We start from the raw sequence: 72,089 nt of genomic DNA, 5'->3' as shown, positions 1-72,089 counted from the left end.
AGAGACTGGGTGTATTTCTGTGCATATCGCACCCCTCCTTATGAACCAAGGCCTCACGCCCCAACCCAGGCACAGAAATACAAACACCCATTAGAAGTGAGACCAGAATTCCTGGCCCCCACCTCAATGCACCTTCACCTGGGCTATATGGCATTTTGTGGGGGGTGGATCTCTTTTACTTTGGTAATAACACAAATCCCAGGTGGGCAGTTCTGCAGAGTTGCACCGAGCCTGTTCCCTCTGAGCTGTCCGAGCCCATGAGAATACGCTCAACACTAATCCTGAGGTTTCAGGGCTAAATACCAGAATCAATGTTAAACAACAACTGAAACTTTTTGCAAAATCAAATGATAAACCCGGTGCCACAAAGTACCAACAAATTCACTGTCCTGAGCCAGGTTCTCAGAACAGTTCCTGGAAAGAAAACACCACTGTGCCCCAGGTAGCCTACGGCCTCCCCCACCCATCATTTAGATTTCCCCTGGGGAAGAGAATGCAGCATCCCTCCACCCCTCTCCACTGAGCCCACAGCCAGGTTATTGCACAGACAGTGCAGCACAGGGCTCCCTTATCACACAGCCCAGGGAGTCTAATGAATCATAGAATCATAGAATATCAGGGTTGGAAGGGACCTGAGGAGGTATCTAGTCCAACCCCCTGCTCAAAGCAAGACCAATCCCCAGGACCAAACATGCTTCCCACCAGATTCAAGCAGATTTCGCTGGCATCTCTTCCCTTTGGGGGAAGCCAGCATCTTCCCCTGTGCAGCAGGCAGCGCTCCTGAGCCAAGACAGCCTGGCCAGAGCTCAGATGGTGACTGCAGAGTGGTGCTGGCTCCTTTCACTTTCCTTAGGGCTCCTGGCACTCATTTTTTACTCTTCAGTCAAGCTTTTTTCCTCTTTCCCACTTTGATAATTGAATATTGCACCTGCCACACTCCCACACACACTCCCACACACACTCCCACACGCCAACACCAACACACAGAGACATAAACACTCCCATGGCTGCACAGCCTCTCAGACAATCCCTTTGTGCCTTGCACCACCGCTGTGGCAGCTGTAGTCAGGACGCCAGGTTTCCATGGTCATGGAATTGACCCCAGACTCCAGATCTTCCCCCAGAATCTGAGAAAACAAAGGCTGTTTGGCCAACGAGATTCGGAGATAGTTGCCTACAACACTACTGGGGGAAGGATTTGTGATGAGGGAACTGGAGAGAGTAGAAACTGAAGAAGTGGGCTTGTGATCTGTGATCAAGAGGGGAAAGAGTCAGGAGGTATTCCGCTCGACTAGAAGTACTGAATCATTATAGATACTCTGCAAGTCAGTCACCTACTGAGGAATCGATCTCTGGAGGAACAGAAGAGAAAGTTACAGGGGTTCCTTGTCATATGAAGCAAGCAGCTACCAACAGAGATTCTTCAACCATCCTAAGCAGGGCAACCACCATTGACATGCGCTGGAATCTCTTTGGACCACTAAGAAAGGCTTTGCAAAGACTGTCTCTAGGGGGTTGTGGTCTGATTGCACAATTACTGGGTGGCCATAGGTGGTTCAACTCCAAATACCGCAGCCAGAAGCTCTGTTTCTGTTTGGCCGTGCCCCCGTTCAGACTCTGCCAGGGTTCTACCAGCATAAGCGACTGCCTGCTCCTGTTCAAGAGCGACACCCAATCAGTTCTCCAACGCATCACACTGGAGTGTCAGTGGCTCTCCTGGCATGGTTGACTTCAGGAAAGGGGCATTCATTATGATTTGTTTCACCGCGTCAAATATTCACTGATGCTGTTGTCTGATCAGACCCGTGGCTGAGGTATGGGCATACGATGGATTTCTAGAGTAGCATTTGTGATATTTTCTCTTATTATCTATCCCTTCCTTAATGGTGACCCCAATTTCCATTGGAACATTTCAAGGAATTTGCATACAGATGGGAGTTTGACCACCAGACCTCATCCCCAACGCACCCACAGAGTAAGGTGGAATCACCTGTGAAAACAGCTAAGACTGCCTGCTCCTGTTCAAGAGCGACACTCCGTCAGTTCTCCAACGCATCACACTGTAGCGTCAGTGGATCTCCTGGCTGGTAGATGTTCCCTTCAGGACCGGAGCATCCAGTATCATTTGTTTCAGCACGTCAAATGCTCACCTGCCCCATCCCCATTCAACATCCTGCCTTGTTAGCTGATGTTTGGGCTCCACTACTGCAGCCAGGGGTGGACAGAACATGCCTCATTCCTATGAAGCGCTGTACCCCTTCCACATCCTTTGGAGCTGGCATGTCTCTGACTGCCTCGATTTAGTTGAGAACTGTTTTCTGTCCCTTTGCTGTGCAATATACATCACCTCTTGCTATTACAGTCACATTTTTCTGGACTGAATTTTATGTTCTTGTCCCTGCATCACTGTAGAAAAAAGTGTGTCGGTTTTGGTCATGGTCTCGTTCAGCTTCTGTATCATTGCACCTTCACCTACAACGAGGAGATCATCTGCAGTTATTTTCACCCCAGGCAATTCTTTGAGCTCTTGGGTGAGTCTTCCCTGAAACACCCCAGGTTCTGGGCTTATAGCCACTGGCATGCGCAACCATCTGTTCCAACCAAATGGTGTAGGAAAGGTTGTCAGCATGTTGGACACTTTATCCAAGCTTACGTGCCAAAAGCTATTCCTCACATCACAGACCAGAACGATGCTGCATTTGGACAGTCCTGGCAAGATGTTGTCAACAGTCGGCTCTGGATAATGGTATCTTTTCAATGCCCAGTTCAGTGGCTTTGCGTCTATGCAGAGGTATAATCTAGGGGCTTCCCCTTTTGCTTAATGCATAGGCAGCTATGAAATTCTGATCCTGCACCTTTATCACATCCATGGCTTGTATGGCATATTCCCGCCGAGGAGTCTGTGGTGCTTACCATCCATCCCCACGTACTTCAGTTGGCACCATCTCTTATTGTCTGGGTTAGTTACAATGTTCCCCAATAAGGTGAAATCACAGTTTTACTTTCCTGCTGTTGTCGTCCTCCTGCATGGCCAAGTCTGCATGCAGCTCAAACGCCACCTTCCACGGGGCCCATCGGTTTGTGTCTGCAAAATCCAGGGCTCTGGAGAGCTTCAGACTGAATTCTGTGGTTTATTCTGCCCACTGCTACATGGCAGAGAACTCGCAGCTCAGACACGGCCCCCGCATTTTGTTAGAAAAGTGCAATGCCAAAGGCAGGTTAAGTTGCACAAGTGGAGCTTTATTAAATGCTGTGCACTGCTCTGTCCATGGGGCTGGATGCTTCCAGCCCAACTCCCCACACTCCCTGTCCCCCTGGCAATAACAGCTCCTCCGGAGAACATGGGCCCCTCTGACTCCAGTTCCGCTCATCAGAATATAGCAACATCTCTGCCCGCAGGTCCATCCTGCTTGTGGCACCATTGAAGGGGCTACTCCTGCCCCCACTGAAGACAATGGCAGAGATCCTATTGATCTCAAGTGAGATCAGGATCAGGCCCCCACCAGTTAGTGATTGCATTTCTCTCCTGGTGGGTTACTTCGGGGTTACATAGTCTGCAGCGCACAGTAATTAGACACACAACAGTTCCTACGCCTGGGAGCCTTTGGAGCACGAGTGCTTCCAACACTCCCAGCGAGTAGCCAAGCTGCCTGCTCTCCTGATGGCAGGATTCTGAATTCACAGAGCAGCAGCAAACTGCACGCAAAGCCCCGATGGTATCTCAGTGCCACAGTGCAGGTTCTCTACTGCCATAGCCGGAGTTTTTAATGCCTAGCAGATGAAGAGACATTTCAGATAGCAACATCTGAACTTCAGATCAGAAAAACAAGATAACATAAAAACAAGCACTGCAGCAATACATCACAAGGATGAACCTGTGCCCTGGAGAATTGTACGGCACCCGCTTTGATTTTCCTTAACAAAATCATCATTTTTATTATATATAGACCAGAGATTCCAAGGGTGACACAGCAAAACAGCAGGAAAACTCATAAAAGTCAGCATCTTCTTACTAGCAGCAATCACAGTGCTCTTTAGACTGCGATACAGGTGCATGCAACATCACAAACTACAACAATGTGTCCTTTTCTCTATAACACACCAGACACCCATTGCCCTAATCTAGCTATGTGCAGTAAAGTGAGAAATTATTAGCATTTTATTACAGTAAGGCCTAGTATCCCCAGTCTTTGTGCTAGGTACTGGACAAACACGTAGTAAAGAGACAACCCCTGCCCCCAAAAGTTTACAGTCTAGTTTAATGATTGCTAAAAGCGCCACATAAAGTTCTGCACACAGGAAATCATTTGCACTGTGCAACGAGTTTTATTGTTTCTACAAACCCCAGGAACTATGCTACATATTCTTGATCACCACATTATCCACCAGCTGTTTGCTTCTGTACAGACCTCTCATGTACAGAGCATGCCTGTAACAACGACAAGATGCAGAGAGTGGGTGGAACAAATCCATACGTGAGGCTAGCGGAGAGGGAGGATGGATAACGGTAGTGCCAACCCATGTTCATGTAGAATAACTGCGGACACAGTGGAACTGCCCACCCATTTAGTTGTTGTTGGCTGGCCAAGTTCTGCAGACATCGCACAGCAGGTGGTGTTAAAGAGAGCTCTGAAGGCAGTGTGGATTTTCTCAGGGAGTTTTTCCCCTTACATAAGAGGCTTCATGGAAGAGGAAAGGATGTGCTTGTGGCAGAGGTGGACTAATAGACAGTGAAGTCTGGGGATGCCGGCAGGGGGAAGGCTGGGTCTGAGAACACACTCGGGCACCAGATCTGATAGCTGGGGTGAGGCTAAATCATGAAAGGCCATAAAAAGGAGCCGGTGGAGGGAGTGACATGATCAAACCAGGGGCAGGAAAGATGATTTTGACAGCAGTGTTCTGAACCGACTGGAGGTGGCAAGGCTGCAGCGGTAAGGGCTGGAAAGAGATTACAATAGTCAAGACATGGGACTGTGAGGGCCTTGAACAGAGCTCTGCTAATAGGGGCAGAGAGAAAATATTCATATATTCCAATGTCAGAAGAGACCACGGTGATCACTTAGTCTGATCTCCTGTATAGCACAGACCAGAGAATTCTCCAGAATAATTGCTTTTGAACTACAGCATAAGCTTTTAGAAAGACAGCCGATCTTGATTTTAAAAATGGCCAGAAATGGAGAAACCACCACAACCCTTTGTAAATTGTTCCAGTGGTTAATTACCCTCACTGAGGTGTACATTTTTACCCTCGCTGTTAAAATATACACTTCATTTCTAGTCTGAATTTGTCTAGCTTCAACTTCCAGCCATTAGATCATGTTAGACCTTTGCCTTGTGGATTAAAGAGCCCATTATCAAATATTTTCCCCCAAGTAGGTACTTATAGATGGTGATCAAGTCACCCCTTAACCTTCTCTTTGTTAAGCTAAACAGATTGAGCATCTTGAGTCTATCACAATAAGGCACATTTTCTAATCATTCTCATGGCTCTTCGCTGCACCCCCTCCAATTTATCAACATCGGTCTTGAATTGTGCGCACCGGAACTGGACACAGTATTCCAGGAGCGGTCACGCCAGTGTCAAATACAGAGGCAAAATAACCTCTCTACTCCTATTCAAGGTTCCCACGTTTATGCACCCAAGAAGCACATTAGCCCTTTTGGTCACAGTGTCATACAGGGACCATGTTCAGCTGATTATCCATCATGACTCCCAAACCTTTTTCAGAGTCACTGCTTCCCAGGAATAGTCCCTCATCCTGTAAGCATGGTCTGCACTCTTTGTTCCCAGATATGTACATTTACATTTAGCTCCATTAAAATGCCCAGTTTACCAAGCTATCCAGATTGTGCTGTATTCATTATTTACCACTCCCCCCATCTTTGTATCATCTGCAAACTTTATCCGTGATGATTGTGTGTTTTCTTCCAGGTCATTGATAAAAATGTTAAATAGCGTAGAGCCAAGAACTAACCTCAGTGGGACCCCACTAGTAACAGACCCACTCAGTGATGATTCCCTGTTTACAGTTACATTTTGAGACCTATCCGTTTGCCAGTTTTTCATCCATTTAATATGTGCCATGCTAATTATACATCTTTCATCAAAATGTCATGTGGTATCGCGCCGAATGCCTTACAGAAGTCTAAGTGTACTACACCAACACTATTACCTGCAGATGCTATAAAGGAAAAACGGTAAGATCTGGATGCAGCCTCAGTGCAAAGGCTAACAGAGAGGTCCATGTCATTAATGAATAGACATCTCGACTAAAGGAGAATGGTGGTCTTGGAATGCATGACTGAGAATGGGGAGAAGGCTGCAGGCTTGGGAGAGAGATCAGCTGTAGCCATGGTTACTTTTATTTACCAGCATAACATACAAGAGGAGTTGTGAGGGAGTCAGCTTGACATGGGATTGGATGGAGCATAATTAACCTTTTACATACTGGATTTAAATATCCAGTAAAGCACACACCTAATAAATCTATTATGCAATTCTAGCCTTCATTCAGTGCGCTGGTCTATTAAAATGCCCCCAAAACTATAGTTGTTACTATTATTAATAAATATTATTGTGGCACCCAAAGTCTCTATTTGGGATTGGGGCTCCATCGTACTGAGCTCTGTACAAATATAGAAGAGTGACAATGCCTGCCCTGAAGCACTAGCAATCTAAAGACACAACCAAATGAAGGGAAAAGGAAGATGATTAGAAGCAAGAAGACGACCAAGGACAGAGTAGTCCCATTACTCAAAGAGAGGGAAAAGACAATAACAGAAAATGTGGAAATGGCAGACGTGCTCAATGACTCTTCGTTTTGGTTTTCACCAAGAAGGTTGGTGGTGATGAGACATCTAAAATAGTGAATGCCAGTGAAAATGAGGCAGGATCAGAGTCTAAAATAGGGAAAGAATAAGACAAAAATTACTCAGACAAGTTAGATGTCTTCAAATCACCAGGGCCTGGTGAAATGCATCCTAGAATACTCAAGGAGCTGACTGAGAAGATATCTGAACCATTAGTGATTATCTTTGAAAAGTCATGGAAGATGGGAGAGATTCCAGAAGACTGGAAAAGGGCAAATATAGTGCCCATCTATAAAAAGGGAAATAAGGACAACCCGAGGACTTACTGACCAGTCAGCTTAACTTCTGTACCCAGAAAGATAATGGAGCAAATAATTAAGCAATCAATTTGCAAACACCTAGAAGATAATAAGGTGATAAGTAACAGTCAGCATGGATTTGTCAAGAACAAATCGTGTCAAACCAACCTGATAGCTTTCTTTGGGTACGTCCAGACTACCCGCCGTATCAGCGGGTAGCGATCGATTTTTCGGGGATCGATATATCACATCTCATCTAGATGCGATATATCAATCCCCAAACGCACTCCTGTCGACTCCGGAACTCCACCGGAGCAAGCGGCGGTAGCGGAGTCGACACGGGGAGCCGCGGACATCGATCCCGCGCCGTGAGGACCCGAGGTAAATCGATCTAAGATACGCAACTTCAGCTATGTGAATAGCGTAGCTGAAGTCGAAGTATCTTAGATCGATATCCCCTCCCCTAGTGTAGAGCAGCCCTTTGACAGGTAACAAGCCTTGTGGACGGGGGAAGTGGTAGATGTGGTATATCTTGACTTTAGTAAGGCTTTTGATCCTGTCTCGCATGACCCTCTCATAAACAAACTAGGGAAATGCAACCTAGAGAGAGAGTAGTTATCAGAGATTCACAGTCAAGCTGGAAAGGCATATTGAGTGGGGTCCTTCAGGGATCAGTTCTGGGTCCAGTTTCATTCAATATCTTCATCAGTGATTTAGATAATGGCATAGACAATACACTTGTAAAGTCTGCGGACGATACCAAGCTAGGAGAGGTGGCAAGAACTTTGGAGGGTAAGATTAACATTCAAAATGATCTGGACAAACTGGAGAAATGGTCTGAAGAAAATGGTCTGCAGGATGAAATTCAATAAGGACAAATACAAAGTATTCCACTTAGGGAGTGTAACGGGGTGGGACTCACCACCTGGCGCCTCCCGCGGGTGACTCTGGGAATTAGCTCTGTCCAGTGGAGCGCCCCCTCCTGGTGGTGTCCCGTCCATCTTTCTGCCCTCGGTTGCTGTCTCTGGACCCGCGTTACTCCCTGCTCGGCGGCGTCCTCTTCGAGGCCACTGCCCTCCGGCAGTGCCCCCTTAGTCCATCTGCACCCTCTTCCAGGGGTCAGTGATCAGCAGTCCTACACCCCAGCCACTATATCCAACCACCCTCTGAGTCCAATCCCTCTTGTCAGGGATCTGGCGTAGTACAATGGCCGCTCCCTATGGCCAATGGCTGGGTGTACTGTAAGGGGGGGAAGGGGGAGACCCAGGCCCGCCCTCTACTCTGGGTCCTGGCCCAGGGACCCTCTGGCGGCAGCCTCACTGTCCTCCTTCTCGCCCCTCCGCTGTCTGCTTCCCTGGGCCGCTTCTCCTACGGCCCCTTGCACCCGCTAGGCCCTTCCCTTCAGGGCCTGCAGCGTGGCGGCTATGGGCTCAAGCTCCCTAGCCTCCCCGAGCCTGACCAGCACTGCGCTGTCCGCGGTGCTAGTCTCCACCCTTGGAGACTGACCTTCTCCTCTCAAAGGCCTGGGACAGACTGACTGCTCCTGCTCTGGGCAGTCTTTATATATGGCTGAGCCTGACCCTGATTGGTTGTCTCCAAACTGGACCCTGATTGGCTCACAATAAGCCCTTCTTTAATTGGCCCCCTATCTGCACAGGCACCTGGCCTGCCGCAGCCCACTCTCACAGGGAGTGGGGCAGTCCGCCCCATTACAGGGAGGAACAATCTGTTGCATGCATACAAATGGGAAATGATTGCTTAGGAAGAAGGACTGCAGAAAGGGATCTGAGGGTGATAGTGGATCACAAGCTAAATATGAGTCAACAGCATAACACTGTTGAAAAAAGAAAAAAAAAGCAAACATAATTCTGGGATGTATTAGCAGGAGTGTTGTAAGCAAGACACAAGAAGCAATTCTTCCGCTGTACTCCGTCCTGATTAGGTCTCAGCTGGAGTATTGTGTCCAGTTCTCGGTGCCACATTTCAGGAAATATGTGGACAAATTGGAGAAAGTTCAAAGAAGAGCAACAAAAATGATTCAAGGTCTAGAAAACATGACCTATGAGGAAAGATTGAAAAAAAATTGGGTTTGTTTAGTCTGGAGAAGAGAAGACTGAGGGAATATGATAACACTTTTCAAGTACATAAAAGGTTGTTACAAGGAGGAGAGAATAAAAAGTATTCTTTTTAACCTCTGAGGATAGGACAAGAAGCAATGGGCTTAAATTGCAGCAAGGGCAGTTTAGGCTGGACATAAGGAAAAACTTCCTAACTGTGAGTATAGTTAAGCACTGGAATACATTGCCTAGGGAGGTTATTGATTCTCCATCATTGGAGATTTTTATGAGCAGATTAGACAAACACCTGTCATGGATGGTCTAGATAACACTTAGTTCTGCCATAAGTGGAGTAGACTGGACTAGATGACCTCTCAAGGTCCCCTCCAGTCCTACGATTCTATAATTCTATGATTAAACTCCAATATGCAGAATATTCATCATAATACCATGACTGTACTCTGAGACCATGTTCACTGGCAAAGGCATCAAATGCTTTCTTTTTGCATGTGTTTCAGAGAGAAATACCTCTAACATCATCATATCCATGTCTAGTTGGCAGCCGGTATCAAGCGGCGTTCCCCAACGGACGGTCCTGGGGCCGGTTTTGTTCAATATCTTCATTAATGATCTAGAGGATGGTGTGGACTGTACCCTCAGCAAGTCTGCCGATGACACTAAACTGGGAGGAGTGGTAGATACGCTGGAGGGTAGGGATAGGATACAGAGGGGCCTAGACAAATTAGAGGATTGGGCCAAAAGAAACCTGATGAGGTTCAACAAGGACAAGTGCAGAGTCCTGCACTTAGGACGGAAGAATCCCATTCACTGTTACAAACTAGGGACCGAGTGGGCTAGGCAGCAGTTTGCAGAAAATTGCCCCCGCCCCCGGGGTAAGCACCAGCATTGTATATTGCTAATGATTTGAGACACACTGGAAAGGATTTCGGGAAGGGTTGAAGGTGTGAGTGTGGAGTGAAAGATTTCTTTACAGGTTGCGAGAGGCCAAAGGAGGAGGAAGGGAGAAGGGAACGGGTTAACTCAACGCTCCAGCTAGGTCCGAAGATAAGGAGCCAACTCCAGCCGCTCAAGGCCAATGCACACAAACAGACTCTCTGATGCCAAAAAGCCAGGAGCTCATATCTCAACCCTGACCAGACGTGAGAAAGAGAAGGAATTGAGTTGAACCAAACCGCAGGGGCTGCAAATCTAGTGAGACTGCGAAGGTCAACAACTTGGAAAACAACAGTCTTGCATCCCTGAAGCCGGTGTGTTTGGGGAAAGTTGAGAAAGCTGCGGAAAGCCAGTTGGGACTGGTACAAAGAGCACAGGATACAGAGGTCCCTGAACAAAACGCCCCCAGAAGAACCCAGGGCTTAAAACTCCCTCCAAAAGCTAAAGCAAGTCAGAGATCAACAGCGGGCCCGGACAGCCTGTGCATAGGACAGAACTCTCGTCCACCCTTCCCCCTCTTCTTCTTACGTTACACCCGGGCTTGGCCAGCCTTGTGTTGTGCGTGTGGGAGTATGAAAGTGGGTGAGGGCTTGGGCACTAACACTTTCTTCCTTCCTTTGAGTGACGTGGAGAGAACCCAACACTCACCGCTGTTATTTTATAAATAAAGCTTTAAAATTAGTCATTTGCTGTGCTCCTTCATCTCTTCCCCTAACGATCCTATGGCCTCAGCCTGATCACCTGGTGCCCCAGGCAGATTGGAAGCAGAAATCTGTCACCCCTTAGGGGAGGCTCTATTAATGGAGAGTCTCTATATCCTACTCAAGAGGAGAGGATAGAAGTTGATAAAGTATACGTAGGAACTGAAGAGAAACAGTCAAATGAAAAAAGTCACATTTCAATTATATCACATGAAGGCAGACAACTAAAAAGTGACAAATTTTATAAGTGCTTGTAAACAGATGCTAGAAATCTAAATATTAAGAAGGATGAATTTGAGTGCCTGGTATTAAATGAGGATATTGATGCAATAGTCATCCCAGAAACTTGGTGGAATGACGATAATCAATGGGACAAGGGAATACTAAGGTACAAATTATACAGGAATGACAGAGTAGCTTGCGCTGGTGAGTGAGTGGCACTATATGTGAAAGAAAACACAGAGTCAAATATAGTAAAAAATCTTAAATGAATCAAAGTGTACCATAGACTCGCTATGGATCGAAATTCCATGCTTGAAGAATAAGAGTATAGGAGTAGGAATATATTACTGACCACCTGACAAGGATGGAGATGTTGACTGTGAAATGCTCAGGAAGGTTAGAGAGGCTACAAAAATAGAAAACTCAGTAATTATGGGGGGGGTCAACTGTCCCCATATTGATGGGGTACATGTGATGCAGAGATAAAATTTCTGGACAGCATGAACACACACTGGAGCACATAACTATAATGTCTTAGTTCTGCTGTCCGTCCCCCCTCTCCCCACCACCACACACACACACACACACACACACACCTTTGTATTTGTTCCCTCTCTTTTAACAGTTAGGGACATCAGCAGTTCCATTTATCTTTAAATAAAATGTCTAAAATTTGCTTTCTAACAACAAATATTTAATAAAAATATGTAACTTACACAGATTACAATAAGATGTCATTATAACAGCAGGTCTCTTACAATCTTCCCTCCAATTATTCATGGGGAAAACACATTGGAGGATGTGCTAATATTTGGATTTATAAACACCCATTTTTCCTTAACAAGTCTCTTTGAAAGTATTTTTAAATGATTCTCTTTTTCCATGTTAGCATTTTTCATTATTTTAGCTGCCGTTCCTCATCATTTCAGGGCCGGCACTACTCATCAGTCATTGTGGTAGGGCTATGGGCCACATACCAAATGTGATTGGCTTCTCTCTCTTAGGCCCTGGCTACACTTGCCGCGTGGGTCAATGCGGTGAGTTCGACTTCTCGGAGTTCGAACTATCGCGTCTAGTCTAGATGTGATAGTTCGAACTCCCCGCACGCTCCGGTCGACTCCGGAACTCCACCACTGCAAACGGCGGTGGCAGAGTCAACCTTGGAGCCGCGGACTTCAATCCCGCGGCGTCTGGACGGGTAAGTAGTTCAAACTAGAGTACTTCGAGTTCAGCTACGCTATTCGCGTAGCTGAACTTGCGTACCCTAGTTCGACCCCCCCCCTTAGTGTAGACCAGGCCTTGGCTAAGTTGGATCTTAGGAAACTGGAAGAATCTGGCCAGGGCCCCCTCCTACTGAAACAGATCAGGGAGATTTAGTAAACACTCCAATTCCAACAGGCCTCTTTTACAGACTCTAAGGGTAGTCAAGCTGTGGAATTGGCTTCCAACAGAGGTTGTGGAATCCCCGTCATTGGAGCTTGTTAAGAACAGGTTGGACAAACACCTGTCAGGGATGGTCTAGGTGTAACTGGTTCTGCCTCAGTGCGGGGGGCTGGACTCGATCATCTCTTGAGGTCAGTTCCAGCCCGACATGTCTATGAGTGATAGAATGATGGTGAGGAGTGTTATGCTAGGACATCAGAAGGCCATCATTCCCTCAGAAAAGGCATCATATTGTAGAATAATAGACAGAATACAAGGAAAGTGGGTGATCTCGGGGAAAACGATTATGAAATATATTGGTTAGGAATGATGGGACTCAGGTATAAGATTTTCAAATACACAATAAGTATCGTCAGCTCTGCCGCTATGATTATCCAGTGTGGCCATCAAATCATATCTTTTTCTTCCCTGGTTTTCCATTTTGTGGGAGTATAGGTGCTGCAAAACCTCAAAGTAGATTTTGTGATCTTGTCAAAACATGTAGTACAAAAGGGATCAGCTGTGCCTGGCGTGCTTTGTTCCACGAGCCATCTGCTTCCTGCCCTGGGTTTCCTGATGATAGTAGAATACTGATATGGTGATAAAGCCTAGCTCTTCTGTAGAGCCATATGTCTGCTGCATGCTTCGCAGAAACAAATAGGTGCGGTCCCTGTGCCGGGCAGCTCTCAGGCTCTGTGAGACAAACAATGAAAGGAGAGAAAAGGATGGAGGGAGAGGTGATTGCTACCAGGAATAACAAGAGTGGAAGAGAATGGGTTGTGTTTCCTCAGACGCTTGTAGTTCCTCTTGAAGAAAACTCTGCCAATAAGAACGAGCCAAGGAATAGCTAGTGCCAGAGAGGGGTGGATGATGGTGAGTTAATGAAAGGCCTGGCAATGAGACCACCTATCTGGGAAGGGAGTGTGGTACCCAAAGGCTCGGGAGTGGATAAAGTAGCATCTAGAATGGGACTTGAAAGGAGGTGAGGGAGGAGGCTTGGTGGGCTGGAAGAGTGGGTTATTCCCAGCGTAGGGGGCAGCATGAAAAAAAGCACAGATGGCAGATGTTGAAAGGATGCCCACGCAGCAAGCCACCTCCCAGTATGCAGCAATGGGCCCGCCCCCACAATACACAAGCAAATGGTAAGCCACACCCAGGGGCGGTTCTAGGCATTTTGCCACCCCAAGCACGGCAGGCAGGCTGCCTTCGGTGGCTTGCCTGTGGGAGGTCCCTGGTCCCGCGGCTTCGGCGGACCCTCCGCAGGCAAGCCGCCGAAGGCAGCCTGCCTGCTGCCCTCGCGGTGACCAGCAAAGTGCCCCCAGTGGCTTGCCGCCCCAAGCACGCGCTTGGCATGCTGGTGCCTGGAGCCGCCCCTGGCCACACCCCACAATCCCCAGCAAGCCAATCAGTTCCTGGTAGTGCAGTGTCAGGGCAGACTCTAGGGTGACCAGATGTCCCGATTTTATAGGGACACTCCTGGTTTGGGGTCTTTTTCATATATAGGCTCCTATTACCCCCCACACCCTGTCCTGATTTTTCACACTTGCTGTCTGGTCACCCTACTCAGTTCTTGGGTGCCAGACACCCTCCCCACCCCCGCAGTGTGGCTGAGCAGTATGCCAGGTAATGCTCTGCGTGGCGGTGGTGGTGGAAAAGAGGCCCTCTCTAGTACTGTGAAAATGTCCATTGCACGAGGCAGAGCGGCCCACGTAGGTGGTGATTAGAGCCCCGCTAGCCAAAGCTGAGAAGCATGATGGGGAAGTGGCTAATTTCTGGTATAACCCTTCTTCCAGGTGTTGTCAGCAGCAAAAGGAGACAGGCTCAAATACCTAGGGGGGCCTCTTAATATTAACAACCAGATCAGCCTGAGCCCCTGCCCAAACACCTGGGAAAAACTAAATACCTCCCCTATGTACCTTTCACCAGCAACGCTTTCCCTCGTTCATGCACTGAGCCCCTGCGTAAAACAAGGACACCCCCTTAAGGGGAAAAGAAACCCAGCATTACCTTGGGGGAACACAACAATAAATCACCCTACTTTCATACGGACAGAAAGTGAAACACCCACCCCACAGTCCTGAGCAGTGTCCTTTGCCTTCATTCCCCACCTGCTGGTGTGAACATCTGATGGACAAATGTTCCTCTGACACCTCACTTGCCCCTCTGCTGCTCCCCGTTCCCGGCGTGTCAGCGACTGGTGACCTCTCATACTTCAACAGGTTTGTTTTCCACAGTTCCCCGTTCTTGCTGCTCCTCAGGCCACACCCCAGGGTTCATGCTTAATACTTCACTGCACTCCATCATTTCCGTTCTGCATCTCCGGACCGGGGCCCACGCAGGCCATGCTCTGCCACACGCCAGTCACCTGTCTGTGCTGACGGAGGGGCTGCTGCCTGCCCTAAGGGAGAAATCACCTCAGACCTTTTGCTCTCCAGGCCACAGGATCCTTTTGGATTGATTGTACTGGGGACAGGATGCTCCAAAGTGCTGCTCCCTTAGGCAGCTGCTGACTCTCGCCTCCTGGGAACACTTTGCAGCCACTGAATACCAATATGCTGCTTGTCTCCAGAGCTGAAAGGACGTGACAGAGATGAACACAGACAATCGATGCCTCCTTCCTGCGAAGGGGTCATGGTGTGCTGCTTTGCTAAGCGGTGGAGGCATCTGCCCCAGCTCCGCCCACAGTGCACAGGCTGGAAATCACAGCGCCACTAAATGACCCAGTACTTCACTCGAGAGCTGAAATAAGGTTGGAGTAGAGCCGTGATCCCCTGTAACGAGGTGGCTACTTGATGCTACCAGGCACTTTGGGAGGAAGTCAAACCCGCACAGTAATTTAAGATGGTGCAAAGGGCTGTATCAACCCTACAATTTATCACACAGCTATTGAAGCCGAAGACCATGATCAGGAAAATCTAAAAAGAAAGAGGACACATGGCGATCAGCCACCAGAAAGAGAGAATAGGGGCTCTGCTTCTTCCAGCTGGTCTAATCCCCCAGGAGGCAGCCACAGCTCCCAGGGTTTGGGCTTGTCGTGTAAGTCTGCAATAATTTTTTCTTCCTTTTATCCCAGAAGGCCTGAGATAAAACCCACCAAGCTGGCAAATCAGCTCCAGAAACAGCGGCCGAGTGCCATGGCCATCTACTCAATAAATGCAGCACCCTGCAGCAAACACATTCCCGCCTCAGCCCCTGAAGTTTTCCTATTGGCTGTTGGAGCCGTCACTTCACCCATTAGGCCTTAGTATTAAAAAGCTTGCGAGTAGACTGGAGAACCATTTGCACTAGCCCTTCTCAATCTTCCAGGGAGTCCCTGCTGCTAAGCTAAGGAGCAGGACCTCTGAAGCACAGTCAGAGAACAGCAGGGACATGACAGACCAACAGTCCTCTCCCCATAAATGTCTTGCTTCCATCTCTTGGAAGAGCCCAGGAGTGTTTCTAGCTAACCAGTTCCCACTGTCTCGGGCTGTAGTTTGAGCATCAGTAAATACAGGTACATGTAAAATCCTCCAAAGTACAGCTGCCATCGGTGACCCACCACTAACCAACCACTCAGTCCAGCCGGAAAAGGGATCTCGAACTCACCCTATCATCAGTGACATGGTACATGCCCAGCTTTGAATCCAGTACAAAGACTGAGGCTTGAAGGAGGAAAAGCCTCTGAAGCAGCCAAGCAAAGACTATACCGCGCCCCAATAGCTCTCAGCATCTTTCCCAGAGCTCAGGGCAAGCAGTAATGCAACCTGCTTGTGGCTGCATGACACTTTTCATTGTAACCCTCTGTGTTCACTGGCCTTTAACTTTAATCATTATAGGACTAGCGGCAAAGAGTCCTGTGGCACCTTATCGACTAACAGACGTATTGGAGCATGAGCTTTCGTGGGTGAATACCCACTTCATCAGATGCATGTAGTGGAAATTTCCAGAGGCAGGTATGAATATGCAAGCCAGAATCAGGCTGGAGATAACGAGATTAGTTCAATCAGGGAGGATGAAGCCCTCTCCTAGCAGCTGAGATGTGAACACCAAGGGAGGAGAAACTGCTTTTGTAGTTGGCTAGCCAGTCACAGTCACATTATAGGACTGAAATTCCCCATGCTTGCTCTCTGCCTTGAAGTGAATTTGCTTTTGAAAGCAGAGCAGCCATTTTGGAGAATGAGATGTGGAAATAAGTCATATTTTACCTGTTTGGGCCCCTTTTCTGAACAGCAGTAGCACCTCAAAGATTCAAAGCAGGACTTCAAAAACTGGCATGGAGAGTAGGTCAATTGTCAGGGAAATGCTGCTACTGCTTTAGCAGAAATCTAGACGAATACTCCCAAAAATTATGAGGAAAAAAAATCAATATTTGCCCATGTTCATCCTGGACACTGAAAGAGCAGGGGTCCTGTGGGGAAAGTAAAATACATGATCATGTAATTAAAAACTGCATTGCAAAGCATGGACGGGGCTGAAGGAAGGTTGCTTGTGCCACCTTTATTCTGGCATTTCTTAATCGGTGAGCACTTGACTTTGCAACCTTAACCACGTTCTTTGACTGTCGTTTTCTGTGTGGAATATAATGCCACAGTATTTCAAAGCTCCCCATGTTTAAGCAGGAGGGATGAATAATTATCTTTGCACCATACTTCTCTGGAAGTCTGAGTGGTCTGAGTTATGAAGCCCAGGAGGGACAGGTGATTTATTTCTAACCTATTTATGGGCCACATAAAGCTTGAAGCGGGAGCTGGGTTTAGTATTTTGTTTCTGTTGATTTTTTAACACGTCTGCATATTGTAATTGTAAATGAGGGGCCAGATCCGCAGCAGATGTAAATCAGCATCGCTCCGTTAAAGTCACCCAGCTGCAGATCTGGCCAGGTATCTCTTGATATATAGCCTGTTCCACGCAGTCTTATTTGTGGTTGTATTAACTGGTTTTGGCAAGGCTTCCACCACAAACAAAGCCAACAAACTATCATCGGATGGTACTGTCTGAGGGGACAGAGAAATGCTTTCATTGACAAATTGTCCAGAGAGAGGTGAGCTCAGCTGGGCCCTAAACAAAGGCCAGTGGGGTTTGCCTATGGAGAGAAAAGACTGAGGGGAAATGCAGGAGGCTGGGATGAAAGCAAATTAGGATGTGAGGGAGCACGTGGTGGGAGAAGGAAGCCTGATTCGGAGTCCTTACACCTCTGTGCTTTGAGAGATCCCTTCCCATCCTGCCTCAGCACCCACCCCTAGCAGTACGGCCTTAGAGTGCAATAGAGCTGAGTGGGGGCGGGGGGCAGCTGCTGGCAGAGAATATTTTATCCACCAGCAGCTGTGCATGAGACTCTTTGCCGTGGGTCAAACCTGACAGAACCACATTCCCCTGGTGGGGCAGAGCCCGTGTGTGCCCGCTAAGGCTACGTAATGAGTTTGAGAGAGATCAGGAACCTTGGGCTGCCAAGGACCAATCACAGGCAGAATCCAGATTCAAAGGTTTCCCATTCCAAACATGTGACCCTTCTGCTAAGTGGTGTTGGCAGCAGCTTGGGCCGGGTATCATGTCTAGGGGTTCCTCCTAACATTGCAAAACAGAACTGGCTCAAGCCCCAAATACACTAACTAAAGACCACCCCAGGGTGCCTCTAAGAGGCACTACTTCCCCTCGCGCATGCACTGTGTGTATAACAACAACAAAAACCCTTTTATTAAAAGGGAAAGGGGGTCCAGCATTCATTTGAGAACACACCACTCTGACGGGTTGGATCACAGAAACCCCCCTGGGACTGCCACCTGATGTGCCTAGAGTACCTCTGAGCCTGTTTTCCCTGCCAGCTTGGGACTTCAGTGCCCTGCCTGGTTTGAGTCAGACACGCCAGCCTGCTGCTAGCTCCTTCTGATCGTCACTCTTAATTATTTTGCTTACTTTTCTGTCCCTATTTCCCTTACCCGAAATAAGCAAATAGAAAATAACAAACCAGTAACCACTTTGTCTGTTCTCCAGCCACCACACCCAAAACTCACTTAAAATCACTACCAGTAACTCAAAGCAATCAGCTGTGCACAGACCCTGCTTGACTACATCACTGGGATGGATTGGGTCACAGAACCCGCCCCCCCCCTGGGACTGCCACCTGATGTGCCTAGACTATCTCTGAGCCTGTTTTCCCTGCCAGCCTGAGACTTGAGTGCCTTGCTTTGTTTGAGCCACACGCTTGCCTGCTGCAAACCCAGACCCAGGTCTGAACCACATCCCCCAAAAGCTGCAGGCTTAACTGAAAACAGCTTAAGAAGTGCTCCTGTCTCCAGCACTCAGATACCCAACTCCCAGTGGGGTCCAAACCCCAAATAAATCCGTTTTACCCTGTATAAAGCTTATGCGGATTTTATTAAATACAAAAAGTAGGATTTAAGTGGTTCCAAGTAATAACAGACAGAACAAAGTGAATTACCAAGCAAGATAAAATAAAACATGCAAGTCTAAGCCTAACACAGTAAGAAAGTGATTACAGATGAAATCTCACCCTCAGAGGTGTTCCAGTAAGCTTCTTTTACAGACTAGCCTCCTTCTAGTCTGGGTCCAGCAATCACTCACACCCCAGTTACTGTCCTTTGTTCCAGTATCTTTCAGGTATCCTTTGGGGGTGGAGAGGCTATCTCTTGAGCCAGCTAAAGACAAAATGGAGGGGGTCTCCCAGGACTTTATATAGTTTCTCTTGTGGGTGGAAACCCCTCCCTCCCCCTGTGTAGAATCCCAGCTACAAGATGGAGTCTTGGAGTCACACGGGCAAGTCACATGTCCATGCATGACTTAGTTCTCCACAGGGACATTCCCCTGAAAGCTCAGATGTGGATTGGAATCTATCAAGATCCATTGTTTGCCAAGTACTTCCAATTACTTTAATTACCCCTTCACTCTATGTTGCTCAAATCTGCCATAGGTGCTTTCTACAGCAAACACTTTAAATACAAGCATAGAGCCAATGCTCATAACTTCAGATATAAAGATGATACATGCATATGAATAGGATGAATACATGCAGTAGAACATAACCTTTGCAAAGATATGCTACATGGCATATCTAGCATAAAACCTATTCCAATTATGTCATTTACATTCATAAGCATATTTCTATAAAGCATTATGGGATGCAACGTCACAACCACAACAATGATTTCAAAGCAGGTAGACCATAAGTAAACCCCCACCCCACAGTACATTGGGCACTGTCCTTTGCCTCAGTTTCCCACCTTGCAGTGTGTAAGTGCGATGGCCAAATGCCCCCTTAACACACCACTCCCCTTTCCCTCTGCTGCATCCCACTCACAGTTGGTTGTCTGAGGTCAGCAAGGTCCCAGAATTCAGGAGTGCATTCACATGGGTTCATCTCCCACCCCTGAAAGATGGGGGAACATTGAGCAATGCATCTGCTACTTCCACTGCGCACCACTGCCACTGGCATCTCTGCTGTTTGCTGGCCATCACTCAGCACTGCCATCACCTCTGTGCTCACTGCCCACTCTGTGATGCTGTGTGCGGAGGTCCCACCACTTAGCCTACCTCTTAGTGATTTCACAGTGCCATGTAGAACTGCTACTGCAGCCTCCGTGTTGTCTTTCACTGGAACAGCCTCCACACCGGCTCTATCTCAGCCCCCAAATCTGACCCTCGACAAGTTCATTGCCACTAACTACTGAACAGAAACAAGAACTCTCAATTAAATCCTAGCAGCTCTAACTTTAAATGCTGGGGGAGGGGGGGGAAATCAAGTAGCCTTTAGACTTCATCAAATACAGTCTACTCCACCAGGTAAGAACCACTACTCCATTACCACCACTTCTCCTAACCTGTCACTTGGCTGTGGCATCTTTACCTCCTGTTCTGTGAGTGAGCTTCACATTAATGTGACCCCCCCCACCCCATCAAAGGAGGCTAAGCACAGTTCTGCTGCCCTTCACTCGGGCAATAAGAATAACATTTCATTACCCCTGCATTCAGCTTTAACCCAAAACAGCCAAAATTGATCACTCTGGCAAAGCAGCTTTGTTGGCTCAACGCCTAGGCAGAGTAGGTGTGTCTATGCAAATACAGTCTGCTCCTGAAGTCTTTCCCCCCAGGTCATCACTAGATGGCAGGGGAGAGCTCATTCAGACCCTGGCTTAAAATGTAAGAAAAAGAAAACAAAGTGCATGGAAATCCAGAGGAGGTTAACATAGACGTCGTGTGAGATTTACACTCACAGGCCACCTACTTCTTGAGAGGGCAGTGAGCAGGGGCATCTATAATGCACCCAAAGGGGTGGAGATACCATATGTGCAGCCTGCTATAAAGGGTATTTTAGCCAGATAAGGGGTCAGCCCCTCTGCAGATACACCCCGCACAGGGCTGACTTGGACAGATTGCTGAGAAAAACAGATGTTTTAAAACATGAAAGGCTGACCAGTAAATTCCCACCGACTTCAGTGGGCCGGCTGACCTGCTCAATCAGGCAGGAGTTTAGCACCATGGCGGATGTGGGCCTGAGGTAATAGCCACATGACAATGGAGATGGGGGGAGAGAACAGAGGGGCCCATGTCCAGTAGTGAAGCCCAGGATTGGGTTGGCACGTTCCCCAGAGCTGGGCTGGGCTACCTGAGATCCTGCTCTTGGAGATTCAGAGCTTAAAAAGCACCACAGTGGGTGCTGTCACTAGAGGAAATGTTGTGAGGCCAACACGTACGGCAGGAAACAGAAGCATCAGACACGTGGGGCTGATGGCGTTTGCCAGTTTGCCTACAGAATTTGGCTGCACTGCATAGGATAATGCTGTGCTCCGCTGACTCTGAAGTGGTTCTGTCTAGAGATTTTTCCATAGTGAGGAACTGATTGTTTTCAGCATAGTGTTCATGGGGAGACTCTTGAAATGAAACATCTCCCAAGCTGGGCAACAAATCTGTTCATCTAACTCAGGAGAAGGGGTGAGACCCACACATGGAATTGCTGCGGCAGGGCAAGGCCACAGGGCTGTGGATCAGAGAGAGATTGGAGGGAGGAGTCAGCTAGCTCACTGAGCCACACCGTGCTGTCTCTGCTATGAGTGAGAGCTTTCCCAACTACTGTGTAACTGGTGCATGATGAAGGATTCTCCTTCCAGGAGGATTTGGGGAGGAGGGGCCCTGAAATCACACCCTGAGGTCACTGCAAGAGCTAAACTAGGGATCACACCCCAGCATCATCCAAACACAGTTGGCTGTTGGTGTCATTCCTGTGTACATTTCCAGGGTAATGCTTCTGGGAGAAATGGCAACCAAAATGGCTGCCCTCCACTAATCTGGGAAATATTGAATCGCTAAGGTTGTGACTCAGCTGTGCCGTTCACACTGTCCATGTGAAGTACTGTGCTGCATTGCAGGTGGCTTGAAGCAACATACTGGGATGGAGATTTAGCATAATAGAATATCAGGGTTGGAAGGGACCTCAGGAGATCATCTAGTCCAACCCCCTGCTCAAAGCAGGACCAAACCCCTCCCCCCCCAAACTAAATCATCCCAGCCAGGGCTTTGTCAATCCGGGCCTTAAAAACCTCTAAGGAAGGAGATTCCACCACCTCCCTTGGTAACCCATTCCAGTGCTTCACCACCCTCCTAGTGAAATAGTGTTTCTTAATATCCAACCTAGACCTTCCCCACTGCAACTTGAGACCATTACTCCCTGTTCTGTCATCTACCACCACTGAGGACAGCCGAGTTCCATCCTTTTTGGAACCCTCCTTCAAGTAGTTGAAGGCTGCTATCAAATCCCTCCTCACTCTTCTCTTCTGCAGACTAAATAACTCCAGTTCCCTCAGCCTCTCCTCATAAGTCATGCGCTCAAGCTCCTAATGATTTTCATTGCCCTCTGCTGGACTCTCTCTAATTTGTCCACATCCCTTCTGTAATGGGAGGCCCAAAACTGGACAATACTCCAGATGTGCCCTCACCAGTGCCGAATAGAGGGGAATAACCACTTCCCTCGATCTGCTGGCAATGCTCCTACCAGTGCAGCCCAATATGCCATTGGCCTTCTTGGCAACAAGGGCACACCACTGACTCATATCCAGCCTCTCATCCACTGTAATTCCCAGGTCCTTTTCTGCAGAACTGCTGCTTAGCCAGTCGGTCCCCAGCCTGTAGCGGTGCATGGGATTCTTCCTTCCTAAGTGCAGGACTCTGCACTTGTCCTTGTTGAACCTCATCAGATTTCTCTTGGCCCAATCCTCCAATTTGTCTAGGTCACTCTGGACCTGATCCCTACCATCCAGCTTAGCTTTACAACCACCACTTATTTAAGCACTCTGAGTGGAAAGAAGGTCCCAACTCGCAATCAAGAGATAAAACCAAGGCCCTGACCATGCATTGTTACCCGGGGTTTGGCTGAACCCAAAGCTTTTGGTAACTTTACTCTTTGTGAAGTGGTGGCAGGGAATAAATCAATGGGGACACAGCACATCCAGTCGATATATAGTTGATTCAAGCAGGCAAACAAGAGCTTTTACTCAAAGCTTCTACTTTATTTTGTGTCCAGCACTTACACGTGTCAACGGATTAGTAGAGGACTCCAGCTTTACCCCAGATTAAATATTTACCCAAGGTCTTGAGGAAGTCTCAAGAGGATATCTGTAGACATCCAGTGGCCAGCCTTCTGTCTGCAGGGGAATTTGAGAGGTGTCTAAGGTGTCCCAAGTGTCCACCGAGCTCTGAAGTCTTCCTCTTTTTATCCCCAAATTGTTACTGTGGCTTAGCTTGTTCATCAAAAAAACTGCTGAGCGGAAGTTAAGTGTGGAGAGCACAGGGTCATCTTTACTCCTCGTGGTCACTCACTTCCCCGTCCCTCCTGGTCTGTTAGTTGTCAGCAAGGGTCTTTCTAGTTGCTTTCAGCAATGAGAATAACAGTTGGTATTCCAGCTGTGGGCAGTTGTCTAGGCATGTTACTGGGCTCTGAGCTACCAAAAATCTCCCCTTCCTACAGCATGGTCATTAAAGGTACCAATATATGTTTGTATTTAACTAAAGCAGAACTGTTCCTGATCAAACTCCAGGCCCAGTAATTAAATAGTCTTCCTAAATTCTCCCTGCAAGTTCAGCTGGATGCAGTGTTCTTTGTTTCCCCCTTCTAGATGGGCAAGTGCAGAATGGCTCTGCATCCTGCCTGGGAATGCTTAGCCACCTGGTGAATTGTCAGGTAATGTGTGTTGCTGTTGTACAAAGAGAATATGCATTTTGCATTGTGAAAATAACTATTGCTCATAGGATGCAGGAAAATCAATGGAGCAATTTCTACTACAAGGCACTCAGTTAGGGGAAGCCTGATTGAGATTACCTGCATGTGCTTCTCAGTAAGTGGCTACACAGAGTGCAAACACTCCACCTATATTTCTTTATATTCTAGGAAAGGTAACTAGAGGAATCCAAGGAACAGGCTGGGCAGAGAAGCAGCAAAACCAGAATTGCACAAATGAAAGGCCCTGCATTGCATGGTAGGAATGTGAGTGTGCCTTCTGCTGTTGCACCTTGAACTATGATCAAGGCACACCAGTCCTCGCCTGGCACACTTCCAGGGACACCTTGCTGTACCAGGGAGTGATGCTGGCACTGATCACTAGGTGGTGCACATCCCTCTGAGGCTGGGATTTTCAAAGGAGCCTAGCAGAATAGGGTGCCCAAACCCTCTGGGATTCAGTCAGTGTTGGGTGCCTAACTCCCTTAGGTTCCTTTGGAAACTTCAGCCATAATGGTTTCTTAGGTGCAGAACTACTGTCTATGGAAAAACAATGCGTGTGAGCCAAAAATAGCACCATGACGTGGTGTCAAAAATACTAATGTGCAAATTCCAAATATGCACAAAACCCTGCATGAGTATGCAAAATGACTACGTGCACTGCTATGCTTTTCTGTGAATGACATAATAAATAACTGAAACTGGCATATACATTTCACTCATTATACACATTTCATAGAATATCGGGGTTGGAAGGGAACCTCAGGAGCTCATCTAGACCAACCCCCTGCTCAAAACAAGACCAGTCCCCAGACAGATTTTTGCCCCAGATCCCTGAATGGCCCCCTTAAGGATTGAACTCACAACCCTGGGGTTAGCACATCAATGCTCAAACCTCTGAGCTATCCCTCCCCCATCACACATTGCTGGACCATTGCTACGCTCTTTGCATGCTCACCTATCCCAACATAGCCCAATCACTGAGTCCTTTGGTCACTTTAACTTGTGTCCTCTCTGCATTTTCTCACTGGACAGATGCTTGGCCACGCATGCAAAGGACTTCAAATTTGCCCATGTATTAGTTGCAGCAGAGCTAGCCAATCCCAGCCAATCACACTTTCTACATGTGATTGGCCAACAGCACTCCAAGTTTAGTCTGCAGGATTTTGATTAGTCACTTACTGAACACATGGGGCTGTAGACATCTATTGATAATGAACATGCACTACAACGCTGAACTGCATTTGTTAAGTATCAGAGGGGGAGCCGTGTTAGTCTGGATCTGTAAAAAGCGACAAGAGTCCTGTGGCACCTTATAGACTAACATGTATTGGAGCATGAGCTTTCGTGGGTGAATACCCACTTCGTCAGATGCATGTCATGGAAATTTCCAGAGGCAGCTATAAATATTCAGGCCAGAATCAGGCCTGAGATAATGAGGTTAGTTCAACCAGGGAGGATGAGGCCCTCTTCTAGCAGTTGAGGTGTGAACACCAAGGGAGGAGAAACTGCTTTTGTAGTTGGCTAGCCAGTCACAGTCTTTGTTTAATACGTTTCCTGCCAGACATTCATCAGAAGAAAGGGCCAGTCGTTCCCAGCAGGGAGCTTGCAGACACACAGCAGCCTTCCCTGGCTGTCAGCTGTCTGGAGTCTCTAACTTTCTTTTGTGAGGTAGCACCTTTGCTCTGACTCCTCCCATTGCCCTTCGTATCACACGCTCTTCGGGGGGCTGCAGTTCTTTTGCAGATTCTCAGTACAGTGCCATTTAGTGCTATAATTTGGTTTGGCAGCCCCCCCACCTGTGTAAAAGATGATCCACACAGCAGGTACATTGTGCCACACACTGTTCCGGAAGTGCACCACCAATGTTCCCTTGCAGAAAGCTCACCACAAAGCATGACTCTTCGGAGGCACTCTAGGCATCACGGCACGTAGGACATGTGCTGCACAGCACGCACCGTAGGAGGCACACTGGGCAGCATGTCCTGGGGGAGGCACTCTGCACCGTACAGAATGTATTACGTGCTCCACAGAGCATGCCATGCAGAAGGTTTCTCCCCGCTGTCCGAGCCCTGTGGCGGGATCAAACAGGGCACAGCCTGCTCCCCCAACGGCTCTTGCCTTTCAGATGCAGGAAGTCCTACTTTCCAGATGCAGTTAGCGTTGCATGCATGTGGACGATGCGGTTCTGACAGTCCCAGCTCGCAGGTTTACTCGTCTGAGCAATGTGGCTGTTGAGTGGCTACTTTCTGCAGTGGGAGGGTCTGATCCACACAGTAAGGTGAGGTGCCCTGCTGCATGCTCCAGTACATGGGCATCAGCAGTGCAGTCTCTGCTCACCGCGGCATGGAGGGGAGCTGAGGCCCAAGCAACTCAGATGCTCAGCAAGAGGCACCAGCCCCGATCGTATTTCCAGGTGATGCGGTTTCTCAGGAGATGAGGTCTCTGCTGAGCTTTACCTGTTCATGAGAATTTGATAGCTGAAGCCTCATTAAATGTAAATGAGGTGAACAATGCTGGCTTGTCTTCCAGCATCCAGCACGCACCAGGCCATCACAGGAAGCAATGGTGCCGAGGTCATACAATGCCCAGGCTCCTCTACTCTGGGGGAGTTATTATCCTGGGCCATCACCCTAGTAGGAGATGGGGAACAGGTTCACAGATTCATAGATTCCAAGGTGAGCAGAGACCACTATGATCATCTAATCTGACCTCCTGTATAACATGGGCCAGAATGTCCCTACGTTGATTCCAGTTTGAACTAGAGCAGATCTTTTAGGAAAACATGGCATGCTTTGCAGAGCTCTCCAGACCCCAGAGGATGGCCCCAGAGGATGGCAGGGAAGCTCACAGCCATGCTGTCCCTGCTATGGGCACAAGGGCCTGGTGCTGAAGGCCAGTAAATTACTGGTGCTTTCCACCAACATGAAATTCACTTCTGAAAAATAGTGATTGTAAGAGGCAGAATTTCCTGTCTTGACTCAGCGAGGGCCCCACATATTCAATAAATCACACACTTCATGCACACTAATGACTCTGCTAGGAGAATCCTAAGAAGATGAAGCACACTGTGGCCTCTGAAGCCCACAGCATCTATTGCTTGATTAGGAGACTTTGGGTTATCTCCAAACTATCTTATATCTGAGAGATTTGTTCACAAAACACTGCACAATACTCTGTGTGTGTGTGTTTATGCTTGTTTTTCTATATGCATGTGTCTGTGAGTAGGTGTGTATGCATGTGTATTGTGTATGCCAGGGTCTGTTGCATTCATATGTGCATCTGTATTTGTGCATGTGGCTGTGTGTGCTTACCTGCACGTGTGTTTTGTTCCTGTCAGTAGGGCTACACAGGGGGTGGGGGGTCGCCCTAAGATACGCAACTTCAGCTATGTGAATAGTGTAGCTGAAGTCGGTGTATCTTAGGTCGATTTACCTGGCCGTGAGGACGGCGGCGAGTCAATTGCTGCCACTCCCCTGTCGACTCCGCTTCCGTCTCTCACCGCAGTGGAGTTTCGGAGTCAAAGGCAGAGCGATCGGGGATCAATTTTATTGCATCTAGTGTAGACGCGATAAATCAATCCCCGATACATCAATCATGACCCGCCGATCCGGCAGGTAGTGTAGACGTACCCTAAGACACCGTGAGGGGCGTGCATAGCCCAAGTGGAGTTCCTTGCTGAGGGCATAACTTTCCAGCCATTGCTCGCTGACTAACTCACGTGATTAATCCCATTGACTTCAGTGATTTCCAGAGGTGCTGATGCCCATAACTAGGGCCTTACCAAATTCATGGTCCATCTTGGTAAAGTTCATGGTCGTATAAGAATCTTGAATTTCAGTTTCAGATATTTAACTCTTACAGTTCATGGTGCTGTAACAAAGCAGGAATAAAGTTCAAAATATACACATGTAAAGCCCTTAGTCAACATTTCTCTATTGGCGGGTGGTGGTGGGGGTTGAGGTATTGCCACCCTTCTGCACTGCTGCTGGCCAGCAGCCGCTGGTCTCAGGCCACCCAGCTCTGAAGGCAGCACAGAAATTAGCATGGCAATACTGCAACCCCCCTACAATAGGCTTGTGGCCCCCTTTTGGATTGAGACCCCCAGTTTGAGAACATTTGTATACTTTTACCCCATAGTATTGTATCGTATAGGGTAAAAGTATACAAAAGACCAGATTTCATGGAGGAGACCAGATTTCACAGTCTGTGAAATCAAATACTTTATTATTTCTCCAGTAATTACAATGGAGGGAGAGAGTGCCATAGGACACAGGGTTGCCTCAGTCCTGGACAGGTCTCTCAACTGGTAAACAATTACAGCAAGCCTTTATACTTTTGTTACAGACAATAACTAGCAATAATACAGACAATAAAGAGCAACACTACATTTTGTTTATACATAAGCCATTCTGCTATCTTATTTGTCTCACTCCTAAGAAAAGCAAGCCTGCATATTTGGTTATCAGTTACAAGGTCATAATAACTTTGTACACAGTTCTTGTCCTCTCGCCTCGCACTATCCTTGCTTCTACAAGTCTCACGTCATTAGGGTTACAGTATGGCCTGACTCTTGCTAACTGACTGACATGCATTAAAATCCCCTTCAAATCCTTGTTAATTATTTCCCTGCTTCCACACTAGTAAAAAAAGAGAACTGGAGCCTCCGTTCATGTACATTCTCAAGGAGCCTGCGCGATGGGTCCTGCTGGCCAGCACAGAATGGGGTTTGCTGCCTCTGCAGCACCACACCTGGAACCGGATTGGAGCCTCTCTAGTGGTGCACAGTGCAGACAGGAATCTGCATGGGCTGGGGGGCAGGCCTAGGGGACCAGCTACTCTGGATGGCACCAGTCCCAGCAGATCCGGCCTCTCCAGGCAGATATTCTAGCAGGAGCAAAAATGGTTTGTAGAGCCTAGTGCCCCCAGTCGATTGAGTCCATGGATGGAAAGTGCAGTCCAGCTCCACCATACACACCGAGCCAAGGAAGCAGAGCCTCGCTTTCCTCTTGCATCCATGTAATGCAGGACATTTCATTAATCCCTGAAGCCACTGGAGTGACACTGGTGTAAAATTTATGTGAGACCAGAGCCAGGCCTCCCAAGGAAACCAGGATGGGCCTAATTAAAGGCAGCTTGTGACACTAAGGCCTGGTCTACACTGGGGGGGTGGGGTTGAACTAAGGTACGCGACTTCAGCTACGCGAATTGCGTAGCTGAAGTCGAACTACCTTAGTTCGACTGACTTACCCATCCTGACGCCGCGGGATCGAAGTCCGTGGCTCCCCATGTCGACTCCACCACCGCCATTTGCGGTGGTGGAGTTCCGGAGTCGACGGGAGCACGTTCGGAGTTCGAACTATCGCGTCTTGATTAGACGCGATAGTTCGAACTCCGAGAAGTCGAACGCTACGCGTCGACCCGGCACGTAAGTATAGACCTGCCCTAAGGAGAAACACACAAGCAGGAGTCGCTGTGCCACACAACTAAAAACAAATGGCACAGCCAGGCTCTCTAGGAGTTACTGGGGGGAAGGAGGAACTCAGCCATACCTGAGTGCGGAGTGCCCCACTGCACCCAGCCAGTGCCCCCTGCTCGGCACAGGCCTCTCAGCAATGCCAGCTCCCACCCTGCCCCTCCTGTGACTTTCAAACAACTCTAGCCCCAATCCCAGTTCGTTCCATCATCGGCCAAGATCGCTCGGCTGCCTCGCAGATTGGCACTCGCCTAGGCAGGGTCTGAACCAACCCCCTGGTCTCCAGCTTGGGGGCTGTGGGGAACCCCGGCACTCGGACTGGATGTTTGCTCTCCCCAGAACACACCACGAAGGGAAGTGGTGAGTGCAGAGCCTCCGCAGGCCAAAGGACTGGGAACGGGAGCCATGCAGTGGGCCGCAGGGCCGAGGGTGACCAGACAGCAAGTGTGAAAAATCAGGATGGGGGTGGGGGGTAATAGGAGCCTATAGGAGAAAAAGACTCAAAAATCGGGACTGTCCCTATAAAATCGGGACATCTGGTCACCCTAGCAGGGCCCCAAGGCAAAACTCGGAAAGCAAGAAGTCGCTAGCGAGTGCACCAGGATGAGCACTGTGGAGGGGACTGCCCCACTGAGCAGATGGCGACTAGTCATGGAGCTGGGTGAGTGGGTGCTGTACGGCCGAGTACCCATGTCCCCTGCTCTCGGCTCTTGTTCCCCAGTGTCTCCCCGTCTCGGTACCTGCTCCATGGGCCTTACCAGCCTCTGGGTAATGCTGGGTGAGTGCTACTGCCCCTGTGGCTCTGCCCCAGCAAGCCAAGTGCTGTTCTGTGCTCGTGTGGGTGCCTCTCGGGGTCCTTGCAGCAGGGGCCACTGTCAAAGCTGCCCACGTGCAGCCCCCTCAGGAATGCACAGCCGGCTTGTGTCCCAACTCTGTGACAAGCACCCGAGCTTCAGTCCCCTCTGCCAGGCCTGGCACCTCCCCAGCCTCCCACGGAGTTCCCTTGTCCATCACAGGCTGCGCACTTGCTGATGTCACGCCACAGCTGGCGGGACTGGCAGGATGCTGTCTCAGCCTCCGGCCCTTGTTTGGGCACAGGGAGCATCTCCTACCCGAGGCCCCCTGCTCCCTTTACAGCTGGCAAAACCGCGGCGTTGAGGGTAAGACCCCAACTTGCAGCAATGCCGTCGTGAGATTTGGGAACAGCACCAATCGGCAAGTGCATCTTTTTTCCCTTGTAGGCCTTTCTGCACCATTGAGAGCAATCAGCTCCGCCCTGGGACAGCTCCGTCAGGCTGTCTTGCTCCAAAGTGCTGTCACTCAGATACCACGCCAGGGTGATGACCGTGGGCGGGGGGGAGCAGTGTTTCCCCCCTTTCTCCAGCCCAGCCCCCAGACCTTCCTACTCACAGCGGGAAGGGCGGAGTCTGAGTGGGTGTGGCTCACAAGCGGAGGGTGAATTGTACCCGCTGGAAATCCCTCACCCCTATTTGGCCCCCATTTCTCTGCTCTGAGAGCTGGCTCCCTTTCTGCCACTGGGGGATTGTAATGGGGCAGAACTCACCGCTGCAGCGCCTCCTGCTGCTCATCCAGGGAATTAGTGTTTCCAGCCTCCAGAGCGCCCTCTGCAGGACGGTGTCCCGCTTGCTGCTGGGCCCGAGTCCCTCCTGGACCCCGATGCCCCTTTCAGGCCGGAGTGCTGTCCCCTGGCAGTACCCCCGCAGATCTGGGTTTCCCCTCCCTGGGGAACCCCCAATCCCCTCTATCCCCACCTCACTTCAGTCTATGGCCACTGCCAGTCATCAACTAGCCCCCGTTCACTGGGGCAGACTGCAGTGTAAATGCCACTCATCATAGGCAAGGGGGGGTTGGACCTGCTGCCTCTGCCTACCCTTTGGCTGCTCCCTGAAACCCCAGTACCCTTCTTGGCCTTTAACAAGGCCTGCAGCCTGGGGAGGGTTTCTAGGCCAGATCTCCCCAGTTCCTGCAGCCTTTCCCCAGCCCTGCTCCAGTCCTAGTACCCTGCTTAGCTTCTAGCAGCCAGGCCCATCCCTCTCTACGTCTAGAGAGAGAGTGGTTGGTCCTGGCTGACTGCCCTCTTATGAGGGCCAGCTGGGCCCTGACTGGGGCATGGCTGCATCTGTGGCCCCAATCAGCCGAGGCTTGCTGCTTTTCCTAGCAGCAGCCCTCTCGCAGCCTCAGCCCTCTCCCAGGGCTGATTTCAAGCCCTGCAGGGCAGCAGCGGGTGGCCACCCGGCTACAGGGGAAGGTTTATTACTTGGTCCAGAAAATATCTTATAGGGCTTCTTTTTTGCAGCCAGGTGGCACCTATCTCTGGTCACTGCTCATTCCCAGTGCAGGTGTTGGGAGGATCCTCCAGGTTCCAGGATTCCCAGGGCTGTTTATATCCAACCTGTCAAAGACACAGGTGAGGGCCGCAGTGCGTGTGACAGAGGGAAGTTGTAGCAGCTGCTCACTTTGCTTTTCCAATCTTATTAAAAGAAGGAAGCAATGGCAATGTGAACATGCACTGATTGGCCCTGGCTTTCCATTCACTAATTCCATCATACCAAATAAAGCCTGAACATGCCGAGGACAGAAGCTGATTGCAGCCCTGAGATGTTAACATAAAGGAGTAAATGACAGACTGAGGGAGCTGCAATTTCCTGGGATTTCAGAAGTGCTACTTCCCTTCTATTACAATGTGCGAACGATGGGCAAATGTCTGACTTCCCTGTACGCGTCCCTCCCTGGTGAAATGGATTACAAGTGTATCATTAATATCACAATGACCTGGCAGCACTCGACATTTCATCTGGTGACAAGATGAGTGGTCCCAGTGTTCTTCCATCTCTCCTGGAAATGAAAAATAGATTCTGCCTGCGACTGGTAAATATTGCTGGTAAGTGAGTAAAAATTCAAAAACGAAAAAGCAATTTTCCTTCTTCTCATATTGTGTTTAGTTCTCAATACACTTCATGCAAGGGGCTCCCATGGCTGATGGATTCCTCCTAGATTATATCATGCCTTTAAATTTATGTGCCCCAGCTCTTTAAAAGACAGTTTGCACAAAGCTTTGCATCCCATGTTAGTCTCGTAACTGCTGACATTTGAAAGGTGCCAGCAAAGACAAATCCAAAATGTTTTTTTAAGTAAGGGAAGGAGACAGAACTAGCAGGTAGAGAAAGATTCAAGCTTCATTCAACCACTGAAATCAAAGTTTCCATGAAGTGCTAGTGTCGAAAAGAGTTTACAAACACTAATAGAGGGCTCGCGTGTCATCAAAATACAGAAGAAGTTTGTATTTTTCTTCCAAGTGCTTCACATAAATTTTTCAAGGCTCCATCTTTTTCTGTAAAATAGTAAAAGAAAACCCCAGTCTCCCTGCCCGGAGAGAGCTAGCAAAGGACAGCAGAACTGACTGCACTGGGCTTGGCAGTTGGGAACCAACCCTCTTTTAGCCTGAATCCAAATCCCACAAATGAACATGGGGAATTTCCACATGACCATTGAATTCATATTAATTAGCTGCTCAGAAATGACATCCCCTATTATCAGATACCCAGGCCTGGTCTGCACTATGACTCTAGGTCAAATTTAGCAGCGTTACCTCGATTTAAACCCGTCCACATGACAAAGCCCTTTTTTTCGACTTAAAGGGCTCTTTAAATCAATTTCTTTACTCCACCTATGACAAGGGGATTAGCGCTGAAATCGGCCTAACCGGGTTGAATTTGGGGTAGTGTGGACGCAATTCAACGGTATTGGCCTCCAGGATCTATCCCAGAGTGCTCCATTGTGACCGCTTTGGACAGCGCTCTCAACTCAGATGCACTGGCCAGGTAGACAGGAAAAGGCCTGCGAACTTTTGAATTTCATTTCCTGTTTGGCCAGCGTGTTTGCGAGCTCATCAGCATGATGTGCACATTGCCGGGGCACATTGCCCGGCCCATACTTTGTGAGAAGTCTATGACCATGTCCCTCTCGTCACCGCGCTGTCGTCACCTTCTCGCCTGGTTTTGCGTGAAACAATTGTCTGCTGTTGCTCTGACGGAGGGAGGGACGACTGACGACATGGCTTACAGGGAATTAAAATCAACAAAAGGGGTGGCTTTGCATCAAGGAGAAACACAAACAACTGTCACACAGAATGGCCCCCTCAAGGATTGAACTCAAAACCCTGAGTGCTCAGCAGAAGATGCTGTATTACGATTGCTAGCCATCATCATCTCCTGGTTGCTTGCCAGAAGATGGGAATGACCTGGCTGAGTCACTCCCATGTCTGATCTCACCGAGGTCGGATAAAAGAGCACCCAGGAATATGACGACGATGGCTACCAATGCACCATCTGCTGCCAAAAGGCAATGAGCTGCTGCTGTGTAGCAATGCAGTCCCATGTCTGCCAGCACCCAGGAGACATACGGTGACGGTGAGCTGAGCAGGCTCCATGCTTGCCGTGGTATGGCGTCTGCTCAGGTAACCCAGGAAAAAAGGTGCGAAACGATTGTCTGCTGTTGCTTTCATGGAGGGAGGGAGGGAGGGAGAGAGGGGCCTGAAGACATGTACCCAGAACCACCCGCGACACTGTTTTTGCCCTATCAGGCATTGGGATCTCAACCCAGAATCCCAATGGGCAGCGGAGACTGCAGGAACTGTGGGATAGCTACTCACAGCTACCCACAGTGCAACGCTCCGGAAATCGACACTAGCCTCAGTACTGTGGACGCAGTCCGCTGACTTAATGAACTTAGAGTATTTTGTGTGGGGACACACACAATCGACTGTATAAAAACGATTTCTAAAACACCAACTTCTATAAATTCAACCTAATTTTATAGTGTAGATATACCCCAGAAATGCAGCAAACAAGCAAAGATCCTAATGCCAAAAGTAGTTTTAGCCAAACCCAAGCAGCCCTGGGTGTCACTGCAAACCTGATCTGCACCTTTGGCAAAAAGAATCTCCAGCTCTAAAATAAGATTATGTTTCACTCCAGCATCTCTGTGGGAAGATTTGGAACTTGACACCACAGACTGCTCAGAGTCAATCCAGTCCCCACGCAATACACCAGAGCAGAACTATTAGTAATAAAGCAGACCATAAGAATGGCCATACTGGGTCAGACCAAAGGTCCATCTAGCCCAGTATCCTGTCTTCCAACAGTGGCCAATGCAAGGTGCCCCAGAAGGAATGAACGGAACCGGTAATCAGGTGATCCATCCCCTGGCGCCCATTCCCAGCTTGTAGCAAACAGGCTAGCAACACCATCCTGGCTCATCCTGGCTAATAGCCATTAATGGACCTATCCTCCATGAATTTATCTAGTTCTTTTTTGAACTCTGTTATAGTCTCGGCCTTCACAACGTCCTCTGGCAAGGAGTTCCACAGATTGATTGTGCGTTGTGTGAAAACACAATGCTCTGGTAGCAGAATGGCTTTGGTGATTGTGACGGCGCATCCCCAGCTCCCTTCCTCTTTGCTTTGCGCAGACTGCTCAGAGACCTTCTCTCACGTAGGTCACCAGGCGGTTTATTGACAGTGCTTCACTCCACCACCTTCTACATACTAGTGCAGTCACAGTATTTACAATGGCCTCCAGTTTTTACTACTGCCTCTCCAAAGGAGGGGGAAGAAAGAAAACTCCTTTTGCCAGCCCTACTAGCCTTTCCTTCCCTTCTGTTTCTCCCCCTTCCTTCTTGTGCTCTTTTATCCCGTTAACGGGCTCACAGCTCTGCAGCCCCCATCTGGGCTGGTAGTCAGGCACTCCTCTCCTTAACCAGGTCTCCCTGGGCGCTAACCGGTGTGACAAAGTTCCTCCTCTGCCTTGGTGGGTCCTGTGCTTATTGGAGGATTTGCTCACCTCAGTGATCTTCTCCTCTGGTGGAACCCACAGTCTGGGTCAACTCCTCCTGTGTTCGATCAGGAGCTGGGAGGTTTGGGGGGGAACCCGGGCCCGTCTTCTACTCTGGGTTCCAGCCCAGGGCCCTGTGGATCACAGCTGTCTAGAGTGCCTCCTGGAACAGCTACACCTCCCTGGGCTACTTCCCCATGGCCTCCTCCAAACACCTTCTTTATCCTCACCACAGGACCTTCCTCCTGGTGTCTGATAACGCTTGTACTCCTCAGTCCTCCAGCAGCACAGCCTCTCACTCTCAGCTCCTTGCGCCTCTTGCTCCCAGCTCCTCGCACGCGAATCTCACTGACTAACTGGGAGGCTTTTAACTAGTTCCAGCCAGCCCTTGATTGGCTTCAGGTGGCCCAATCAATGTAGCTGTCTCCACTGCCTTCTAGAAAGATCTTAATTGGCCCCAGGTGTCTTGATTAACCTGGAGCAACTGCCATTTGGTTACCATGGTCCTAGGGATTTGTTTAGCCTGGGGCTAACATACCTGTTCCTTGCTACTGTACTGTAGCCATCTGGCCTTGCCCCGTCACACCGGTTACATGGTGACCAGAGTACTGAATCCCAGCACTCTGTCACAATGATAAACAAGCCCAGGCAGCGTAGTCTAATGACCATGTACCGGGAACACCAAGGCTCATACAGAAGGGTAAAATCTACAAGGGAAGATGTGTGGGAGGCACCTGGAGGCGTGTACATTGCATTACCATTGGCCACAATGAACGGGTAAATGCAGAACAAAACAAGTCATGTCTGAGATGAAGACTGCTCATCCAGGAAGACTTTCCTCAGTTTTCTCTTCTGCTCTGCAGAGTGCAGCTAGACTGAGCCCCATCCCCACAGGGAGTGCGACGGGAGGGCCCGGGTATGGCCTGTCCCCACAGGGGGAACAGGACTGGATGGCCCACATCTGGGTCTGTCCCCAGGGGGGAGCATGGCTGGAGAGCCCAGACATGGGCCTAGCCCCACGGTAAATGTGGCTGGATGGCCCAGCTGTGGGCCCACCCCAATGGGGAGCATGGCTGGAGAGTCTGGCCGCGGGCCCCCTCCCCTTATAACTGGTGTGAAGGACGTGGGAGTTGCTTGTAATGCATGACTAGCATCTGTCCATTTGTTTGTTAGATGGTTGTGGTGGTTTGCTCTAGGTGAGCGCCAGGGATTAGTGGCAGGTACAGGAAAGGGAACCGTTTGGGTCACAGCTCCTGAAGGAAGAACTGACAGGAGACAAACCCAGCCAGGCCTGCTGAGCAATCCCGGGTGGTACCCACGGTGCTGCGGCCTGGACACAACCTAGGAGCCGGAGACATCACAGGCTTCCACCCTGGGAGGGGTGAAGGCACAGGACCTGTCACCTGTGCAGGAGCTTGCAGAGCGAGACCACAGAGGGGTCAAAAGGTGCAGTGATCCTGGGCAATCTCTGCTAAGATGCATACCTCAAACTTAACAACCGGTAGACTAGAAACTCTTACACACACACACACACACCCCAAATCAACCCCTTTTCCAACAGGGATACCAGCTGTCACCCAACACCAACACCCATCCCCTACCACCAGAACACCCAGCCACAGACCAGCTTTCAATTCATACACCCATAATTAGAGGGTTCCTTACTCAGTCCTCCTCTGGATCCCTGACTTTTAACCTTTAACCTTCACTTCCATCCCTCTTTTTCCATTCGTTGTCCCCAGTACTCACTCCCAGCCTGGGTCAAATGGCTCCTCCCCCCTCGGTTGAGGGGGTGGGCCCCTAGCTTGGGGGGGGCCTTGAACTGCCTGTTCCACCACTCACAAATAGCACACCCATTATCACCCTGAGTCACCAGCACTTTGCCTCTTACCTTCCATCTACAGACCTTGCTTACATTTTTTAAACTCCAATGGTCCTTGATGTAAATCCATGGGAGCAATTTTAATTTAAAATTAACAGTATTTTTGCTTCTTAATCTCCTTAAAAAAATATGGGGACAATGAGCAGATTAGGAGCTTTTCATAAGTGTTATTTTCTCTAAGCTGCCAACAGCCACCAGTGGGAAGCTTCTCTTGCACACACTACCAATTAGATGAAATTATCATAAATAACTGTGCCTAATTACCACCTCTCTTCCGCAAATACAGCCTAGGCATGGGCTGTCAAAGGGATTTAGCTCTGGGGGAAATGTGAACGGTTAGTAACAAGCCATTTTTCAGCAAGAGGGGGACACAAGGAAACATGAGAAGTGGCAATTTCAAATCAGGATAATTTTTTCTGACCTAGAACTCAAAAACAATTTGACCAGTTTTAGTCAGACTTTGCAGGAAAATTCTAATTAGCCTCCAGAGTACACCAACAATCTTCAGGCCAAGCCAATTAGGGAGCGAGGTTAAAAATAGGGCTTGAATGGAATCTTCCTGGAATCTTAATTCTGGAGAAGTTTACATTATATAGACAAAAAAAGCCTGTCAAAATTATTAAGGTTGCAGATTCAATCCCTTGAAAAGTAGGAAATGACAGATTTAAGGTTACCCTGGCAACCTTAAGTCGGGCCCCGGTACACATGTGCATTATGATACACATGAGGCCGTACTGTTTAAGCACTCAGAGGTCAGGAACTGCAAACATTAAAGTGCATCACGTGCTACCCTACCCCTGGCATCTCCATCTTTACTGGCATGCGCTATTCTGTATTGCCCCATAATTGAATCAACAGAAAAGTCAGGGCAATTCCTGCCCTTCTGATAGCCATGCACACTAAGGGGAAAATCCGGGCCCCATTCAAAAGACTCCAGTGGGGCCAGGATTTCACCCTCGCAACTGCGGGGGAGGGCCCCTGAGCTGCCCTGCCTGCCCAGGGGGAGGAGGTTCGCAGAGCAATGTGCTTGTCAGCTGAGTTCATGTTAATGTTCGTATTCCCGTTTTCATGTTGCACTCGGCAGCCTGCACAGAGGGGCGGTGGCCCTGGCCACACCCTCAAGGCCGCTAGCCGTGTGCCCTTGGGGCACTGGAGTGCTAGGCACGGGCACTAGGAGCCAGATTTTCAAAGATATTTCCGCATTTAAAGATGCAGATAAGCAGGTAGTGGGATTTTCAAAACACCAAGGCATCGAACTCCCATTCAGTTCAATGGGCCGATTTCACAAATGTACTTAGGCTGCCACCTAAGTCCAACATTCTCAAAACCCCTGTTCGGCTGGTGCCCAACCTTGGAGGCACCTAAAGTCCTCTAAGTGCCTCAGTTTCCTCCAGTGGGCGTGCACAAAGGCACCTAAGTCCTGATGCCTCTCCACAGTTAATGGGCTGCCTACAGCCCTGGCTCAGCCTTAAGTCCTGGGGAAATTCTCACCCTAGGCAATCCCACCACTATCTTGCCTGTGCAGAGCATGCTTCATTCGCATAAAAGCCAAGTGTGTCTCCAGGATACTCAATAGCCCAGTGGTTGGGGCACCCATCAGGATACGGGAGAGTTCTTTTCACATCCCTGCTGTCTGATTTAGAGCAAAGACTACCTAGGCCTCTCTCATCAATGCCCTAACCACCAGGCTATGGGGTATTCTCGGCTGGGCCTCGCAATCTCTCCTGCTGGACCTAATCCAATGTTGTAAACACTCGTTTGAACAGAGACTTGATCCGGACTCTCCCACCTCCCAGGGGGAACCCTAACCCTGGGGCTAGAGAATCATTGACTCTTGCTTGCTCTCTGACCTTTGACGAATCTGGTCCCAAACCCAGAGCTGAGCACACAGAAGACTGCTGGGAACCTGCCCTTCCCTGCTCTAGAGTGAGAAGCAGCTCCTGGCTGTCTTTCCCCTCAGCAGACCCAGGCAAGCCAGGGCAGGATTTTGCCCCAAACAAGAATGATCATCTCTCTTAGCAGAGTTGCTTTATTGACATTTTCCACTCAAGCTATTCTTAGGGCCTGTTCAGCTCCCTGCCGGCTGCAGCTAATCACCACTCTGAGAAGGTGTCTGTCCAGCGCTGCAGGCAGGACGCGAATCCTGGTCACAAAAAGCAACGGGCAGTTCCAGTCGGCCATGCTCCCTCCTGTGCAGCTGTAATGAACTCACACGCCGAGCACCTATCACCATTCTGTGTGGCCTTTCAGTGCAAAAGATCGAGACAGGACAGCTCATTCCCAACCCACAGAGAGGATCACTGCTTGGAAGCATTAGGCAACTGGCATAATTCATACAATCAGGCACCCTGGATTGTTTTAATTTCTACTTTTGTTTATTTTCATTTATTTTAGAAGGGAAATAATTGCGTTGATTGCCTGGGTCCCCTCGAGAATGAACCAGCAATTCCTTGTTAGCAACCGTCGAGAGACACTCCTGACGCTGATGAGCAGCCATTGATCCTAACTGCTTGTAACAAAGCTATTACTTTTCAAACTCAGCCAAACCTATTCACGTAATTCCCCATTACGCTCAGAGAGATGACACTGCAAACCCTTTCAAGCTTGGATGATGTCCCTGGAGTGCGGCAGGCTATTCAGCGGTGCCTTCTGCAATTATTGGCAGGAGAGGAAAACTTTGGCATCTCTTTCTGCGTGAGCAGCTTGGGTTTTGTGCTATCACCAGTCCCATTGTTCCTGTGCTTTAGCTTCAAGAGGAAGTACAGTTCATTGATTTATTACCCGCTATGGACGTTAGTGAATGACTTGCCTTCCACGCTTTTAAATCACTTGCTTCTTTGATAACAATTTTGATTTTTATTTTTTTAAGCCGGTGGTATTTAAGCAGAAGACAATATTTCTCTCTCTCTCTGTCACAGGTCGGGGCACCTGCACCTGTATCTCCCCTCGCTGGTCTAGCAAGGGCACCCACTCGCCGGCTTCCGGCACCCCAGCCGTTGCCTTTCAGGTGGAGGCCCATGTCTCCTTCCCTTCTGATCAAGGTGTTTCCAGGCTGCACAGTTCCCTGCCTTCACTGTGTTATTCCCAGCATAGAAGCTGCCCAAGGACCCCTGATTGCTTTCTCTTCAGAGCCGGTTCACAGGCATAATTGCTACTGTTATAAAGTACCACGCAGACTATGTTATTAAAAATAATCAAAGAACCCACTCACAGGCTAATAAGCCTATCAGAGTTCACCCTAATGTGGGTTCTGGCAGGAGCAGTCCTTAAATCCCCACCCAAGGGGTTTCCTTGTGGTCACAAGTCCATCACAGCTTCAGCTTGGAACAAGCACTCAGTCTTATGGGGCCTCAGTAGGTCCGGTCTTTCCAAATCCACCCTAAGGATTGGAGCCCTCCAGGGGTCCTGTCCAGTTGCTGGATCAGGAAGATGGTCCTGAGCCAGTGTAAAACCAGGCTATTTATCCAAAAATCCTTCCCTTACCTGTTCCTGAGGAATCCAGTTTGAACTGGAATATTCAAGTCTCCCTTGGGGATGGCGTCGAAGGGTTGATAACTAAGGCTGAGTCAGTTACGTGGGTCACGGATTCCATGATTTGACGTGACCTCCACAACTTCAGCCCCGGCAGTAGAGCTCAGGCTGTCAGCCCTGGGAGGCGGGGCTTCGACTTCCATGATTTATTGCCCGCGTACCGTCCCATGACTTTTACTAACCGGGAGTAACCCTAGATCAGAAGACTTGCTGGCAAGAATACTGCAGGAGACTGTATCAAAAGCTTTGCTAAAGTCAAGATATATCACATCCACTGCTTTCCCCATATCCACAGAGCCAGTTATCTCATCATAGCAGGCAATCAGGTTGGTCAGCATGCCTTGCCCTTGGTGAATCCATGTTGACTATTCCTGATCACCTTCCTCTCCTCCAAGTGCTTCAAAATGGTTTCCTTGAGGACCTGCTCCATGATTTATCCAGGGACTGAGGTGAGGCTGACTGGTCTGTAGTTCCCCGGGTTCTCCTCTTTTTTAAAGATGGGCACTATATTTGCCTTTTTCCAATCATCAGGACCTCCCCCCCCACCCATTTTTTTAAAAAGATAATGGCCCTCTGCTCTCAAAATCAGATCAGACAACTCCCTGAGCACCCTTGCATGCATTAGATCTGGACCCATTGACTTGTGCATGTCCAGCTTTTCTAAATAGTCCTTAACCTGTTCTTTCACCACTGAGGGCTGATTACCTCCTCCCCATACTGTGTTGCCCAGTGCAGCAGTCTGGGAGATGACCTTGTCTGTGAAGATCGAGGCAAAAAAAAAGCATTGAGTACTTCAGCTTTTTCCACATCTGTCACTATGTTGCCTCCTCCTTTCAGTAAGGGTCCCACACTTCCCCTGACTTTTTTTTTTTTTGGTTGCTAACATACCTGTAGAAATTCTTCTCGTTATCCTTCACATCCCTTGCTAACTGCAACTCCAGTTGTGTTTTGGCCTTCCTGATTACACCTCTGCATGCTCGAGCAATATTTTTTACTCCTCCCTAGTCATCTGTCCAAGTTTCCACTTCTTGTAAGCTTCCTTTTTGTGTTTAAGCTCACAGAAGTTTTCACTGTTAAGCCAAGCTGGTCGCCTGCCATATTTGCTATTCTTTCTGCACATCGGGATGCTTTGTTCCTATGCCCTCAATAAGGGTTCTTTAAAATACAAACTGCTTTCCTGGACCCCTTTCCCCCTCATATTAGCCTCCCAGGGGATCCTGCCCATCAGTTCCCTCAGGGAGTCAAAATCTGCTTTTCTGAAGTCCAGGGTCCATATTTTGCTACTCTCCTTTCTTCCTTTTGTGACGATCCTGAATTCAACCATCCCATGGTCACTGCTGCCCAGGTTGTCACCCACTTCTACTTCACCTACCAATTCTTCCCTGTTTGTAAGCAGCAGGTCAAGAGGAGAATGGCCCCTGGTTCGTTCCTCCATAGTTGCACCAGGAAGTGTCCCCAGCACTCTCCAAAAACTTCCTGGATTGTCTGTGCACTGCTGTGTTGCTCTCCCAGCAGATGTCAGGGTGATGGAAGTCCCCCATTAGAACCAGGGCCCATGTTCTGGTAACTTCAGTTAATTGTCCAAAGAAAGCCTCGTCTACCTCATCCTCCTGGTCCGGTGTTCTATAGCACACGCCCACTACAACATCACCCTTGTTGCTCTCACTTCTAAACCTAACACAAAGACTCTGAACAGGCTTTTCTCCAGTTTCATACTGGAGCTCTGAGCAATCATACCGCTCACTTACATACAGTGCAACTCCTCCACCTTACCCCCCTCCCTGCCCTTCCTGAACAGTTTATACCCATCCGTGACAGTGCTCCAGTCATGTGAGCTACCCCACCAAGTCTGTTATTCCAATCACATCATAGTGCCTGTGCCAGGACTTCCAGTTCTTCCTGCTTATTTCCCAGGCTTCTTGTGATCATGTACATGCACCTAAAATAACTAGTCGATTGCCCTGCTCTCTCAGTATGAATCAGGAGGCCCCCACTGTTGCACCTTCCTCCTTGTGTTTCCTCCTGGTATCCCACTTCCCCACTTACCTCAGGGCTCAGGTCACCACTAGGTGGGCTTTAAACTAGGTTAAACTAGAGATGTCCTACATCTCTCTCATCCAGCAAAGACACTCAGCCTGTTTGACTGCTCTGTGTGCCACCTCTCAGTCCTGATGACACACGGATTCCTCCATGAATTGTTCTAGAGATTTACCAGGCGCTGAAGTTAAATGTATGCTTTAGTAATTCCTTGACTCCAAGTGATACTAGGTCTTAAACTCAACTCAACAGCATGGATCTGGCTGGGTGGGTGCTATTTTTCATTGTATTTATTTCCTATGTCTACACCATCCTAGCCCTGAAGCAGCGATGACTATACAATGTCTATTCTGAACTAGTAGAGAAGCAGCTACACCAAACTGCTTTCAAAACCTGCCTTTAACAAATATTGATACAAAACAAGTCAGGGAACATTTGGAGATCTTGATTCACCACCAGTCAGCGGCACCAGAAGAAATTCAGCCAGAGCATTAACAGAAACAGCCAGTGAATTCGCTATGCCACCACGGACATCGGGACTCAGACTCCAGGAGGACTGAGGAAGTGGTAGGAGGCTGGAAAGCAACAGATGTGGGCCCAGTTATCCAAACCATAATGATTTTAAGCAATGATCATGGCAGCTGCTGTGCACTGAGTCCAACTTCAGTGACTAGTAAAACAAAGAAATACACCCTGTTCTCACCCACATGTCCAGCTCTGTAGCGCTATGTGTGCCTGGGAAAAGAGAACTCATTTCCCCCAGATTCATAGACATCTGCAAGGCCATAGAGGCAGGAGCAATTGGCAGCATGAGGTCTACAAAGCACAATTCCTGCCAAACAAACAGGATCCCATTTTAAATAAATCAAGGGAAAGAAATAGTCATAGAACGGTAGGGCAGGAAGGGACCTCGAGAAGTCATCAAGTCCAGTCCCCCTGCACGGAGGCAGGATCACGTAAACCTAGACCATCCCCACAAGTGTTTGTCCAACTTGTTTTAAAAAGCTTCCAAAGATGTCATCAAACATACAGCTAAGGGTAGCATAAAATCCCTCCTTTACCTGGAAGGGGTTAAGAAGCTCAAATAACCTGCTTTTAAGAACCTGATTGGTTTTTAGTGTCCTAAAAACCAAAGAGTCTGGTCTGTGCTCACCTTGTTTACCTATTTGGTTGGTTTATTATTCTCAAGCCTCCCCAGGAAAGAGGGTGAAGGGGCTTGGGGGAATATTTTGGAAAAACAGGAACTCCCAATGGTCCTTTTCCTGATCTTTGTCTAACTCACTAGTTGTGGCAGCAATACCGTCCAAGGACAAGGAAGAATTTGTGCCTTGGGAAAGTTTGTAACCTAAGCTGGTAGAAATAAGCTTAGGGGGTCTTTCATGCAGGTCCCCACATCTGTACCCCAGAGTTGGGAGGGACCCCTGACAGATGGGAACTCCACAGCCTCCCTTGGAAGTCTACTCCAGAGCTTAACTACCCTGAGTTAGAAAGTTTTCCCTAAATTCTAACCTTAATCCTGAAGATTAATCCTGTTATTTCTTGTCCTACCTTCAGGGGACATGGAGAACAATTGATCACCATCCTCTTTACAACAGCTCTTCACAGATTGGAAGATTTATCAGGTTGGCCCTCAGACTTCTTTTCTCAAGACTAAACATGCCCAGTTTTTTCAACCTTTCCTCATAGGTCGAGTTTTCTAAACCTTTTCTAATTTGTGTTGCTCTCCTCTGAACTCTTTCCAGTTTATTCACACCCTTCCTAAATTGTGGTGCCCAGAACTGAGGCCTCACCAGGGTCAAGTAGAGTGGGATAGTTACCTCCTGTGCCTTACATATAGAATTCCTGTGAATACACCTCACAAGCATATTAGCTTTTTTTTGCAGCCGCATTACACTGAAGACTTCTATTCAGTTTATCGTCCATTATAACCCCCAGATCCTTTTCAGTATTACAACTGTCTAGAAGGTAATTCCCCATTTTGTAGTTGTGCATTTCATTTTTGCTTCATAAGTGAAGTACTTTGCACTTGTCTTTACTGAATTTCATCTTGCTGATTTCAGGCCAATTCTCCAATTTGTCAAGGTCATATTGAATTTTAAACCTATCCTCCAAAGTGCTTGCAACCCTTCCCAGCTTGGTGTCATCGGCAATTTTTTATATATACTCTCTTCTCCATTATCCAAGTTATTAATGAAAACATTGACTACTACTGGCCCGAGGACTGATCCCTGTGACACCGCACTAGATCAGCTCTCCCAACTTGACAGCAAACCACTGATAACTACACTTGGAGTACGGTATTTCAACCAGTTGTGCACCCATCTTATAGTTAATTCATCTAGAACACATTTCCCTAGTTGCTTATGAGAATATCATGCAGAGCTGTGTCAAAAGCCTTACTATCATAGCTACTGCTTCCCCTATCCACTAGGTCAGTAATCCTATCAACGAAGGAAATTATGTTGGTTTTCCATGATTTGTTCTTAACAAATCCATAATGACTATTCCTTATAACCTTACAATTCTCCAGGTGCTTATAAATTCATTGATTAATGATTTGCTCCAGTATCTTTCCAGACACTGAAATTAGGCTGACTGGTATGTAATTCCCTTGGTCTTCCTTGTTCCCCTTTTTAGAGATAGGTATTATGTTTTCTCTTCGCCGGTCTTCTGGGACCTCTCCTGTCCTCTAAGAGTTCTCAAAAATAATTGCTAAGTGCTCCAAGATTGCTTCAGCTACAGGGGCGGCTCTAGCCATTTCGCCACCCCAAGCATGGCGGCACACCAGTCCCACGGCTCCGGTGGACCTCCCGCAGACGTGCCTGCGGATGCTCCACCGAAGCCGCAGGACCAGCGGACCCTCCGCAGGGACGCCTGCGGGAGGTCCACCGGAGCCGCCTGCCGCCCTCCCGGCGACCGGCAGAGAGCTCCCCGCGGCATGCTGCCCCAAGCACGTGCTTGGCGTGCTGGGGCCTGGAGCCGCCCCTGTTCAGCTAGTTCCTTAAGTACCCAAGGATGAGTTTCATCAAGGCCTGATGACTTGAATACATCAAATTTATCTAAATATTCTTTAACCTGTTTTCCCTATTTTGACATGCATTCCTTCCCCCTAGTTGTCAATATTAATTGTGTTGAGCATCTGGCCATCATTAAGCTTTTTAGTGAAGACTGAACCAAAATAGGCATTAAGTATCTCAGCTTTCTTGATGTCATCAGTTATTAGCTCTCCTTCCCTGCTAAATAGAGGACCTACACTTTCCTTCATCTTTCTTTTGCTCCTAATGTGTTAAAAGGCAATAAGAAGAGGTTCTTTAATGTCTCTGGTCAGATATAACTCATTTTGTGCTTTAGCCTTTCTAATTTTGTCCCTACATAATTGTGCTGTTCTTTTGTGCTCCTCCTTATCAATTTGACCATGTTTCCATTTTTTTGTAGGATTCGTTTGGATTTTCATATCATTAAATTGATGGAAACATATTGGCCTCTTAATATTCTTCCTATCTTTCCTTTGTATTGGAATAGTTTGCAGTTGTTCCTTTAATATTGTCTCCTTGCGACAAGCTCTCCTGAACTCATTTTTCCCCTTAGATTTTCTTCCCTTGGGACCTCAACTACCATTTCTCTGAGCTTGTTAAACTCGTCTTTTTTTGAAGTCCATTATCCTTATTCCACTGCTCTCACTCCTTCCTTTTCCTTAGGCTCATGAAATCTATCATTTTATGATCACTGTCACCCAAATTGCCTTTCACCTTCAGATTGGCTTCCAATTCCTGCCTGTTGGTCAGAATTACATCTAAAATGTCTGTCCCCCTGGTTATTTCCTCCACTTTCTGGAACAAAAAGTTATCCCTGATGCATTCCAATAAGTTACTGGAGATTTTGTGTTTTGCCGTATTACTTTCCCAACAGATCTCTGGGTAGCTGAAGTCCCTCATTACTACCAGGTCCTATGTTTTGGATATTTCTGTTGTTTTAGACATGTCTCATCCACCTCTTCTTGATTTGTTGGTATATTGGAGACCCCCCCACACACTATGACATCACCCCTATTTTTAGCCCTTTTATCTTTATCCAAAGACTCAACTGGTCTGCCTCTCACATCCTTCTGGAGCTCAGAACAAGTGTATATATCCTTTATGTATAACGCAAGACCTCTTCTTCCCTTTCCCCCTGCCTGTCCTTTCTGAACAAGCTATACCCCCCTCTACCAGTAGTAGAAGCTATACCTCTCTATATCCGTATTGCACCAAGTCTCTGTGATGCCAATTAAATAATAATTTTGCTTATGTACTAACACTTCCAGCTATTTCTCCCCATACTCCTTGCATTTGTGTACAGACATCTGATATAGTGATTGGATTCCCCCACTGATTTCCATCTTGTTGCTTCTTTGACCCTATTGTAATTTTCCCTGTCCTCTCCCAAAATTTAACCCTATTAAAGTCATCTTTTTTTGTACTTACCAGTGGGCTTTTGGCACTTGTCCCCATTGAACCTAGTTTAAAGTCCTCCTCATTAGGTTGGCAAGTTGGAGTTCAAAGATGCTCTTCCCCTTCTTGGTCAGAGGACTCCATCTCTTCTCATGGGGGCTGGGTTCTCCTCTCACCCTGGGGTGACTCCTTTGACTTCAGCTATTCCTGATTTACAACAGGGGGAGGTCAAGTCAAGCCCCACAAATGCTGAGTTTAGGACAGTGTCTCACAACGTTTACTGCAACATTCACTCCAACTAGAGTCTGGCTGGGGACAATTATTGTCCCTCCCAAGCTTGTTTTGATTGGCCAGTTCAGCCTTTTAGATGATGTCACCAGCTCCTCACAATGCATGGTGCTAGCCAGCAGCCTACTCAGGGTGCCATTATTATCATATTTACCCAGTCTGGATCATTGTTCGCACCCTTACACCCTGCATGACAATGGGCTACACTAGTCCTAGAGTTGCAGGAGGGGCCTGGTAAGGCCCCGCAGGAACTGATCTTACATCCACTCATGTCTAGCTTCTTCAGTGCTGCTTTGGAAGGACAGGGCATCAGGCGCACACCAGTGCCATTTTCAGAGGAGACTTGCTGCAAGGAGAGATCGCCATATGAAATAGGAAAATGAGATTCAACCTGCCAACGGGGCAAGTTTGTGAGGCAAAATAATGTGAACGAGCTAGTGGTGGGAGGAGAGAGCTGGGGCTCTGCTGAGAGAGACCTCCCCCTCGGGGAGACAGTACACCACAGACACACCCTGTACGGACAACAGGATGTGCGCCCACCTCTGCTGGGGAGCAAGGAGATCTGGTCAGAATTCTCCATGGCAATGTCCAATGTTCACCTCTAGTCCCATTCTGTTCCCAGCAACACTGGAGACCAGGGTCTTCTGTGGGGTCAGGTGTGTTTCTAGACACCGTAGTGCCACAATCCTGACATCCCCACCAAGGGGAACAGCACTGCTTTGTGCTGCTCTCCCCGCCCCATGTCTGAATTCACAGGGCATCTTCTCCTTCCCCTTGCTAAACAAAAAGCCATCATTTGGCACTAAATAAATAATCAAATCTCCATAGCAGGTCCCAACTGCTGGGAGCGAGACTGCCTGAGCATCTGCTGCGGTGCGAATCAAATTGTAGCAGCAACATATGACTGCCAGGAATCCTCCCAGGGATTCAGAACTGCTTTGGGTTGTGTTGGAGGCAGGGATCCAGGTACCCACATACACAGCTTCCCTCCTTCTCATCTGCACACTAGTGAGAGGTGAAGGGCCTGGGACACCTTGGCTCCTAGAAACGCTAAGGAGTGAAAGGAGCTTCCCTTCCCTCCCTGCCAAGGAAGGAGCAGAACCCAAGAATGTGCGGTCTGGGACCAAAGGGACTGGGCTCCTCTGGACGGATGGGATTTCTTTGCTTTGCAAAGCACAGGAAAAGCTGGTGCCAGAAGGGACAGAAACAAACCCATAGGGCATCACTGAGAGAATCTGCATGGAATTAAAATGTGGTTTCCTGGCCAGCTCTAGTTTCTGATTCTTTTAAAAATCTAATAGGAAAATGTCTGGCTGGTCTGCATCACAGTCTTAGCAGGAAGGGATGGGAGAGTTCATTCACCTGTCCCAGGGAGTCATCCCCAGCAGGGGATGTAGAGAATACGTTCCAACAGTACTTCCAACCCCAATCCTTTCCATATTTCAAATAGGTGAATCATTACCCTGACCCTCACTCCAAGACTCCATACAGCATTTAGAAGTGACAGGAGTGTGGCGAACACCCGTTACGTTTGTTCCACTACAAGTACTGGGAGAATTTATCTGGCATGTCTTCATAGACTATCAGGGTTGGAAGGGACCTCAGGAGGTCATCTAGTCCAACCCCCTGCTCAAAGCAGGACCAATCCCCAGACAGATTTTTGCCCCAGATCCCTAAATGGCTCCCTCAAGGATTGAATTTACAACCCTGGGTTTAGCAGGCCAATGCTCAAACCACTGAGCTATCCCTTCCCCCGAAACTGGTGCTCCAGGTGAGGCAGTCTTGTGCAGGACATCAGACTAGAAGATCTAATGACCACTTCGAGACAGGCAGAATAATCTCCTGCACAGAGCTGATTCTTGCTGCAGTGGATTCCTTTCCCTTTGTGGATCCTACACCTAGATTCTTTCTCACTTGCCTTCCAAGATGTGTTGCGGTCTCTCTGGCTCCCAGCAGCTGGCAAAGCAACATCACATCAGATCAGCATGGCTTGGTCTTCATTAGCTGAGCTTCCTAAAAGCAATTTCTGGTGGAGAAACAATTATGAAGCGCTAGTTAAAATCCCCTGAATTCCTTTCCAGCTGGAGAAATGAGCTGACCCATTGCTGTTTCTTTCTTTCAGCTGCTGGGTAATTGTTGGAGACACTTTTTAAATCACACTGGGGAGTCTATATGAAACAAACTAGAAGAAAATCAAATGTCAACTAACAGGTAGGAAATTGAAAAGAAAAATGTTTATGGAACAGTTTTCTGTGCTTCCCTGAATGATGTAAATTGTTGCTGTCACTCATAAATTATTAATTTTAATTTACCCTGTTCTTTTTCCCCATCTGTAAACGTAGAGCGAGCAGGGGGCTGGCGGCTGGTCAGTATGTAACAAACGTTAACAGGACATTTCATTAAAGGGATGGCTCTCAAGTGCTGCCTGGTGTAACGACTGCATTGTTATCTCTAGGAAAGGGCAGTGATTACTGGGAAAGCAGCACCTCCTCTAGGTGCTCAGCATATCCTGCTTCTTGTGAAGTCCGTCGTTTCGTGTCATTCCAGATCCTTGCCAATCCACAACTACAGCCAGAGGGCAGCTGTGCAATCCAGAACAAGATACTGACAGGAAACAACTGGCTGAGAACTTATGAGGAATGGGCAGCTTTGTACCAGGGATCTGGGGCTGTTTGAATTCAGCTGACCTTCACAAATTCAGTGCCTTGGTCATAGCTAAGCTTGCAAGGATTCAATTTCCACTGGAAAATGTCAATACATGTTGATTTCACCATGCACACAGAAACTGCTGGGGAAATATGTCCCCTGATAATCATCAAAAGGTGCAGATAGGCAACGTAAGAAAAATGCTCCTTAAGAAATTATGAGAGTTGGATTTAAGGATATTTTCTATATTTTGATATGTGATGCTGACAAATGTATTCACAATCATAAAGCTTTGACTTTTTGAATCTGTGTCTAGTGTCATTAAATAATTATTGTCTGACTCCTCCCACTGTCTGATTCCCCCCACCCCAGTTTCCTGCAAGTATGAAAATTTAGATGGATAAAAATAAAAAAGGCTTAAAAATAAACATCAGAATTATCCATTGAAATGACCAAAGAATAAAAATTGAGTTCTGCCAAGTTAATTATAGCTGTGCTGAGCTATTTGTTGTTTAACATAGCTACCAACAAGAGAGAGTCCTTGTTTTGAAATTAAAGTCCCACCTGTTCTCCAGGGTGAAGTCCATTGAATAACATTGAGTTCCTGTGAAAAGGCCACCCCTCCTTTTGCATCGGGGAGGAGCCCCAGAGTTCCTCCCTGGCTATTTCTGGCCTGCTTGGTTGCTCCCACAGAATGCACATGAGCATTGCCCAGCCAGGAAGGTGAGCAGAGAGCCCTCTGCTGGTCAGGGTTCACGGGCTGCCTATTGGAAGAGGGATGTGAAAGTGCCAGGCAAATGGCAGGGAAGGGGCAGAAGCCGTAAGCTGAGGAAGGGAATGGCTACAATTCTAACTTCTTATCATGCCCAGCTTGAGCGAATCTTCCAGTCATGGCATGGGGAGGGCCTTCGTGCCCCCAAGAATAGCTCATCTTACAGCAAGAGAGACAAGCAACCACTGAAACATGCCCCTATAAAGCAGGGATTAGGAAAAGCAGTCAAAGCATTGAGCTGTGGAGCAGACGGTGTGACAGGTTCCACAGGGCAGGGATCCAGGAGCAGGTAACATGAGAATGATTCACATCCCTTGTGCGTATTCTGGTCCCCTCCCCAGTCCAGCTCTCGTGGTGACACATCGTCCATTTTGACTCCAGCCTTCCCACTGCTTGAGCCTTTCCTGAAGGAGGTGGATGTTTCAGCCTGGAGCCCACATGTCGAAGCACTGCAGCATGGGGGTGAAACGCACGGTGACACAGGCTGTGACACAGACAAGCTGCGGGTAGACAGCCCGTCCCGCATCTCCCAATACAAGTGTCCTTCTCAGCTTTGTGGGCAAGAGGCTAGATATTCTCCACCATCGACTCCAGTGGCTAGATCCTCTCTACATTTCCATGGTCCTTCCAGAACTCCTGGGCGCATGTGCCTCCCAGTCTCATCCCAACATTATCTCAGAAGTTGTCCAATGTTTTCCTTCCCCACTAAGTCCCTTTCCCGCCTGGCTGGTTGTTCCTCGTTGGAACAGGACTGAAATTAATATGACATTCAGGGGATGATGTGTATAGAAAACAACTCCTGAATGACACCATCCTGATGCAGCAAATGTATAATTTCTCCGGCAATAAGGAAACCAATCTCCCCAGGAGGAAAAAGGCAGCTCTACTGTCTGTGTTCAAGGAGAATCAAAAACACTCAAACAGTTGCAGAAAATATTGATATTAAATCTCTGTCTCTTTCGTCAGGCCCCCAGTTCTCCAAAGCCCCCTCTCCCACAGTAAACAGAGATCACTTATGCTGCAGCATCCCTTCGAAGAGCAGTTGTGGCCCTGCAGAAAACCCTACTAAACAAGCTAAGTAGCCACAGGGCGAAAGGCAATGTCTTGTCATGGAACAAAAACCTGCACAGAGTAGGAGGAACACACAGGAAGGTTACATTAGTTTTCATATTGTGAAAAGCTGAATAGAGGGGCTTCAAGGTTCTGTACTTGGTCATGTATTAATGAACAAGCCAGGTGAATGGGCAGCTTGTTGGCAAATGAAGTCCAGTGTTGATAAAGGCAAGGTACTGCACATGGGAGGGGAAAATGTCAACGACTCCTGCATTGGGTCACCCTAACATCGCCAGACTGCAGTGTGTTTACTCCTCTCCATGGCACTGAAGCGCCCAGTATCTTACCCTTCCGCACTGCCCCCCGTACATTCACCCACTGATGCAAAGGGTGGGAGAGAGCATCCTTCTCCATCAACCATGCATAGGTGTCCCGGCTGCACAGTGTCCCGGCTCCAGAGAAAGCCTCCAAGACATACCCCTTACTAGCTCTCTTGCAAACCTGCCTTTATAAAAGCACAGAGATGCAGCACAAACGATTCATATTGCTCTGCCCTGCTCCCTCCACGCTGCACACTGACATAAATTTGTTAGTCTCTAAGGTGCCACAAGGACTTCTGTTCTTTTTCCGGATACAGACTAACACGGCTGCTGCCCTGAAACCTGGAATTAACGAGGCTCCGACGCGATTCGCTCTCCATAGAAAAAGGCATTGTGCCCTGTGAATTAACTCTGGCCCAGGGAGGGGCAGCAGGGGCTACCACGCATGCAGGGATACCATGTGCCAGTCACACGCAGCTGCCAGGACAGGGAAGGGCAAAGATCTCAGTTTGTGTAGGCTTGTTACTGGCACTTTCTGATTGGTGAATCCAGAGCACAGCAGTCAGAGCTCTGGTACTGCGACAAACAAATCAATACACAAATTAAATTACGACAGCAGGATCCTGGCCACCTCTCACAAGCACGGATCAGGTTAATAGAGGGGCCACTCGTCACGCTCTGCAGTGAGGAGGGACTCCGCTAGCCAGTCTAGCCTGGCCCCGTGTATGTTAAATCTGGGACAATTGTGTCCTGCTGACAGTGGCTGGGGGATCCTGGCAGCTTCCCGTCTGAGCCATGGGTGGGCCCACGCAGCAGGGGCTTGGCCCTGCTCAAAAGCTTGCTCCAGTCAGGCAAGTTAGAGGCTCTGGTGCTGGAAGAGGGAACTGTCACCTGGACACTGAGTTTCTTCCCTCCCTTTGCTGCCCTTCCATTGGCTCAGGGCGTGATGGGCCACTGCTCATGTTCACTTGACTGTCCTAGTTCAGAAATGCCAGGAAAGGCAGCGCTAACAAGCAGTGACAATGCACCTGCCTCTCTCGCCTTGGTGGGCCTACATGGGCAGGGCCTGGCCCAGACACCGGCTCTTTCTTGTGTTTGTGACCTGGCCAGAACTTGAGCATTCAAGGGCTACGCAACTGGAAGACAACCAGGCCTCCAAGAGGCAGCGGGGTCTGGGCTCCCCCTTGGCTCTGCGGGACGGGCAGAGATGCTGTCCCCACAGGGAGCTCGCAGAACATCAGGCAGGGCAAAGGCGCCATCTGCTGAAATGGGACCCTGCTTCTGGGGTCAAAACTCAACTCGCTTCCTGTGGTGAAAAGACGGGCTGCCTCCCATGGGGCAGGATGCATGCACGGGAGCAGGGCTCTCCAAATCCCTTCTCCAACAGAAACAGCCTGAAGAGAGGGGAGTCAGGGACCGAACCAGCCCTTTGGAAAGAGATACAGCTCTGGCTAACAGAAGTGATCTGGCTGGGTCAGAGCCAGGCTCCAGGCAGCCCAGATTCTGACAGCGTCCAGCACCAGATGCTATAGACAGCTCGGCTCTAGAGGGAAGGCAGTGCAGAGCGAACTAGGCTCTGAATTCAAACAGGGGCTGCCTTCAAATGGTTTCACATGGGGCATTAGTGCAGAGCAGCTACTGTGCAGCAGCCACTGCAGGCTTTTCCCCAGGTAGCAGGCCCCAGGAATCCTGCAGTAACAGACATGGGGTGATCTGCTGCCCAGTCAGATCTCGTCCTGGTCTCTAATAGTCAGAGATCAGCTTGAGCCCTGAAGCAGGTTTTATCTCCCTTCCAGGGGCTTCTTCCTAATTCTCCCTGGCGCTTCCAGACCCTAGACTACCACTGGCAGTGTCCTGCCCCCTCTGGCTGATGCTGTCCCAGGGGCAGCGGTGGCTGGAAGCCAGTGTATTACACTGCAGCCTTTGCAGAGGGTCAGACACAGCTTCAGAGAGTGAGTGACCACGACCGATGAGCAATGGACCCTGACCCCAACCGTTGCTCTGCTGGGATCCAGGCCTGCTGCTCGGTTCATTAGGACACCCGCTCAGCTGGAGTGTGAGGGGCTCCCTGTGTCCTCTGTCCCGGGAACCAATTTGTGAAGTGCGTGCCCTCATTCTTCTGTCCTGCGCCAGTCACTGCCCTGCAATGCCCCCAGGCCAAGTGACGGCACCCAAGAGCCTGCACACACTAGCTGGGCCTCCTGGGCCATTGTTGCCAGGTCCTGCTGAGTGACTGCTCAGTGATGGAGTAGCGCATTGCCCTAGGACCCGCCGGGGCTCCCTGTCCTACTCTCCAAGGCTGCCCACACGCTGGGAACCTGCCACGCTAGTTGCTGCTGTGCTGGGTTACAGCTCCAGCCCCACAGCCTCCCTTCTCCAGTCCATCCAAAGAGCAGCTGCCAGGATTGCTCCACTGCCCTTTCCCCATACTCCCCCCCCCCCCATATTGCAACAGTCATTATCACTGCGCTAACTGCAATCTCCGCACTTGCTTCTCACCATCCACAGCTCCATGACCTGCCCCTTACAGCTTCTCCCACCCTCCTCCAGCTCTTCCCTCACCCCTTCCTGCCCTCTGCCGCCTCCCTTCAGCTCACCAACCCACCCTCGGCCATAGCACTCCCACTCCTGCCCCACCAGGTTCTGCCAACCCTTTGCCCTCCACTTCTGGGCTCCACCTCAAAAGCCCCAATTCCCTCCAGGATTCCTTCGCCATTGATAAAAAACTCCCTGGGTTCAAGGCCTCCATGATACTCCACTCCTTCAACCCAGTCCCACCAGCACCTCACCATCCCCTTCTGCCACTGCCCTTCCCCCCAGCCCTCCCCATCCTTCTTCCCCCTCCACCCCCGTGCACAGAGCCCATAGTATCGGTGACAGGGTGCCGCTCGCCTTGCTCTCACTTCAGTCCCTGGTCTTCTCCCCTCCCATTTCTTCACAGCCTTTGAAATCCATGCCACCCAGCCCCTATCCTCAGGCCTGGATGTGGCCTACCACCCCCCAGCCCCTCCACTGCTGCCTTTCCCCATCCTTCTCATGCAGGCGGCCAGCCTGACCCTGCTGCTTCTCAGCTCCAGCTTGAGCTGTCTCCCCTGCTTACTCTCTGGGTCATGCCCTGGGCCATATCTTTACCAGACGCTGCTCTCTCTGATCTGTCTCCCCTCTCCCTGTCTCTGGCCTCAGCTGTCGCCCTACCACCCCCGTCCCTGCATTGATCTCCTGTCCATCCATCTTCCTGGCCCGACCCCCATCTTTCCTGCTGCTTCGCCTGTCCCAGTCCCTCTCTGCTCCCCTTAGCTCCTTCTCCCCCTCTTGGCTTCACACTTCCCATAATGCAAGTGAATTTCAGTGCCAATAAACTCTGTTGGCATGACAGGGGGCAAAGGTGTTGCCAAAGGTCAATGCAGCCCAATCCGACTCCCACCAAGGACCGGTTTCCCAGCAGTAGTGGGTCCATCCAGTGCCCAGATTGTCAGGCTAGTTCTGCCACCGTTTTCACTCTGCCACGTCCATGTTACTTTCTCTTCCATACTTTCTGGCTCTGATTCAATAAGCTACCCCTGGAATGCTTAACTTAAAGCCTGTGGGTTATCTCACTGACTTCAACATGCTTAAAGTTATGCATGTGCATAAGTACCTCGCTGAACAGGGTCTCTCTCGGAAGAGCTAACGCTGCCCAGCGGCCATATTTCTTGCTTCAAATTTTAAGAGCTGTGAGTAAAATTCACTCCCGTGTCAAGGGCTAGCATGGGTCTGTCTACACTGCAGCCGAGAGGGAGCCTCCCAGCCCAGGGAGACAGACTAGTGGGGCTCAACCCTTGAACACTGAGGTTGGGGCAAAGATTCAGACCCTCAAGCCCACCCGACTCCCTGGGTCTGAGTACGTCGCTAACCCAAGTCTCGGACAGATTACAAGTTGCAGGTTTGGTGAAGAGAACCAGCTTATCCTTCTGTGTCAGTCCCCCCACAACACACACTTTTACAGCTACAGCTTTACTGGTGATCCTACCTACAACACAAAGGCTTCTCTCACCCTCACAAAGAGGTTGAAGTTATTCTCAAAAGCTACAGAAGAAAGGTTTATGTGCAGCATTCAAACATCAGCACATAGCTCTTTTTAATAACACCATCTTTGGGGGGGGGATGAAATTAATCTTTCCTGAGCATAATGTGTTCTGTTCATGACCAGATAAAAGAGCAAAAACCGTAATAATAATAAAGCGACAACCTGTTGTATTTATTTCTGATATCTGACCCATCAGGCGAGTCCTCAATTACTTCTCTAATTAGTTTTCACCTTCATGAAGGATACAACCTGCCTCTCTAGAGAGAAATCTACAAATGAGAAGCTATTTCTTGCAGGCAATAATGTGGAAGCGGCAGTCATATTAGGGATAAGCAGGGATAACAAAATCTGCTATTAAAGGGGAAATAAAATCATTTTCTCTCAAGACTTAACAAATTTTCCTCATTTCCAAAAGGAGAGGGGGGAAAAGGGAATATACGAACAATCCCTTCTATCCCCTCTGCAAATTGTACTCAGTGTGGTCACAAGGCAGGTATCTGACTACTTAGTGCTTTTTCCACAATGTAATTGTCAACTCTACCAATGGAATCCTCTTCCATGAATGGTGGAAGTGCCGGCCAGTAGCCCCAAACCGTGGGTCTGAGAGGCGGAAAGGCCACAGCACAGTCACATCCAGAACTACCCAAACTCAGCGTTTGGATGGCCCCTCTCCTTCCTTCTCAGAGCCCTCACACCAAAGAGGATCATAGCACCACCCTGTAGCCCTCCTTAACATTATTAATCCTGTGTAATGTAACTAAGGACATTCTTATTAGCCATATAAGTGTCCAGCCCTTGTTTGACTCCACTGAGCCCTTGGCTGCTGTGTAATCTTGTGGCAATGCGTTCCACAGGCTAACGTCATGGCCATGTCGTGCAATAATGTTATTTTTTTCTCAGTTTTAAACATCCTGTCTTTCAGTTCCATTAAATGCCCCTTCTCCATGCTACAAGACGGGGTAAGTAGGTGTGACAATCTGGACGCCCCAACAAAAGGATAGGGAGTCTGAACACCAAAGAATAAGCAATTGAATCGACTAGTTGTATACAACTAATGTATAAAAATATGTCCAGTAAGGGCTTTTATGAAAGCTTGTAATGTTCTGAACTTGATGGCCATTAGGAGAAATGTATATAGGTTATGGTTATGAATGGATGTTTATATGATTGTAATGGTAACTGATGCAACTACGAAGTGGTTCTCAAACTTTTGTTCTGGTGACCCTTTTCGCACAGCAAGCCTCTGAGTGCGACCCCCCCTTATAAATTAAAAAGGCTTTTTTTTTAACACCATTATAAATGCTGGAGGCAAAGCGGGGTTTGGGGTGGAGGTTGACAGCTCGCGACCCCCATGTAATAACCTTGTGACCCCCCTGAGGGGTCCCAACCCCCAGTTTGAGAACCCCTGAACTACAGCATCACCTCCCAACAAGGGTGCTGAAGCGAGGAACACCTCCCAAGTCCCAAGCCAATTGTGTACACAAAATCCACTTCAGGTACCCAGCCTTTGTCCAGGCAAGGAAGGACAAAGCGGGAGCATTAAAGCTAATGGAAAGGCATTGAAACCATCAAGAAAACCCCAGGCTTGGAAAACTAAGGGCTGGTCTACACTAGAAATGCCATCTGGTGAAGACGCTCTACGCCGACAGGAGAAAGCTCTCCCGTCGTCATAATAAAACCACCTCCGCAAGAGGCGGTAGCCGTTCTCCTGCCAACCTAGCGCTGTCTACACCAGCACGTAGGTCGGCACTTATGCCCTGAAATGAAAAGCTGCACGTGAACAGGGACCTTGCCTGGGAAGGGCTGGAAGCGCAAGGCCGGTCTCCTGGGGTTGGCCAACCTTCTGGGGGAATGAATGGGGAATGTTGCAGTGCATAACACAACTCATCTTTATTGCCCCTGCTAGCCTAAGTAAACGCAATGTCCATATTCCTACGTGCCAGCAGAGGGGACTCTATGTTCATCTATATAAACACATGCCAACAGCAGCTCTGGGGCGGCATATCTTGGCCTGGACTTTGATAGCAGGGGTGCAGAGACTGCACCAATGGATTCCCGCCACTCCCGCCCATGTTCATGAGTTCTCCCACTGCATGCCCATGCTGGAGTGCTAGGAAGATGTTGTTCCACTTGGTGCCAGAGGCTTCTCTTTAGTAGTTGTTGAATAGAAACACCGGAGTTACATGAACTCAGGACAGAAATTCCCCAGCACAGGCTGTAGCCTGACATATCCTGCCGGGGAAGCAGGATTCCTCACCCTCCACAGAGGAAAATGCAGTTGCACTCCTGCCCTGTCCCATGCTGAGGGGTTAAACGCACAGATTCAGAGGAAGCAACCAAATCAGCCAGGGTCTCTGGTTGGGGTAAAACTGGAGCTGGGCTTTAGCTGCCTTGGGTGCTTTTCTGTTGTACCCAGAAGAGACCCCAGGTGGGTACGTCCAACTTACTGCTCAATATGCAAAAGTCAGCACTTTTTCTAGTCTCTCCTCAAGACAGTCCCAGGACTGAAGGGCATTGGGTGCCCTGACATGACAGAGGGAATGCAGTCCCAGCACATGGCACTGGGAACCCATGAGCCATAAAATTCCAGGTCCCTCCACTAACTTGCTGAGGGACTTAAGTGGTTCACTGAACCTGTCACACTTTCAGAGGTAAGTAGTGCAACCTAGTGGTCAGAGCAGACATCTGGCCTAGTGGCCAGAACAGAACCAGAGGTGTGTTCAGGAAGCAAGTCGAGGGTAGGAGCCAGGAGCCAGAACAAAACCAAAGGGCAGAGCCAGGGTTGTGGACAGAACCAGGAGTTAGAAATCAGGAGTTTAGAGGCAGGCAGGGACTGGGGCTGGAGTGCAGCAAGCAAAGGGGGAGCAAGGGCTGGACAGGAAGCTGGTCTGGTGCAGCTGCAAGGGTGAGGCCTTGATCCACACTGAGGCATGGCTGCATGTCATGGCACCTGAAGACCTGCTTCGGGAAGAGTTGTGCAGTTTCATGGGCGGACTGAACAGTGCAGCAGGGAATAAAATGGGCCACCTTGGTCAGGAGGTCCATTATGCTCACGATAAATGAGTGCCCTTGGGAGTGTGGTAATTCAACAATAAAGTCCATTGTAAGGCTGAACCAAGGACATGGAGGTGTGGAAAGGGACTGAAGGAGGCCCACAGGCTTGGCTTCACATGGGCACAGAGGGTGCATGACTTGACAGTTTTAACCTCAGTTCATAGGGCTGGCCACCGGAAGTACCTAGCAACCAGGGTCCAGGTTTTAAATTGGCTGCAATGTCCAATCATGGGTGAGTCATGGCACAACCGTAGCATCTGAAGCTAGGAGCTGCCTTTGGGAATGTAGAGACTATCATATTATAAATGAAACAGAGTCTGGGAAGCATCAGTGGCTTAGAGTTTGGCAGACTGGGGACACAAACAGGTCCCTTGAAAGCAAGGAACAGATAGTGGTCATAACATGAAGTGTCCTGCTCCACTCCACGGTATCTGTCCTAGCGCAACAAGGCACCCACCTTCCTGTTCTTAGTCCCTAGAGGGTATGTAACCATGAAGTCACGCTGGGAGAGGAAAAGAGCCCAGCAAATCTGACATGGATTCAGTTGTCATATTGTCTGTAGATACTCCAAATTCATGTGAACAATCGACACTTGGACAGGGGTGCAGACTTCCTCAAGGGGATGCCTCCATTTCTTGAAGGTGGCCATGATGGTCAGGAGTTCCTTGTCCCACACGTCATAATTTCTCTCAATGGGAGTCCGTTTCCAAGACAAAAAAAGGTGAAGGTATGAAGCAACTGGAAAGGGCTGGTGAATTGTGAGAGGACTGCACCTATTGCAAAGTCTGAAGTATCGGTCTTGACTAGAGAAGACTTTGTGTGGTCCAGATTGGTCAAAATGGAAGCTGAAATAAATGTCTTTTAAAGCAGTCAAAAGCTGCCTGTCAGTGGACCAAGTCAACTTAGCCCTCTTCTCTGGGGGGGGGGGGTCATAATGGGAGCTACCAAGTTAGAGAATCCTTAGATGAATTGCTGGTAAATATTTGTGAACCCAAGGAACTGCTGCACCCCACCCATACTGAAGGGTGCCTTCCACTTGGTGATGGCTGAAACCTTTGAGAAGTCCATGGCAAGTCCCACCGAGGAGATGACATAGCCCAGAAACTCCACAGTATCCTTTTCAAATTTACATTTCTCAGGTTTGGCGTAAAGTTGATTTTGGCAAAGCCAATCAATAACAGTGTATGCATGGTAATCATAGAGTTCTTAAGTCTCTGGGGAAAAAAAGAATAATATTTCAATAGACAACCAAGAATTAGGTCAAGGATGTCTCTGAAAACGTCATTCATAAAAATGTTAGAAAGTAGTGGGAGCATTGCATAGACCAAATGGCATGACCAAATATTCAACATGGCCATATCTGGTTCAAAATGCTGTCTTCCTTTCTTTCCCCTGCCAGACTCTGAGCAAGTTGTGTGTTCCATGCAGGTCTTTCCAGGAGTCTGTTTATGAGAAGAAGGAGTATTGATTGCAGGCAATGATATTGTTAATGGCTCAATCAACACAAGGTCTGAGGGAGCCATCCACCTTGGCCACAGAGGAGATAGGTACTCCCTCTAGGAAAGTCAAGTGATGGATGAACCCCTTCTGCAGATTTTCCTTAAGGTACTCCCTGACGCCTGCAGCTCAGGTTCAGATAGGGTATAAATGCATCCAAAAAGGACTTTAATTCCCAGTTGAAGGTCAATTGGACAATGGAGAGCAGCTTCTGTGGTACATTCTCAATTAGGGTCAAAGATGCCTTCTATTGCCCAAACGAAGCTCTTGAAGTGTTCAAAAAAAGAGGACTGGAGCCTTTCTGGAGGAGGGACACCCACTTCAGGGCCGCTCTGATGAGTGGTCTATGTACTAATCCCACTCAGGACTAATCGGGAGGGTATAACTGCGCTGCACTGCAACATGAACTAGAGACAATGTGGTTAAGGAACCCATGAAACTTGGCATAATCCCCATCACACTTATTGGGTAGGGACAGCTTGGGCTCACAGAAGTGGATGTGAGAGTTGGGGGGAGGGGGGAAAGAAGATGCTGCCTAGTCTTGTACCTGGGCCTGGAGGGCTGCATTCTGGTCACAAAGTGTGGTGACCTGAGCCTGCAGGACCCCAACAATGTCTGAGGAGATGGGCTGAACTCCTGCTGGGACTGGTCTGGAGGGGAGCTCCATGCCATGGGACGAAGTCCCTGTTATCTTCTAGTGGGCTGGTCAAACTGTCACAGCCCCAGGTGTAGGTGGTGCAATCTAGTGGTCAGAGCAGAATCAGATGGAAGAATTGGAGTCATGCTCAGGAGCTAAGCCAGTGGCTGGAGCCAGGGATCAAGAGTTCAGAGGCAGGCTGGAGTGGAGCAGGGACCTGCCTCCCAGGGCCGATGAGTGTACGGGAAAGTGTGTAGAGTGCTTCAGGATGTAAAGCACTTAGGAACCTGCTAGGTGATATCAGTGGAGTTCAGTTGAATGACAAAGCTAACGGAAGGGTCAGAGCTGGAGTAGCGGGGGCTGCAGGTCAGGACTGAGATACACTGGAAGCTGGCACAGCTCTTAGCTGCATCTCACCAATGCTTTCTGGTCCTCACTTGCATGAGCGCTGGTATCCCTCCTGGATAGTCTGTATTAAGATGTAAATGGAAGCAGAGAACTTTTCTCAGCAGCATGGAGACATGGTGGTTTCCGTCCCATTTCTGAGTTTCTCAGTGATGCTGCCCTGAAGTCCCAATATCTGCTGGGAGTAGGCAGCTTGCATTGTTACAGGCATTGTAATTGCACAATAAAAACATTTTTCTTCACCACCAGTGGAATTGGTATCAACAATATGTTTGAAAGCTTTATAGCCCAATGAATTGTAAGGCAGGAATAGGAAAGGACATTGTGGCTTCAGAAAACACAAGCTGCATCTATATTCAGTGATATTAAATGGCAAGAAGCCTGCATTCTACCAAAGCAAAGGGCTGGTCCACTTCCCATAAAAGCAAAGATCTCAGAGTTCAGCACAGTGACTCTGAGGAGGGTGGGGAGTATCCAGGACATCACAACCTGTGACAAGGCCTTTAACGCAGAGCACTCAGCCATGGGGCAGGTTGGCACAACAGAAGCCTCACAAGACCCTAACAAGCACTGGCACATCTCCCAGCGCCATCCGTTTGCCCAGCATAAGGAGCGGAGATGGTCGGGCATATTCCAATTAAACAGGTTTTCAGCTGAAAATGCTGCTTTGTCAAAGCCAGAGTGTCTCCTGGAAATGTGTCGGTTTGGATAAATTTCCAGTGACGTTTCCTGCCAGCTGCTGGAGAGCTCAGGCTTCCAAGCCCCCTGGCACCAGGACAGCCCCCACTACCGCCCCTACAGCATAGGCACCGACTCCGTGGGTGCTCCAGGGATCAAGCACCCACGGAAAAAAAGTAGGGTGTTGAGTACTCACCAGCCACAGCTGTCCGGCGAGGCCACCAATCAGCTATTTGGTTGCTGGCAGGAGAGCGTTTGTGGGAGGGTGGAGAGCAGCAAGCGGCCAGCAGGCAGAGAGCCTCGCGGAGGGGGCGGATTGGGACAGGAAGAGGTGGAGGGAAGGCAGGGCCTCAGGGGAAGAAGCAGATTGGGGCGGGTCCTCAGGGCAGAGCACCCACCGGGAAAAATGGAAGTCAGCGCCTGTGGCCTGCAGGATCTGCAGCTCGAGGGCAGTCGCACCACCCAGTCTGTCCTAGTCAGGGACCCCCGACTCTGTACGTCCAGGAGCTCATCTCCTAGCTCCGCAGCGGGGAGTCTGGAAGCCCTGCGAACCCTGGCTCAGGGGCCTGGCACTCGTACGGCTTCCAATCTCCCTGCGGCAGAACTGGCAGCCCCAGTGTCCATGTGCTGAGCTCCCAGCTCAGCTGTGGCTCTTCATCAGTCCACTAAGGCTGACGGGACTAGGAACCTCGAAGCCACGGCTGAGCCAGGAGCCGCAGAGCTTGAGCTCCCAGGGCCAATTTTGTTTTTTGATATTTTGATTATTTCAAAGTGATTTTTTTCAGGTTTCCCTTCCTTGGGACATTGTAAAATTTACACTTTTTGTTCCAAAATGGAATGAAATCGTTTCACAATTTTGGCATTTCCCACACAATGGAAACTCCACCTGTCGGGAGAGCTCAAGTGAGGAGATTTGCACCCACTCTTAAATCTGCAGGAGCATGCTAGCAGGCCGGGGCTGGGGAGGCTTTGGGGCAGCAGCTGTACAGTGAGGTAGAGGCCAGACAGAGGGGCCTTAGGGATAATCCTGTTTCCTTTATGTTCATAAAATTCCTTGTTCAGTGCTAGCAAAAAGTGACTCTCTGGGTTTGTGCCCTTTTTCACATGGCCCCTGTAGTGGGGCGGCTGCTCAACTCCTGGAGAACAGGGGTTAAAAGCAGCCAAGCTAGGCTGATTGGGGAAGCAGCCACAGCTGGGGCCAGCCCAATCAAGGCCCAGCTGGTCCTGACAGAGGGCTGGAGGGCCAGGAGTCTCTCTCTTGCTCTGAAGAGGGAAGGACCTGGTTGCCTGGGAGCAGAGCAGGGCTGGGGAAAGGCGAGAGGAGCTGGCAAACCCCCAGGCTGCAGGCCTTGGGTAAGGCCAAAGCAGGTACTGGGGTTCCAGAGGTGCAGCCCGGGCTTAGGCAGAGGCAGCTGGTCAATCCTTCGCCAATGATGAGTGGCCATTACAGACTGCCATCTGCCTCAGCAAGTGGGGGCTAGATGATGACTGGCAGTAGCCACTGAGGCAAGGTGGGTTTAGAGGGTTGAGAGTTCCTCGGGAGGGGAGACCCAGAGTGGGGGGGTCCTGCTGGGGGCAGAACCCTGAGGAAAAGGGGCATTGGGGTCTGGGAGGGACACGGGGTCAGTGGCAAGCAAGACACTGGCCTGCAAAGGGCGCTCCATATGCTGGAGAGCTAATTCCCAAGATGACCAGCAGGAGGTGTCGCGCTGGTGAGTCTTTGCTTCACTACAGCCCCCAGGTGAGTAGAAATTAACAGAGTTAACACTGTCACACACCCACATGACTGGCTCTGAGGGTACGTCTTCACTACCCGCCGTATCGGCGGGTAGCAATCGATTTCTCGGGGATCGATATATCGCGTCTCATCTAGACGCGATATATCGATCCCCGAACGCGCTCATGTCAACTCCGTAACTCCACCAACGCGAACGGCGGTAGCGGAGTCGACATGGGGAGCCGCGGACATCGATCCCGTGCCGTGAGGACGGTAAGTAATTCGATATCAGATACTTCGACTTCAGCTACGTTATTCACGTAGCTGAAGTTGCGTATCTTATATCGATTTTCCCCCATAGTGTAGACCTGCCCTCAGACTCATGGATTAGGAAGAATGTTCTGTTCAGTCTTTTCAAACAGCTTCAGAAGAGGTTTGGATATTTGTAAGGTGGCAGGTGGGACTGGCACATTGGATCTAACGCCAAATAATGGTTTGCGAATCAGTCTGATTTTGTCCCTAGATATCTACTTATGGAAGCTGATTTCAACTGTGTGTTATGTGAGTCATGGGGACCTTGGCATGAGCTGGCACCTGGTTTGCCAACGTCACAGCACCTGCCACAGTCATGCCCAGTCAAAATGTTACCATGACCCTGGGCTCTTTGTCAAGTGGTATCTGCAGGCAGTTTGTGGCCCTGATGATTACAGCTGTGCAGAATTCAGGTGGAAAATTGGGGTTCAGGTGACTTTTGGCAATTTCAGAGTTGGATGAATATATGCAAATTCAAAGGCAAAGTGGGGCTGGCCCCTTGGGCTGGTATGATTGCATCCATTAGATATACTCAGGAAATTCAGCCTTGTGCTACCCTCTCATGCCAGCCAAGCTACACAAAGCATCCCCCTCCCCAGGACCCTGGCCGGTGTCCCGGGGCAGACGCAGCAGAGCTGGCACTGCCATCTGTCGGTCAGCCCAGCACAAGGGTGTTCCAGGCAGGCTGGTAGCCCGGTGTGTCAGCCGCAGGATGGGGCGTGGCCAGGGTGGCTCTCTGCCTCAGCAATTTTCCATGGCTGGAAGCAGGGGCACAAGTGAGATGCCCTTGCCTGCTCCAGGGGCCAAACTGACCCCCAGCAGCCCTTGAGAGGGGAAGGTGCACTGCAGTGGTACTGCACAGAGGCTCTCAGGCCCCCGTTCTCTCCTCGCTGGCATGGGTTTCACCCTGCCCATTGCCCCGGCTTCGAGCCGCATCCCTGAGAGGAGAAGCAGGTGTGGGCTGTTCAGACAGACCAAGAACACAGAAAATCTGAAGAACAGATACCGGAGGAGACACAGAATGTCCCCATGATGATCGACACCCCTCAGTTGCTAGGCTGCGGCTTCCGTCCCTGACACTAGAGAGTCCCCTCCACTAGAGATGCAGGCAGAACCTTCCCAGCAGCGGCTGGCTCCCCTGGAGTGACACCTGCAGAGCATCCTCTCCATTTCTGAAGAGCCCTGTGTGTTTAAGGTGAGTAATTATCTCCACTCTGATAGGGTATCAATGAGCAGAGAAGAGACACACGCAGAGGCAAGGTCACTGTCTGACTGGCGGCTTCAGGTAAGTTACATTCTTCTAAGAAACAGCCTTGCCTGCCTCTTGGTCCTAAAGGGTGAATACTCTGCACCAGCAAACCCAGGCAACACAAAGGGCAAAGCTCTGACAGTTGTTAGCTTTTGTATGTTTGCAAATGTGACTCGTGTTGAGATTAATTCAACATGCAGGAGGGGAAGTGAGATGCAAGGTAGTTAATTTAAAATTATATATGCAATCAATGGAAAATTAATACAATTACATTTCAAATTGGCATTTCATAAAACACCTTTTTGCAAGCAGAATATTAAGTGGGTGTTAAATGCTGCAGGTTTGTAAGAATGTGACTCGCTCCTTTGGCAGAGGTAGCTGTGCCAGGGAAATGATCACACAGCTCCATCATGGTAATTTGTTGGGAGAGACTAATTACATATTTATCGCTTACAGAGGAATCCGCTAATTACATGGTGCCTCTTACCAGGCTGCTGCAAAGCCTCATATGTGGAGTGTGATTTTTTTACTGAGCTACCTGAACCTGCATTTCGAGTGAGCAAGTCTCCTGAGCCAGCACTGCCACTTGTCTTCCCCCCAGGCCTAGTCTGCACTGCAGAACCCATCAGCACCCTGTGGGAGCACCTGTTTGCCCACCTCTCCTGTGCACTTGCACAGCCCCTGCACTCCTGCTGCCCTTCCCAGGTCCCCACCAACCCAGTTTCTCCTGCTCCCTCCAGCGCCCAAAGACCACACTCACAGCTGCACTATCCACCAACACCACCAGGAACCTGTGCTGCTGACACTAATCCCCTCCCCGGGTATTTTTAATGCAAGCTTGAAGCTAGACACCTCCCAGCACCAGCAGAGAAATATTTGTACCAGGCATTTGTTTCCAGCCATGTCAGCCCCATTGCTGTTCCAGGCTGACATTGGGGGGTGACCCATATCTGTGAAGTGCTGGGTCTGCTCTGGCTGATGGGGCCTGTTTGGCAGGAGGGACCAGACTGGGACACATTGTGCCTGTGACTGGGTGGGGGTCTCTGTCCAGTGTGGGGAGAGTACAGCCTGTCCCTCAAGCACCAGTTTCTTTGGGGTAGGACACCTGACAGACTTATACTGATAAGGTTGTCCTATGTCCCTGGGCCAGCAGGCATAGCAGCCAGAGTCCATGAGACATCCCTGGACCGACGGGGTCAGCAGGCCTCCCTACTCCACCAGTTCCCAACCCAGGGCCCTAATTGTGGCAGACAGTTCCGCCACTGAGATCAGCAGGGCCCAGCCACAACACACTGCCTATTGCTAGTCCCCCCATGGGCTACTTCCTACTGTGGGTCTGGTGGCAGTAGTTGAGGCATCTTCAGGTTGCTTGGCTGGGGCTGTTCCTGACGTTTCTGCTCCCTCCTGGGTATCAACGGGCACCTGGGAGTTGGCTGGGGCCTCAGCGCTTTGGGCTTCTATGGGGCGGGTTAATAGCCACTCCCTGGTGAGAGCCTGTATGCTACATCCCTCCCCTCCAGCAGTCAGTCCCCACTGAACCGGGCTGCCTGCCTTTATATAGCCACTGCACCTGAAGCGTGCCCAGTAGGGCCTGGGGGCGTGGCTTCCTCAGCCACCAGGGAAGAGTTAACCCCTTCCTGTCCAGTGCAGGGTGAGTACACCCCCCACACCAGCTAAGTGTCCATGGGAGAGTTCAAGATAAATGAAAGGTAAGGCTGGGCTGAGGTGTGGACATCATGGGGAGCCCATGCTGGTCTATTTTGTATTGGGGGCTTTGCCTTTCATGGCTGTTCTTCCCAGACAGGGAGTCAAGGCAAGATGTGTGAGCGTCTTGTTGTTATGCACATCCCAATGGAACCAGACACAGAATAAAGAGATCTCTTGCAAGCACCATAAGCAGTGAGCGATTGCAGAACAGCACCTGGTACCAGGAGTAAAGAGGAACTTTATACCTTGAGTGGACAAGTGGCGCCACTGAAAACCCCACCCGAGCTGAAACTGTCTAAATGTGGAAAACTTTAGCATTTTCCAAGCAGTGGAAGTCACCCAGTCCAGACTGAAACTTATGGAGGGTGGACTGTGCTCTGACACTGGGCATGACAGAGAATCCAAAATAAGATAAGACCAGCCCTGAGGCAGAAAAGCATTCAGAGCTCAAAGTCAGAGTGCAACAAAAACAGCGCACGGAGCCACACACTGTGGCAACCAGCCCAAGCCAAGACAATGCCTGGCATATGGGAAAAGATACACCAAACGCAACAGGTTCCATCTCTATGCAGGAGTTTGCAAGCCCCAGCCAAGTACGCACAGCAAGGACAGGGAGGGTGACAACAGCACCCCTCGCTCAGAGGAATTCTCCACAGGAGCAATGGGCAGCAGATGATGATCGGACTGTCACCCTGAAAGCAAATGGCGTCTGTGTTAGTCTGAAGTTGGACACCGGTGCAGAAGCCAGTATGTCACCAAAACAATGGTTATTAGCACTGGGGGAAAAGCCACAGGTATTGGAGGACAAGAGGGTAAAACTCAGGGCTTACCGTGGTGAGCAGATCCCCACTAAGGGAGTGGGTGGACTACACGTATGGCTAAATAACAGACAGGAAAAGCTCCAATTTGTAATAGCAGCAGGGAAAAGAGCCCCCGTTATCGGATTAGAAGGGTGTCAATCCCTGGGTCTCGTCAAAGGGGTGCGCTCACTGGAGGGGCAGGGGACCAGAACATTGGAGGAAGAGTTTGAGGGGGATAAGGAAGCAGTTACCAGAGTACAAGACAGAGAATGAAGGGCTCACCTGACCCCCAATTCACACCCCTAGGAAAGTGGCATTTACAGCAACAACTGAAAGAGGAGCTGGATAGACTCATTGCTTTGGGACTCATCGAGCGAGTAGATGAGCCAAGAGACGAGTATGCTCATTGGTCATTGTAGAAAAAGATGGAACCCTTCTCTTCTGTATAGACCCAAAGGAATGACATAAATATGTCCTGCTACCTACAGGCAGAATCATTTTTGGGATATGGCTAATGCCAAATACTTTTCTACACTTGGTGTGTCAGCTGGGTTCTGGCAGGGGCCCTTAGGAAACAGAGATCACCTGTGTGCACATTTCACACCCCCGGTGGGAGACACTGTTTCTGCAGCCTGTTTGGGCTGTGTCACATGCCCAAGGTGTTCCACCAGAAATTACAACACAGGTTGGATGGTCCAGCGGGTACGATGAGGTTTTGATCTAGGGAAAAACAGTAGAAGAGCAAGCAAGACCTGAGGCTCCAAGCAGCTTTGGAAAGTGTGTGTTATCTGGGCTGGGCTGGGCTGGTCAAGGCTGGGCCAGGCTCGCTGTGTGTTACCCATGCTGGGCCAGGCCGGGCTCACCGGGCGTTACCCATGCTGGGCCGGGCCGGGCTCGACGTGTGTTCCCCGGGCTGGCTCAGAATGCACTGTGGGGTCTGTCAGGCTAGCACAATGAGCTTCACTGCTGTTCTTCAAAAGGCAGTGACATGGTGTGAAAGCAGCAGGTTAACAGAAACCACAGCAGAAGCTGCCGCTCTCTGGCTTCTCCTCAGTAGCAAATCCCTTGGTGTTCAGTGCAAAGGGGGGGGCTGATGTTGGAGGGGGCAGAAAAGCCAACTCCAAATAAACTCCTCTCATGTGGAAACAGCAAGAGCATCCTACCAAACCTGAAGATGAATAAAAGCTCCCAGCGCCCTTACAAATCTGGCTCCTCTGCTTTAAGCATCAATAAAGTTTCTTCCAGGGCAGGAAACAGACCCAGACAATCCTTCCCCTTCAGCGTCGAGTCCTGGGCCGGTGTCTGTCCCGCTTGGATTTATGGCTCCCCAGGCTCATAAATGTCAGAGTTGCAGGTGATGGATGGAGGAGGTGGGAAATGCTTCCCCTCAACTTCAGGAGATTTCTTTATTTTTCCTGATCTTTTACAACAGTCATAAACCAGCTGCTGATTAGTGGCGGGTCTTAAAACTTATGGGGAAAGCTGTTGAAATCAGCTTTAAGTAATAAGCTCCTCCAGAAGCCGAGCAGCTTAGTGCCTTGCTTTTGAGGTCACACTCCTGATGTGTGTGTCCTTCACAGCGGGGCTGGGCCAGCCTTGCCAGCATCAGCCACTGACTAGGCCTGGGGCTCTCAGAACAATTTTTTTTGATGGCCTCAGAGTGCAGCCACCAACCCTTGCTGGTGGCCGATTTGACAATTTTTCCAAGCCCGAGCCCCTGCTGCCCCAGGCTGAAGCTCAGAGCTGAAGCCCGAAGCCCACAGAGCATGCACACTGGCCCCACGTGTCTGCAGAGGTGCTGCTCGGCGCCTCCAGGAGGCTGCATGGTGCAGGGCGCTGATCCCCTGCTGGCAGTGGAGCCAGGAACAACAGCTGGGCACTTCAGGGAGGGGCTGCTGCTTTGCTCCCCACCCCACATCTCCAAACAGGAGGCTGTCATGGCTGCAGAAAAATCCCCTGCTGGCTCAGAGTTGAGAAATCCCCTGCTGTTGCACTGACGGAGCTGAATCTTGCCAGTCGTGCCCCCACCATGGCTCTCAGGAAGCGGCCACCAGGTCCCTGCAGCCCCTAGATGCATGGGCGGCCAGGGAGGCCCTGCATGCTGTCCTTGCACCCACAGGGGCTGCCCCCGCACCTCCCAAAGGTCACAGTTCCTGGCCAATGGGAGCTGCAGAGCCTCCTTGGCCGCCCATGTGTCTAGGGGCTGCAGGAACCTGGCGGCTGCTTCCGGGAGCTGCACAGAACTAGGGCAGGCAGGGAGCCTGCCTTAGCCCCGAGCCTCCACTGCGCTGCCAACTGAAATTTCATCAGCCCGGTCAGCGGTGCCGACTGGAGCCACCAGGGTCCTTTTTCAGCTGGGTGTTCTTGTCAAAAACAGGGCACCTGGCAACCCTATTTGCCATCCAAGGCTGAAAAGCAGCAGCGTATAGTGCAGCATGGTTAGTCATTGACCCTTCCGCCACGTAGGCACCTGCCCTTTCCTCACAGACCAGGAGCAGAGACAATCAGCTGGAGACTTCCCTCTCCCTGCCCAGAGGAAATCCGGGAGTTACGTACCCCACAGTTTAGAGAGTGCAGTGACTGGCACCCACAGCACACTCGGGAGCATCAGTGTAGAACAGAACATTTCTGGACTATCTTCATGTCATAGAGGCCTGGCCGAGTCTGGAGCCTCACCAGATGACTGAGGGGATCTGACCACTGGATCTCATGTGCTTTAAACTTCTGGAGCCTGATCCAAGTCCAGGTTCTTCCCCTAGCTGGGGGCCATAGGCACAGTCTCCCAGTGTGGATCCTCTCTCTAGCACCCCCTCCTGAGAGCGGAGATGTAGTGGTCCAACGGTCTGGCACCGGAGACCAGTACTGACCCCTCAGACTCTCCTATAGCTTAAACACACCATCTCCCAGCACTCAAGCTGTGTGGGTGCTCGGGGTCCACAGGTTAACTCTACAGGGCATATAGTAGGTGTAAACACATCACACACACACACACACACCATTTTTGCACAGGATTCTAAACCATTATTGCTCTTTACTCAATTGCACAAGAAATATATAGATCTATACAAAAATAATAAACCCCATGGGCATTTACCTGCCTGTGTCCCACTCCTTTGGAGCATCCTTTGGGCTGGTATCTAGTTTCTCTGAGGCAGGGCTGGCTCTAGGCACCAGCAAACCAAGCACGTGCTTGGGGCGGCACATTTTCAGGGTATAATACAGTTTAGCGTTCCATTACAGACGGGATGCAAGATGAAATTTTCAAAAGCAAAAGGGACTTAGGACCCATTTTCAAAAGTGATTTAGGAGCCTTTGTCACTGATTTACAATGACATTTTGGGTCCTAAGTGTCTAAATCACTTCTAAAAATGGGAGTTGGGTTCCTAAATCACTTAGTTACTTTTGAAAATTGTATCCATAATTTCTTCCATATTTTTTCCTATAATTTACATTTTCAGGCCAAATTTTGCCAAACAAGCTGAAGCACCTAGCCCCATGTAGGAACTGTCCTTGCCCTGAGGTATCTCCACCACAAGGGTGTTGTGTCCCAGCAAGAGGCAGTGGTATAATTTCCTTGCAATGGTTAATAACAGAGTGGACCAGCATTGCCATGTGTTTTCCCCTGGGCTGTAACATTCATAGACAACTATAAGCTGAATGAATTTCCAGCACGGTATCCACAGGCATGATACCCTTCCACCCCATGACACACACTCTAAAGTCATGTAAGGTCTAGACCAAGTGATGGTCTTTTCGCTCCAGCTGCAAGCACCAGCCCTTCCAGCCTTCATCAGTCTGAGACACAAAACCAAGTGTCCGTTCAACTCTATTCTCGGGGCTGTGTGACAGTGACAATGCTGCCCCCTCTCCACATGGGGAGGCAGAATGTGATTCCTGGAGGAATCTACTCCTTTGCCAGAGGCATTGGCATGTCTAGAACAGCTCTTCAGCCACACTGGAAGCTTTTCCCCAGTGAAGCCACCAGTTCCAGTACACCTCTAACTATACAAGC

The 72,089-nt window shown here is 49.3% G+C and overlaps 2 long non-coding RNA genes across 2 annotated transcripts; one reads left to right on the top strand and one right to left on the bottom strand.

Moving 5' to 3' along the window:
- Positions 1-14,837: 14,837 nt before the first annotated feature.
- LOC120386342 lies at positions 14,838-27,533 on the bottom strand. Its single transcript, XR_005589668.1, has 3 exons — positions 27,453-27,533; positions 16,650-16,852; positions 14,838-15,380 (listed from the first exon to the last, which is right to left on the bottom strand). It is a non-coding gene; the product is annotated as an uncharacterized LOC120386342 (long non-coding RNA).
- A 21,752-nt stretch (positions 27,534-49,285) lies between these two features.
- Positions 49,286-50,115, top strand: LOC120385880. Its single transcript, XR_005589398.1, has 2 exons — positions 49,286-49,375; positions 49,712-50,115. It is a non-coding gene; the product is annotated as an uncharacterized LOC120385880 (long non-coding RNA).
- The last annotated feature ends 21,974 nt before the right edge of the window (positions 50,116-72,089 follow it).

Source organism: Mauremys reevesii, linkage group 18 (genome assembly GCF_016161935.1).
Source record: "Mauremys reevesii isolate NIE-2019 linkage group 18, ASM1616193v1, whole genome shotgun sequence".
NCBI lineage: Eukaryota > Metazoa > Chordata > Testudines > Geoemydidae > Mauremys > Mauremys reevesii.
Note: the sequence above shows the minus strand (reverse complement) of the source record. Positions and strands in the feature narration are given on the sequence as shown.